The sequence below is a fragment of the Coptis chinensis genome, chromosome 4 (genome assembly GCF_015680905.1).
Source record: "Coptis chinensis isolate HL-2020 chromosome 4, ASM1568090v1, whole genome shotgun sequence".
Taxonomy (NCBI): Eukaryota; Viridiplantae; Streptophyta; class Magnoliopsida; order Ranunculales; family Ranunculaceae; genus Coptis; species Coptis chinensis.
In genome coordinates this window covers 25,184,098-25,256,186 of record NC_141459.1, presented here as the reverse complement: position 1 = coordinate 25,256,186, position 72,089 = coordinate 25,184,098, and the positions used below count along the sequence as shown (strand labels likewise).

General features: G+C 38.3%; 3 protein-coding genes, 1 long non-coding RNA gene and 3 pseudogenes across 6 annotated transcripts; 4 read left to right on the top strand and 3 right to left on the bottom strand.

The window, feature by feature from the left end:
• Positions 1-24,054: 24,054 nt before the first annotated feature.
• LOC147502892 (putative inorganic phosphate transporter 1-5) lies at positions 24,055-24,970 on the bottom strand (annotated as a pseudogene).
• An 8,315-nt stretch (positions 24,971-33,285) lies between these two features.
• Positions 33,286-34,590, top strand: LOC147502891 (uncharacterized). The gene has a single exon (XM_086604643.1). It carries the CDS (start codon positions 33,286-33,288, stop codon positions 34,588-34,590), a length of 1,305 nt encoding a protein of 434 aa, XP_086460769.1.
• Positions 34,591-38,401: 3,811 nt separating this feature from the next.
• LOC147502890 (uncharacterized) lies at positions 38,402-44,190 on the top strand. Of its 3 annotated transcripts, none has more exons than XR_015221837.1 (4): positions 38,402-38,481; positions 40,877-41,011; positions 43,329-43,536; positions 43,709-44,190. It is a non-coding gene; the product is annotated as an uncharacterized LOC147502890 (long non-coding RNA). The 3 variants fall into 3 exon arrangements; XR_015221839.1 differs by lacking the exon at positions 38,402-38,481 and adding an exon at positions 39,174-39,192; XR_015221838.1 differs by lacking the exon at positions 38,402-38,481 and adding an exon at positions 40,732-40,768.
• Positions 44,191-46,890: 2,700 nt separating this feature from the next.
• Positions 46,891-64,437, bottom strand: LOC147502889 (isovalerate--CoA ligase AAE2-like). The gene is given in 6 exon segments (XM_086604641.1): positions 46,891-47,859; positions 50,357-50,364; positions 58,787-59,746; positions 59,748-59,783; positions 61,707-61,739; positions 64,318-64,437. Coding segments are annotated over 6 exon segments (1,593 nt in total). The 3' UTR covers positions 46,891-47,423.
• A 742-nt stretch (positions 64,438-65,179) lies between these two features.
• LOC147502888 (prefoldin subunit 5 pseudogene) lies at positions 65,180-65,763 on the top strand (annotated as a pseudogene).
• Positions 65,764-66,110: 347 nt separating this feature from the next.
• On the bottom strand, positions 66,111-67,183 carry LOC147502887 (protein FAR1-RELATED SEQUENCE 5-like). Its single transcript, XM_086604640.1, has 2 exons — positions 66,271-67,183; positions 66,111-66,187 (listed from the first exon to the last, which is right to left on the bottom strand). Exons 1-2 carry the CDS (start codon positions 67,181-67,183, stop codon positions 66,111-66,113), a joined length of 990 nt encoding a protein of 329 aa, XP_086460766.1.
• A 187-nt stretch (positions 67,184-67,370) lies between these two features.
• LOC147502886 (serine/threonine-protein phosphatase PP1 pseudogene) lies at positions 67,371-70,187 on the top strand (annotated as a pseudogene).
• The last annotated feature ends 1,902 nt before the right edge of the window (positions 70,188-72,089 follow it).

The following is a 72,089-nucleotide window of genomic DNA, read 5'->3' as shown; positions in this document are numbered from 1 at the left end:
AGAAAATCTTATACTGATAGTCATATAACATAGTAATTTTTCCAAACCCCATGTCTTTATCATTGTATGCAATGATATTGATAAATATATGTTTAATATGAGTAGATTGGCATAAGTGCATAATGAATAAATTGTTATGTAATTTTGAGCAGAGCATGTAGCCCTTGGTGCATCTCAATGTGGTGAAATATTTAATCCTAGCACTAACGTAGTATGTTTTGTGCTGAGCATGCATGAGTAGTTTTAGTCTTCTAGACTTAAGTAGCACATTTTAGGGGGAAAAAAAAGTAATGCCCTACAGCCTAATTATATCACATCACACTATGTCTATCAAATTTCTAGAATATTAGACTTTAGTAAAGGGCATTGGTTGCTATTCTTAAAACAACTGGCATAGAAAGAAGAAAGCAAGTATTGTACCCTAAGACAAACCTTTCCATACTAGGCATATATGATATGGTAACACAACCACAATCTCCTAAAAGTGGAACTGCAATATATGAGTATGTTTATACTATGACATGTTTAGGTGGCTTTCATGAGGTTTGGTTTGATAGGATCTTATCAATCTAATTAATATCATATTGTATTAATCAAATGCTAGAATAAAGATCACTGTGGTGATCTTTAATTTCCTTTAGTGGATAATTGTGCTATTATATGGATATGCACCACATTATATCCCTCTGAATTTGTGACACTAATACATTCCTGCTGAACAAAATGCCTAAAAAGGGAAACAACAACTATCTACTGAAAATATGCCTAAAAGAAGAATAACTATAGTTTTACACTGTCAACTTAGCATAGAGGATACCAAGTAACCTTATAACAAGGTAGATGTAATTGATCGAAAAGGATTACAAAACCTGTAAAGATTACGCTCATTGTGCCAAGGTTAGCCTGGAGATTTCTCAACTGGTGTGACATGTATCGAGTTGCTAGCACCTATAATAATCAAAACAGTCATTTAAATACAGATGTTAAGTCATGCATAACATATACGTAAACTGAAAAAGGTGGCCTTAACTAAACATAAAATATGAAGCTTACCAATTGGTGGTCTTTGCTCATTTGAAAATTTCTCCAGAGCCTCCAAATCTCTTATTGTTGCCCAAGCAAATACTTTAAGTCAATACCATCATATATCATAAACCTGCAAAGTTTAATAGTGCCACAACAACAACAACTTGTGACATTAACATATCTGAGCTATATATATGTATATGTGTTAAATATATGCGACCTATATATAAATTATTTTGAAAAATATTTGCTACTATGAGATATGAATATTATATTGATTGCTCATTCAAATTTCTTGTAACATGAAAACTCCACTCCATAAAAAGAAAAAACTCATCCATGAAAAAACCATTTGACTTCTTTTTGTTGTTGGAAAATATAAATTTTATTGAAATCCTGTGCGAATGCCCAAATGAGGCAATGATCATATTGAAGCTACTTGAATAGGAAGCATTCCCAATCATATGAAAATAGATATGATAAACACCATTTTCAATGTAAAAACTATACTTGTCAAGACATTCTAATTACATAATTATGTTTTGTGGTTAGTTCAATGTATTTGCATCCAATTTCTGATTTTTCGTTAATTATTCTTTGAGATTAGTTCAATGCATTTTCCTCAAGTTTTCAATTTTTTGCTAATTATTTTTTGATGTCAGTTCAATACATTTGCATCGTGTTTCCGATTTGTTGTTAATTATTCTTTAAGATTAGTTCAATGCAGTTGCACCGAGTTTTCGATTTCCCGTTCATTATTCTTTGATGTTATTTCAATGTATTTGCATCCAGTTTTTTTTATTTTTCATTACTTATTCTATGAGGTTATTTCGATGCATTTGTATCCAATTTCTGATTTCCCATTAATTATTCTTTAAGGTTAGTTCGATGCATTTGAATCTAGTTTTCGATTGCTATTAATTATTCCTTGAGGTTAGTTCTTAGCATTTGAATCCAGTTTCTAATTTCTCATTGATTATTCTTTGATGTTAGTTCGATAGAGTTGCACCCAGTTTCCAATTTTCTATTAATTATTCACTTAGCTTAGTTCGATACATTTGCATCTAGTTTCTGATTTCTCGTTAATTCATTGAGGTTAGTTTGAATGTCTTTGTTTTTTTTTGAATATTCTTTGTATAGTTTGTGTGTTGGTGTTTATGTATAAGAAAAGTGGAATTTGTGTTTGGAATTGATCATTTAATCAGGGATATGAAAGTGACTAAAAAACAAATCAGTCCAAACGACTCAGCTATGTTGCCCAAGAGAGTCCCCAAACGACCTAGCCATGTTGTCCTGGAGACTACCCAAACGACCCCGCCATATCGTCTAGCTAAAAACCCGAGAGCTTTGTCTCAAAGCGACACGCGCAGATCGTTTGAGTGCACACAAAAACGACATGGCGAGACCATTTGAGTGTACACTCAAACAACATGGCGAGACCGTTTGAGTGTACACTCAAATGACATGGCGAGACCGTTTGAGTGGTTGTTGGGCTTGGGCCCAATACAAAACATTTTATTTTTAGAAAATGGGAAACTTGTAATATTTTTTTGGGGGGTGCCCAATGCAATTTCATGAGTGCCCAATTAAACTACCTTTGGGAAATGGGAACTCACAGTTCTTACAATGAAAAAAGCTGGTTTACCTTCACTAAAAATAAAATAAAAAATACAATAAACCAAAACATAAAAAATGCTTTGACTGAACAAAGTAAAATTTAGTGAAGGATATTTATCGAAAAGACAACTCCACAGGACATTCTCTAGTGCACATATCATAACCGTTTTGCAATCATTATAATTGAATTAGAGCATAAAGTCTAGAGATCAATATTCCTTGCTCGCAAGTATTGCAAATCCTCGGGTTTTCTATAAACTTAATTAAGGTCTCTTATGGGAATAGTCTTAGAATAGATGGTTAGACAGATCGAACATTGGATATTCAGTATTAGATGTTTTGTTTACTTCCAAGCATTTCTCTATATCCCTAACTTCCTCTCTGAATTTTTCTCTAACTTCTCTCAGTTGCAGGAAGATTTTATTCAACGTCACCCGCTTTGCTGCTGGAGAGCTTCAGGTCTTATATGAGATTATGTTACATTCCTGACATAATCTGTTACATCTCACTGAATCAAATACTTTCCTTTTTTTGCTTTATCATATATATATATATAGGCCTGCAAAAAATTAAAAATAAATAAATAAAATAAAATGTTGAAATTTGAACCATGAATATAGCGCTACTGATAACAACATACATCCATATTGATTGTCAAATGTTGTTTTTCCAACATAATATTCCATACTTTTACTATTTCCATTATATTTGAATTGAGTAATCACCAATTTGTTCAAGATCCAAGTATTAATTTGAGATTAAAGTAATAAGTTACATATGAAAGGATGTCATATATATAAGAATCATAGACATCATGAAATAATAGTTTACACGGATTTTCTTAAGAAGAGAGCGTTGTTAAGAGCATACAACTTAGAATTTCCGAAATAGATCTCCCTCGAGTAAGTGCATGACACCTATAGAACGGTGAACATAGTTCAAACATTAGTGTCTCTTGGTAATAATAGTTAAATGATAACCAAGTTCTCGTATAGCTTTTACTCCATTTCCTCAAACTATATATGAAGTAATTCATTTGAAAAAAAAACTAAAGCAACTAATAAATTGCATAAAGTCAATATCATTAAAGCATCCAATGGTTTTTCATATCCAACTAATGCTTGCATAACACAATTGCATAAGGTCAAACCACTATTGTTACACTTATTATTCTATATACTTTCAAGTTATATTATTTAGTTCGCTATAAATTTAATTGTGCAAATCAGTCGAGCCAAATCCCAACAAAAAGCTTAGCATCAATCAAAACAACATTTAATTGTGTATATCAGTCGAGCCAAATCCAAACAAAAGCTTAACATCAATCAAAACAACTACAAATAGCAATATCAATCTAAAAAAAAAAAAAAATTGCATGCCAGAAATCTAAATCCAACCATATGTATATAGATATAGTGGATCCAAGAACATTTTTAGATCATTGACTGTTGAAACCTTACACGAAAAATGGTGGTAAATACACTTAATGTGGAATTACTACTATTTCAAAAGGGCATGTACAGTAGCTTCCAATAAGATATAAAGAAAGTAGTTAATCACTTAATTGTACCCTCTCAATGTTGCGGCTTTGTACTGCACTCTATTGGATTTGAATTTGAACTGCTAATCATTTAACCTTCATTGAGTTGTGAGGACCCAAAGTTAAACATTCCTATATACCTAGCCACCTAGGCGCACTTGTATCGAAAACAAATCCCACCAGAGATGTCGTGGCAGCCCTAAAACCACTGTAATCCCATCACAAAAGCCATGTTATGTTTAGTGGAAAAAAGGAATGGTTAGTTAGACTTACCCCCCCCCCCCCCATTAATAGTTGCAATTAGTGTTACCCCTCAATTTTCAAAAATATTAGTGTTACCCCAATTGCAAGATCCAACGGCTACGAGATGAATTTTTTTTTTTCAGATGAAGAAATCTGACCGTTGGATCTTACAAATGGGGTAAGTCTATCTAACCCAAAAAGGAATATAGATACCCAATGTAAAAATAATAATAATAATTAAAAAAAAAATCAACATGTAACCGTGATTAAGGTAGAAACAAAGATATTCACCAAATGAAATGAAAGCAATTAGTAGATGTAATACGTGTAACAACCTTGCTAGAAAAGAATGAGATCTTCTTAGTATGTATAAGTGCTAGAATAATCAAGAGGAACCAACAATGTGCACCTGCAAAAAATTGGGAATTCTAACCAATAAGAAAAAGAAAAAGTTAGTACTAAATCTAACCAATAGAGGGGCAATGTTCAACGTCACATCATCCAAATGATAGAAAGGGAAGGAATGATAAACAACATGAAGTTATCAAATCAGGCAGGCGTGCTACTTAATATAACCAAATAACACATTATCACCCATTCTTTTGATTGTGATATACTTAAATAAATGGACTAAAGTCACTCTAACTTGTAGCAGAGGTCGGTATCAGTAACCCCAATTTCAATGACCTTGATATAAGACAAAGGACCAACAATCATTTTACATTTATTTATAATATGGTAAATGATGAAAAGTAAGCCATACTAGCCCTAAGCATAACCCACTTGATTAATTTAGTCCTCTTTCATATCAGTGGTCTTATTTTTTGAAAAATGAAAAACCATTTATATAAACAAAAGCATATTAGCTAACTTGAATCTATTTTATTCCAGCAATCTATAACTAAATCATGTGAGATTAGGAACCAATTTATAGGTAGGGACTGAAGATGTAGTATAACTTATGGTAGTAAGCCCACACTTGAAACTAATATACATACCAACATCTAAATTGGAATAAAATTTTAGGGCACTATTTGTAAAATATGTAGTATAACTTATATATAGTAGTACTCAGGCTAGATGCAACAACAGTCTAAACGAATAAACTACATTCTAAAGTTATTGAACATACCAGAGGACTAATGGTGGGAAGTGTCCCTGTTACTCGAGTAAACATAACCGACATTTATGAAACAAAGGATTTCTTGTTCCAGTATATATAACAACAACATCAAAAACATGCTTAAACGATGCATTTTCTCCCATCAATAAATATCGTTCAGCAACTCTATGTTTATTCATAGTAGCAACTATGAATTATTAGACTAAATATATAAAGGCCAGTATCCAACAACCAGTATCTATTCTAACAAAGTCACAGAAACCTACTTCAACACCAAGACATAGATTTAGAACTCAGAATCATAAACTACTATTACCTCCCAATAGTTAGTACACAACTTGAATTTTTAACTTACTCGAACTATCTAATCATTGTCACTATTTTCGACTAAATCAGGACACCCCAAATCAATACAAAGACTTCAAATTTGATATTGGTTCTAGCCATTCTCACATTAAATTTTACTTTACTACTAATACAAACTCTGACATTTAGAAGTCAAACTGGCCGGGAAAATAAAATTAGAGAGATTACCATAAGGCAATTTGAAAGAAGCTATTCGGAATAAGCAGATTCCAATGTATGTCCCGCTTCCTTCCTTGTCAAATGTATTTAGATATTAAGAGGGATCCCAAGATGAAGAAAGATAAAGAAATAAAAAGAGAACATAAAGAAAAGTGCTTACCAATCGAGTAATTTTCATCCCATTGTCTGTTGCAAGTTTACGCTTAATCTGCACCATTCGACCAAACTCCATTTGAAATTTTCTTTAAAGCATATCATTGACCCCCACCAAGCAGTGAAGAACAAAAACATTCATAAGCAAGACAACTCAAATTGAGATTTAAGAATTGAAAAAAATAATTACACTTATTCATTTGTTATGAAATATTAGGAAACTAAATGGGTTAATACGTATAAGGTGTCAATAGTTAACTACCATGACATTTCCATAGCACAAATGATGGAAACAAATATGAAGTAGCACTACTTAATTCATCCTGAAAAATGTAGTCAACATGTTGATCTTATTGTAGGTTAGCCAAAAGCTAAATAACGAAAATGCAAGTTGATCTTATGGGCCATTGATCAGGCCTGAGTTGCTTCAGGTCCATGCAAGTCCATCTTACAAAGCCTATAAACAACTTCGGTTCAATACTTAACAGGGGATTTGGGATTTAGTTGGACTCTACAATCGTATGTTCATAACACTTAGAGATATAAGTGTGTATAAATGAAGTGGCATGACATGCAGGGACAGCTTGAGTCAACTTGAGACCTAAGGCGGAGCCTAGAATGTGGCCTCCTCAAACACTTTTTGTTCACTTAAAAATACTGCACATAGTAAAATTTAAGTGAAATTATGAAAGATATGACTATTTTTAGGTATACTATGAAGACCTACTTTTAAGGACCACAAACGTCAAACAAATGCAACGTGATTTGTAAATGCAATGAGATTCCATTCCATGTTATCACAACAACGGATCAAATTTGAAAAACCAAGTTTTGAATCTCAGAAGAGAAAAAACTAACATGATGTTTAAAAATGGAGAGATCATTAGCAGGTATTCTGAAATTATACAGAAAATCTGTGTTTTATCCCCACAAACCTACACATAGAGAGCATACCAATATGCTCTTTATATAAGCATACACATTGTCATAGATCATCAAAACTAAAGTGTTTTACGTCAGATTTCTGTATCATTATTTGTTAAGTTAGTTGATTTATATTCCATTGAATACTGGAATCTAAAGTAACATATTCTCAGAATGCACAAATTTCCAGAATTAGCTATTTTCTTTGCAACAATTTCAACATTTAGATTAACAGATTTTCGAGTAGTGTTCTATGCCATTGTTAACATAAACATTATTCATAAAAACCATGATTTCTTCTTCAACCACATTTAGTGTAAGTAAAGTTATGGACCATGCCAACACTTACTATTGTAGCTATCAAATCTTCCTGTGATTCGTTTTTTATCTTGGAAGCAAAACTTGGTAATCTTGATGGCATGGTATAGTTTCAGACACCAAACTGAGAAAGAAAGAACTTAACATATTGACCTGTACAATGTAAAAATTCACCGAGTGTGATTATGTAGAAAAATAGGTGACTCAATAACATACTGCATATACTGTTCTTCTAGCTTATATCTATATAGATCATGATTGCATGAATGACTGCATAATGAACTTCAAATTAAAGATAAACTTCCATTCTTATAGATTTTAAGGAATATCAGCTAACAGAAGTAGAAGGTATACCAATATGTTGAATCATTTGCAAGCTTTTCCTTCTCATGTCTCTTTACCTATTGAAATTGTGGGATTCATGAGCTGGATTAGAATCACTAAGAAATGAAATATGTAATAAGCAAGTATCGCCATGACATCTCTTACCTCCTCAAACACCAGACGTGGAGAAAGACATCTCGATGCAAGCCAAGGAGAGAATTTTGTTGAATAATCAGGTCCTAACATTCCATTTCTTGTCTCTTTGTATACCCTAATCAAATCCTACATGAAGAGTTTAATAGAATCTGATAATCATGTAATCTTTTTCATAACATTTACCAAATTTTAAGACGATATAGATTATGGCACCAAGACACATACTGGATATAAAAACGCTGGTGCTGAAATTTCTATGAACAAAAAAAAAGATAGAAATGAATATTGGATGTATAAGGGCACTCACAGTTAGAGGAACTTAAGTTACTCAACTCTTTGGTGCATTAATACATGTAGTGCAAGTAAAGGGGTAGGATCTACTGTTCATGCATGTATACTTTCTGCAGGACATTGCCACCACATGTATACTTCTCCTGATAGCACTACACTCGTCACTAAAAACTATGTTTCATCACAGAAAGTATACAATAAATTGTTTCATTTTTCCTACCTGCCAAAAATTAACTGTAGAATTTCCATAATTTCTTAAAGGGAAAGGAAGACAACCTTTACAGACATTGAAGGGAAGACTGTTGAATTTCTCTTATTCTTTTTTTCTTTTATTCATACTTAGTTCCAATGGAGAGACATGGTCAGCAGATAAGTTGAAAGGTATATCTCATTTTCTTAAAAATGTAATGCAACTTTTACACTTTGTACATATATTTTTAGTTTTTCAACAATGCATCTTTAATTTCAGAAACAATATGCAATTCCATGCCAAGAAATTTATAAGGAGCAATTTGTTGCCTTACTCCAAAAGTACTCATTGACTCTGCTCAATGCTGGACTTTCACTTCCAAGACAACACATACATTTACCAGGCCAGTTTTGTACATATTACAGTCAGTTTATTTTGAATTTGAATATTGTCAAGAATCTCCAAGTAATGAAGCACGGAATAGTAGTTAGCTTGCCTCTCCATGGTGAAGCCCTAGCAGGCCAACTGAAGGGAAACATCCCCATCCCCCGATTTCGTTGGTTAAGCATATATCAAGCGCGCAATGAAATGCATTTTAGCTTCCAAAATAATTGTGTCTTAATTGAGACATGAACTGCTCCTTATCTCAAATTCTCTATTTAGTTAGGTTCTTGGATTATGTATATGTTGCACCTAAATCAACATATATCCAAGCAAGTTAAGCAATATATAATTATCATATAGAAGTACCAAATTATGGAAATGATATTAATTAGTTGCGGTAAGCTATAAGTACTCTTCAAAGTTGCAAATGTATTTAGCAAAAGGAAGGGTGAAAATTTTATTGAAACAGACACAAAATCCATCAGTAATTAAGGGAAAAATTTATCAAATCCTCCACCACCAAGTTCCTCCATATATTCAAACACTTTGCTATGAATAATATTCATTCTCAGATTTGTTTTAGAAGTTACTTTCATACAAACTTAATTTTGGATCTAACATCATGAAAATCTTAAGTGAAATTGCCATCATCAGATATGGTGTTAAGCGTATCAAACTAACATAAAAGTAAGCTTTCACCTTGTATTTGATTGTCTTGAGCATGTATTATTATCACCATTGTAGCTACACACATGTTAGAGATACCATCAAAGGTCGCATTAAACATAAACCCTCATGTATATCCATTAAGATACAATCCCAAGTTTCTAATTAATTTGACTAAAATTGACACATTGATCGGTACAGGCACTTAGCCAACAATCAAAGTGTTCGCCCCCAAAAGCGACCGATGATCGACATCAAATGCAATTAAAATACTACAATTACACCTACCATTACAACTATAGCCTATTTTCATATTCAAATAAAAAATTATTGAGCAAGAATATAAACTGACCTCTGTAGTGGCAGTATGTATCAACTGAATAGGAGTAGCGAGTTGGGCCGAAGCAGCGTAGCTTCGAGGTCCGCGATCCACCAGATCAGGCTGACAGCATGGGGTCGCGGTATGGAAACCCTACACATGGAGTTAATAGGACCGCGAGATGGAGGGACAGGTGGAGGGCCATGATGGATGGAAAGAAAGGTATAAAGGGGAATAGTGGGTGAGAGAGAAAAAAGGGAGGCGGATTCATTAACCTAAAGGGTGAGGGGGACCTGAGAGAAGAGGGAGGAAAAAAGTTGAGGGAGAGAATAGTGGGTAAGGGTTGGAGAACTGCCTCTTAAGTGAGTAGGTTGTAACATTTGGCGCCGTCTGTGGGGACTAGAAGAAATGGCACCAAAGAAGGCGGCGGGTAGGCCACGTAAGATAAAGGTCCCAGAACAGATGCCGGAAGCGGAGGTAGAAGAAGGAGAAGGACGAGAGGAGGGAAGAGCAAAAGAGGAGACGCGGCTTATGCGGGAAGAGATTGAAAGGTTGAGGGAGGAAAACGAGGAGCTGAGAAGAGAGAAGGAGAGGGTGGAGGAGGGGACCGAGGAAGAAAGGGGGAAGAAAGAGAATGAAAAGGTGGAGGACGAAAGGGAACAAGGACCAACCTTGGTGGATAATCCGGTGATCGGGTTAACGGCTGAACAAGTGCAACAAATGATCAACAAAGGACCGAAAGTGGCTTAATCTTCATCGACAAAAAGGGTCCAAACAGCAGCGCCGGCCGTAAGTGGTGGCGGGGCTGAACCGCAACCCACTGGCAGATGCAATATGGGCTTCGGATGTACCAAAACGCTTCAACCAGCCGAGATTCGAGAGATATGATGGAACGGGGGACCCGGCGGATCACATCCACCATTTCAGACAGCAGATGCCTCTTTGGCAAGAGGCGAGGTATGATGGTCTGCGGTGCATGATGTTCCCGGCCAGTCTTAAGGGTGGAGCTTCCGACTGGTACTACCGGTTGCCTTCGAAGAGCATAACCAATTTCCAAGTGTTAGAGCAGGCGTTCGTTGACCACTTTATACATCAGAAAAGGAGGGTTGTGGATATTGCGGCCCTATTCAACGTCAGACAGAGGTCCGCGGAATCGGTCAGAGAATACCGCGGTCGTTTTCAAGCGCGAGACCCTAAAGGTAGAGAATCGGATGAGAGGACGGGCGGTAATAGCATTGAAAGCGGGGGTCGCGACTGAACGGCAGTTCACCAGTCCGTGGCAAAGAACGAGATAGCGACACTGCACGAGTTATATCCGAGGGTAGAGAAGTATATAAGATATGAAGACACCATGCAGAAGGAGTCGAAGAAAGGAGCCAAGACAGTATCGGCGGTAGAGAAAGGGGGTGAACGCAGAAAGGCCGAGGGAAATAGCCAAGGCGGGGAGAGATACCGCGGACAGTCCTCGAGGCCAGAAAGAGGAAGGGAGATAGCGCGGAGAGAGCAAAGGGAGCGGACGCCGTACCGCTGAGGTGGAGCACGTCCCGTTGGTGAAACCGTTGAGTGAGATACTACCGTTGATTAAGAATGTGCAGGGGTATGAAGGGCCGCGAACCATTCCGGCGGAAATGCCAAACAAGCCCTACTGTGAATATCACCAAGTGCGCAATCACGAAACCAATGATTGTTATGCCCTGAAATGGTTAGTCCAGAGGTTAGTTGAGAAAGGGATGCTGAGGGAATTCGTGGGGGAAAACCCAAACCGGGAGCCCGGTCCTGCCGCGGGACGGATATTGGGGACCATAAATGTTATCTTCAGCGGGGAAGTGCTGAGTCACAATGCCCACTGAGATAAGGTTAGAAGGGCGGCGAGTATCCAGCAGGTCAACGAGACCCATAGCGGACAGAGATACAGAGCAGATTCAATGAGTGGGGAAGAGAAAATCACGTTCTCCAAGGCAGACCTCCGAGGCGTGGATACGCCACACGAGGATGCGTTGGTCATTACAGTGGCGATGGGCAATTATGTGGTCAAAAGGGTCCTGATAGACGGCGGTAGCGCCGTGGATTTGCTATTCAGAGGAGCTCTTGAGGAGATGGGGATCAACCCGGGGCAACTTAGGCCTCCGCGGACAAATTTGTATGGATTCAATGGGAGTGTGACAGAGCCTATGGGAGAACTTCTGCTGCCGGTAACAACGGGGCCCGTGACAGTATTCTCAAGGTTCATGGTGGTCGACTTCAATTCTCAATACAACGCAATCTTGGGAAGGAGATGGATACATGAGATGAAGGCTGTGCCGTCGACTTACTATCAAGTTATCCGATTCCCCACCCCAACGGGAATATATGAGGTCCGCGGAGATCAAGTGGCATCCAAGAATAGTCATCAGAATACAATCAAGAGGATGGCCCGCGGACCAGAAGAGGAGTCGACGGGCTCTAGAAAAAGGGGCAAGCATAGCAATTACAGTGCGGGGCCGCGGAGGAGGGAGGGGAGGTCGAGGAGGATCCCAAGACTTTAGATGAGATAGAGATAGTAAACTTGGGAGAGGGAGAGGAGGAAAGGTTCACATCGATAGGGTCGAGTCTTACAGGAGAATGGAAGGAACAGTTGGTTCAATGCTTGAGGAGGAACGGAGACGTCTTTGCGTGGGGAATAGAGGATGTCACTGGGTTAGATCCGGAGTTTGCGTGTCATCGCTTGCACATGAGGGAGGATGCGAAGCCAGTGAGACAGAAGATGAGAAGCATGAGGCCCAAATATGCAGAAGGAATCCGAGAAGAGGTGGCGAGGCTAAAGGGTGCGGGGATAATAAGGGAGGTGGAGTTCACGCGGTGGTTTGGTTGTGTGTGGTCGTGCGTGTCAAGAAAAAATGGAAAGGTACGGATGTGTGTGGACTTCACGGACGTAAATTTAGAATGTCCGAAGGATAGTTATCCAATGCCGCGAGTGGATGAGTTGGTAGACAGGACGGCGGGGTTTAGTTTCTTCTCGTTTATGGATGCATCCATGGGGTACAACCAGGTGGCAAGGTATGGGCCTGATCAGGAAAAAACGGCCTTCGTAGTGGAGGGGGGTACCTATTGCTATACCAGAATGCCATTCGGATTAAAAAATGCGGGGGCCACCTTCCAGCGCTTGGGGGAGAAGATGTTTGAGGGCAAGATCCGAAAGGGCATTGAGGTATACATTGATGATATGGTGGAGAAGAGTATGTCCGAACAGGAGCACTTGGAAGGGTTGGAGGAGACATTTCGGATACTACTTAACGCCTGACAATTTGAAACTCACCCGAGAAGTGCGTTTGGAGTCACCACGGGGAAATTTCTGGGGTATATTGTGACACTGAGGTATAGAGGCCAACCCGAGCAGATAAAGCGTTGTTGGAGATGCCATCACCCAAGAGGCGATGAAGGAGGGCGGGTTGGTTGGTTTTGGAAGGGTCGCTGCTCTCAACAAGGTTTATATCAAAATCATCCGACAAATGTAGGGGCTGCACAGATTGTTGAGAAACACCACAGATTTCGGATGATGGATGGGCGGAGTGTGAGCGGCATTTTCGGGATCTTAAAAGGTATTTAGAAGATATGCCTCTGTTGTCGCGGCCGAAGAGGGAGAAAAATTGTATTTATACCGGGGTCTCGATTATGCAATCATTTCGGTCCTCGCTCGAGTAGTGGATAAGATAGAAAGGCCGATATACTTCGAGTAAGACGTTGTTGGACGCATAAACCAGATACGGTTGGGTGGAGAACGCCGCCTTTGATATTTTCAGCTCTCTGAAGCCCTACTTTGAAGCCCACGCAGTGATCGTGGTCCGCGAACTTGCATTGGGGCGGGCTTTGAGAGCAGAGAAGTCGGGGAGAATGCTGAAATGGGCCGTGATGCTAAGTTCGTATGACATCCAATATCAGGTGAGAACAGCGGAGAAGGCTCAGGCGGTGGCGGAGTTCTTGGCAGAGTTTCCCGCAGAGGATCCGGCATGGGGGGAGGAGATAGTTTTGGAATCAGAGAGGGAAGAGGAGCCGGATAGCTTTAACCCATGGGACGAACGAAACGGTTGGAGAGTGTTTACGGATGGGTCCGCGACGGATGCGGGCAGTGGGATTGGGGTAGTATTGGTCACGCCGGACAACAACAGGCTAGAGCTGACAATGAAATTGGGTTTCGCGGCATCCAACAACGAAGCGGAGTATGAGGCGGTAATCGCTGGCATGAGAATGGCCGAGGGCCTGGGGGTGAAGGAACTCGTCGTATACTCCGACTCTAATTTGGTAGTATGCCAGGCGAATGGAGGGTTCACAGCGAGGTGCCCCAGGATGGCGAGATATTTGGGAGTCTTGCGAGGCTAGGCGTCGAGGTTCACAAGAATCCGCTTTGCACATTTAAATCGAGGGGAGAATCGCCACGCGGACGCTCTGGCGTACGTAGCGGCGGCCATGCCGGGATCCGAGGAAAGGACCCTCCAAGTGAAGAAGTTGGACAGGCCGAGTGTCGAGGAGGCATGGGGAGTGATGAGCACCGCGGAGTGTGACGAGGGATGGGTAAGGCCAATCAAACGGTTTTTGACAGGGGGTGAGGGGATTTGCCCCAGAGAAAGACAAAAGCTGGAACAGACATCACGTAGATACGTACTGGTGGGAGGGGAATTATATCGGAGGAACTTCAATGGACCTTTGTTAAGATGCTTGGGGCCGGAGTGGGCTCAAGAGGTGCTCAGTGAGTTGCACGAAGGGAACTGTGGGAGCCATTCGGCGGGCAGGACAACGGTACACAGGTTGCTAACACAAGGCTACTTCTGGCCTCACATGAAAAGAGACGCCGTGGAATTCGCCAAAAAATGTGAGAAATGCCAGAGGTTTTCTCAGTTAATATTGGCCCCAGCAGAGCCGCTGCACAGCGTGTCTAGCCCGTGGCCGTTCGCAATGTGGGCCCTTGACATAGTGGGACCGCTGCCCATGGCTCGTGGTAAAAGGAGATTCTTGTTGGCCGCGACGGATTATTTTACGAAGTGGATCAAAGCGGTGCCATTGCAGTAGGTAAAAGAGGTGCAAGTGATCAAGTTCTTGTGGGAAAACATCATATGCCGTTTCGGGGTGCCCTACACTATCATTGCGGATAATGGAACCCAGTTCACGGGATCAACGGTTAAGAATTTTCTGCAAACATATCATATCAAACAGGGGTTCTCGGCCCCCTACAACCCCGAGGGGAACGGGCAAGCGGAGTCCTCTAACAAAACCATACTCAACAATCTTAAGAGAAAATTGGAAGGCAAGAAGGGGGCCTGGGCCGACGAATTAAATCGGGTGCTTTGGGCTTACCGGACAACCCCGCGGACCTCGACCAAGGAGACCCCTTTTGCGTTGGCGTATGGAGTAGAGGCCGTGATCAATGGCTATTGCAAGGCTAGGAGGATGGACAAGGCAGATCAAGTTTTCAAGGAGATGCAACTTAAGGGATTCAAACCCAACACTATAACCTATAGTACCCTGATAGATGGATTTTGCAAGGGTGGAGAAGTTTTGGTTGCAAAAGAGCTCCTGAAAGACATGAAAGCTCGTGGGGAAAAACCTGACCAGTTCACATATAGTTCATTAATGCATGGCCTCTTCAGAAATGGTTGTTCTGCTGAAGCAATGGAACTGTTCCATGTGATGGAAAATAATGGAATGAAAGCTGATGTTCTGATTTACAACATCATCATTGATGGCATGTGCAAAGATGGTAGAATAAGTGAGGCCAAGGAAATCTTTCGTACCCTCTCAGCCAGGGATTTGCAGCTTATTAACACTAGGACATATAGCGTAATGATTAGTGGATGTTTTAGAGAAGGGAATTCGAAAGAAGTTCAAGATTTGTTTTATGAGATGCAAGAGAAGGGTTTTTCCGCAGATGATTTCACGTTCAATATCATGGTCCAAGGATTCCTAGACCAAAAAAATGATACCCACAAGGCAATGCAACTTCTCAATATCATGCTTGACAAGGGTTTCTCACCAGATGCAAAAACTAGTTCTCTTCTAGTGGACTTTGTACGTACCTCCACATTCGTACCCTGGCTAACGAACTCATTAGGGACTTAGTCTTTATATTAAGTCTAAGTGACCGACCCTCGGCTACCTGGACGGCTCACATGTCCACTTAGCCACCTGGACGGCTCACAGTTCTAGTTAGCCACTTGAACGGCTCACGTATGAAGTAGACATCGGGACGGCCCAGTCAGTCACCTGAGCCGGTCATGTTCAGTTAACCAATCCTATGTAGTAAGAGTCCTTGTGCTGTCAGGACTCTTATTTTCTAATTCTATAAATAGGACTCTTCACTTAACAAAGAACTACGTTTTTTAGAGACTTGATTCTGGATACATATTCTGGATACGTAGGCAGCCATTAAGGCACAGTCTCATTCTTTATACAACATCTCCCCTTGCAGATTCAATAGTGTGTTTGGGTGAATTCCTACCCAAACATAATTGGCGCCGTCTGCGGTTCTTGTTAATGTTCTCTCTTCCACGTATCTCTCTCAATCTTTGTTAATGGCTACTATAACAAGATCTCTAGTGAACAAGCAGGCAAGAGCACAACTATCAGAGGGAAACAATCAACAAAATGCTGAAGTTCGTGTCGATCAAGTTGCATCAAACCAACAAGCTCCACCTTTGTTGCTTCCAGTACCAAGACAGCGCAGAGTTCTAAATTTCCAAGGTCACAGGCTCCAGTATCTTCTCCTCCTAATGATACTAATTCGCCAGATGCAGATCCAGATGCAGATGCAAATATGGTTGTAGATCCAAATGATAACGACACAGGTGATGAAGAAATGACTCTGGAAGCTCTGCGTAACAAACTTAGAAGGGAAAAGGAGCATAATGCGGACTTGCAGAAGCAAATAAATGAAGGGAAGCAAGTACAGATAGACAACAATGGTACTGCTTCATCTATTTCATCAAGAATCCCAAGATCGGGAGAAAACCGCAGTGTATTCCACCGCTTGCAAAGCAATAGCGAAAGATTCCGAACCACTGATGATGTCCCTGAAAATCGTCCAAATCAATCCAGGCCACGACATATTTCAACCAATTTATTAAGGCGATTGAGGACTCCTGATGTCAAAGGTCGTAATAGCAGGCGTGATAGACAACATCACAGGTCACATACTAGTCGTCGTATCTCCCCAAGTGAGTCTGATTCACACCAAACAAGCCACCAGCCATACTACCGAGGTAATACAAACCTCGTAAGCCAGGATAGCAGCACATTACGGCGGTCAGATCGGATGATACCACCCAACATTAGAACTCATTTGGGGCAATCGAGCTGTGACCTCAGGCAAGATCTGAATCACGACCTAAGACTCGACTTGAACGAAAGGAATCGGTGTAGAAGACAACTGGAAGACCGACATAGAGATAACACTCATCATATAGATTACTCTCCAGTGCACCGAGACATTTCAAACTTCCGTCATAGGTCTCACAGTCCAGAGCACCCAAGGTTTCCAGATATGGGCAACAACTGGGGGCAGGCGCATATGACACAAGGTCAAGAAGTTCAACCACAAGTCGTCCGTCGCCAAACAAATGAAGGAATAACATATACTGAACAGCAGATTAAAGACATCGTTAAAAAGGCAATGAATAATACTGATCTAAAGGAAAAACATTGGAAAGACTTAGCCGTAAATGAAGACATCGTTGGACGTTTTTCCTGGCGTATACAAAATGCAGAACATCAGGAAGGTTTCAAACAGCCAGAGTTTCCTAAGTACGATGAAGCAGAAGGCGATCCAAACAACCATGTTATGGAGTTCAAAAGCAGGCTAGTTCTTTGGCGTAAGGATGACGCTCTCTTATGCAAACTTTTTCCGGCAACCCTAAAAGGGGAAGCTTTGCGATGGCTATCGGAAATTCCAGCTAGATCTATCGAATCTTTCCAGGAATTAGCAGATCATTTCACGGATCGATTTCAACATAATTGGACTCGGCCTAAAGATGTCAATATCTTGCTAAACACAAAACAACAGAAAGATGAAACCCTTGCAAAATTTGTTGTCCGATTTCGCCAAATCCAAGCAGGGTCATGATGGATGTGCGCCTATGATGATCATTCACGCATTCAAAGAAGCTCTCCGTTTTGATACTAACGGAATATATAACTCACTGGTACGAGATCCTCCCCAGATGAAATCTGACTTGTTCACACGAACGCTACAGTTCATCAATGTTGAAATAGATGCGGCAGCACGAACTTCAAGGGACAAAGATTTTAGAGGAAAAGAATCTACAGATACCAAAAGCAAGCAGAAACAAAGCACAATGGAAAATTCACAACCGAAGCAGGATCTTAAAAAGACCAACAATTTCCAAGAAGAGATGAAGCTCACTCCACTGAATGCCAAATATACCTCAATCTATGAGAAGATTAAAAGTCACAATCTGCTTTTCCCTCCAATGCCTTTACCCGAAGGTACAAAGTCTACGCGTGATAAAAATCTATGGTGTCTTTTCCACAATGATTTCGGTCACAAAACTGAACAATGCAGATCCTTACGAGGTAAGATACAAAAGCTAGTAGAGAAGGGACAGCTAGAGGAATTCTTAAGCTCTAAAAGTGCTCAATAGAATTTGTCAATCTCAAGTTACAACGTCATCAAAGCTGGTCACACCAGAATCAATGACGTGTCACGCACAAAACAAAAATGTGAGCACAGAGAAAAGTTGGGATTTTTACGTGAGTTATATCACATTAATAGCTTCGATTTTATTGAAGGAACTCGCATAGAAACCATCGAACCAAGCCCACTATGTTTTACTGACAGAGACCTAATTGGCATCCATCACCCTCATTACGATGTCGTCGTTATCACAGCTTACATTGGTCTATGGTGAGTACAGCGTGTCATGATAGACACTGGAAGTTCTGCTAGTGTAATTTTTGCAGGTTGTTATAATGACATGAAACTTTTAGAAAATTTGATTGTCACAAATAACAACCCAATAATCGGTTTTGATGGAACAGCAGCAACTCCGGTCGGAAGAGTTTCTTTACCAGTCAAACTCATGGATAAGGCGGTCAACATTGATTTTCTTTTAATGAACTGCAAATTTTCCTACAATGCAATTTTAGGTAGGGATTGGCTCCACTGTATGGGTGATGTTGTCTCTACCCTCCACCAAGCAATGAAATTTCCATCTCTAGACAAAATTTGCAAAATACGAGGAGATCAGATGGCTTCTAGCCGTTGTCACAAAAGAATATTAGATGATTACCGTCAATCTGATATGCATGGAAACACAATTTTAAGCAATTCACAAGAAGTCATTCAAGCACAATCCGCACCACAAATAAAATGTTCCACCATATCGTCAAGTGAAGGACCACCGACTATAGACCGCCTCTTAGAAGTTCAAATTGGAGAATCTAGCAAAGAAACAACCTTCATATCATCCGAGCTATCAGAAAATGAACAAGGGGAGATGGTTACTCTACTTAGAAAGAACAAGAGCATTTTTGCTTGGTCTTTGGAGCAAATGCCAGGTATACACCCAAATGTTGCCTGTCACAAGCTTGACATTGATACAAGTGTTAAGCCTGTACGACAAAAGCCCAGACGTATGGCTCCTGATAGAAAGCTAAAGGTTAAAGAAGAGATTGATCGTTTACTCTTTGTCAATTTTATTCGCCCAGTTTCATACCCTAGATGGTTGTCCAACGTGGTAGCAGTGCCAAAAAAGAATGGCAAGATGAGAGTATGCATCGACTTCACCAATCTTAACAAAGCATGCCCTATACATCCATTCCCTCTTCCGCGGATATCAGAACTTGTTGATGCCACATCTGGATTTCCACGCTTATCATTTATGGACGCTTCTTCAGGATACTATCAGATCCCGTTGTCTGGTGAAGATCAGGAATTAACATCATTCATAACTGATCAAGGTATTTTTTGCTATCAAGTGATGCCTTTCGGGTTGAAGAATGCTGGCGCCACTTACCAGCAAATGATCAATACTATATTTGGAGACATGCTAGGCAAGATTATGAAAGCATACATTGACGACATGGTTGTTAAATCCAAAATCAGTAGTAATCATCTGGTAGATTTACAAGAAGTATTCACAAGAGTGGAAAAGTTTAATATGCGGCTCAATCCTTCAAAATGCTCTTTTGGCTTGATCTCAGGGAAGTTCTTGGGTTACTTGATGACTCGCAGAGGCATTGAAGCAAACCCTGAACAAATCAGAGCAATCCTCGATATGTCATCACCAAACAAAAAGAAGGAGATACAACAACTCACGGGGCGCCTGGCAGCAATAAATCGTTTCATCTCCAAATATTCTGATAAATGTCGTCCTTTCTTTCAGACGTTAAAAGACTCAGCAGTATGGAATGATGAGTGTGAAAATGCCTTTCAGTCAATTAAAAAATATATGGTTTCACCTCCCATTCTGGCTAGTCCAAATTCTGTGGGAAACTCAGTAGGAATTTACTTTGGCTGCCACGCATTAACGGCGGTAAGTGCCGTTTTATTTGTTGATGGCGAAGATGGGCATCCAATTTTTTTCATTAGCAAAACTCTAACGGGGGCGGAAACTAGATATTCAAGAATTGAGAAAATTGCTCTCGCTTTGGTTCACTCTACAAGACGCCTTAAGCCGTACTTTCAAGGACGATTGGTCAAGGTATATACTGAGTACCCTATTAGCAAAGTGCTCCATAACACACAAGAGTCGAGTAGACTGGCTGAATGGGAAAGTTACTTGAATGCATATAGCATTACTTTCGAACCGCGCACTTCGGAAAAAGGTCATGTTCTTGCATCTTTGATGTCGGATTTTCCAATCGATGATATGGTCCCTGAAAATAATCAAAACGAAATCCCATCCGTTGATGAGGCAACAATTGGGGGCAAGCAGGTATCATCCACATCTATTACCCGTCTTCGGGGCGTCCGATGATAGTCTACACGCGGGCGGTTCACATAACAAGTTTGGATCCGGGCTCGGGTGTGTTTTTATTAATCCTGATGATTCAGTAATTGAGCGGTCAGTTCGTTTCGGTTTCAAAGCATCTAACAATGTAGCAGAATATGAAGTAGTCCTTTATGCCATGCGTAGCGCTTTAGAATTTAACGTTCAAAGCTTCGTGTTTTACTGGACACTCGATTAGTAGCAAGTCAATTTGAAGGCTCTTTTGAAGCACGAGATGATAAGATGGCAGCATATCTAGACTTAATCCATAGGCTTGCTCGTCAATTTGATGACATTTTAATCATTCAAAGACCTCAAACGACATAAGACATGCAGGCGCCTTTAGCATATCTCTGCAGCTAGCCGCTATTGATGGACCAAGAAACGTCGGCGATTGACTTCAAAGAAGACCCAGTATTGACTTGTCGGTTGAGCGACTCATCGACATATACATTAACGCAGCATCTTGTTTTTCATCGCTTCTTCGTGAGCCATCACCTTCAAGTATTCATGTTGTGAACACAGTAAAAAAAAGAAAGTATGACAATGATGACGTTTTGTTGCCTAACAATGTAAACATTGACTCCCTGCCAGATGGAGGAATATGTACTGAAGGAAATGATACAGAAATTGTTCAAGGTGACCAGAATGTTGACAAGTCAACAGAGGAGCCACACGTCTTTAATCAACCTATGTTAGAAGCACCAACCAAGACCGGGCGAACCCCATTAATTACCTTTTCGAAAGCGAGCGGCATCATCCCTTCAAACCCCAAACTTCATTTGAAAGCAGATCAAGACGCTTGGAAATTTGTAATAGTATCTTCGTCAAATGGTGTTCTACAATTGTATAGAAAAGGACATCCCTTGTCTCCAATGCTCAGATGCCTCACCAAAACCGAAGGTCTACTTGTGTTGCAAGAAATTCATGCGGGCATTTGTGGCAATCATCACCGGGTCGAAATTTAGCTCATAAAGCAATGACGCGAGGGGATATTGGTGGCCTCATATGCGACTAGATGCCAAACATATTTCTCATACATGCATTCCCTTTGGAAGCACTACAATATAGGCGCCCTACCGCCCGCGAAATTACATCCAATTTTTTCTCCATGGCCATTTGCAAAGTAGGGTTTAGACATCATCGGCCCTTTTCCTAGAGCTCCAGGAAATGTGCGTTTCTTGCTGGTTGCTACAGATTACTTTACTAAGTGGGCGGAAGTATAACCTTTAGTGCATATTCAAGCTTCCGATGTCAAGCGCTTTTTGTGGAAAGATATAGTTTGTCGTTTTGGCATCCCTGCTGAGTTAATATCTGATAATGGCAAGCAATTCAATGCAACCGAAATCCACAATTTCTGTGCCAATCTCCATATCCAGCATAATTTTTCTGCTCCATATCACCCTCAAGCTAACGGATAAGCTGAAGCAACAAACAAGTCTATCCTAGCTATCCTTAAACGTCGTCTAGAACAAGCTAAGGGGAAATGGACAAGAGAACTACCAGCCGTGCTTTGGGCATACAGAACCACTCCAAAACGCTCAACCGGTTTGTCCCCGTTTAACTTGGCTTATGGTGCGGACCTTGATCTTACCTCTTGAAATATTCTTTGAAACGACTTCGCAAATACCGCAATTAAAGCTGGTTGTAATGACGAAATGGTGGCTCACTCTAAAGCCAATTTAGATGAAATTCGCGAAGAAAGTATAGCTCGTCTACTCCACTACTAGGCTTCAATGAAAAGACAGTATGACAAGAAACTTTGCCTAAAAGTTTTCCAGGAAGGAGATTGGGTGTTATGCAGAAAACCTAAAATCATCGATATGGGGAAGCTATGTGAAAATTGGGAAGGACCGTTTGTGGTTGATCATCCTGCCTCGAAAGGATCATATTTCCTTTGCACCATTTTGGGAACACTTTTCCCAAAACCATGGAATGCACTCCATCTTAGGCGTTTTTATTGTTAGGTTACGTTTGGTACTTACCATATCAATAAATTAATTGTTTCGTTTTCTAGTTTTCATGGTTCATTGGAAAATGACATCGTACATCTTTTCATGTTTGCTCAACATATCAATGATTAATAAAAGTTCATTTGTTAGCATTTATTTCAATCACCCCTTACACTTCGGGGTATATATTATTACTATTTTTGTTATTATCAGAATTTGCGTTTGCAATACCAAACTCTGTGCATTCAAAGTCATGGAGTTTGCGTTTATAATACCAAACTCTGTGCATTCAAAGTCATGGAGTTTGCGTTCGCGATGGAGTTTGCGTTCGCGATACCAAACTCTGTGCATTCAAAGTCAGGGAGTTTGCGTTCGCGATACCAAACTCTGTGCATTCCAAGACATGGAGTTTGCATTTGCAATACCAAACTCTGTGCATTCAAAGACATGGAGTTTGCGTTTGCAATACCAAACTCTGTGCATTCAAAGTCATGGAGTTTGCGTTCGCAATACCAAACTCTGTGCATTCCAAGACATGGAATTTGCGTTCACGATACCAAACTCTGTGCATTCCAAGACATGGAATTTGCGTTTGCAATACCAAATTCTGTACATTCAAAGTCATGAAGTTTGAGATTACAATACCAAACTTTATACATTCATATCATGGAATAAGTAATGCAGTAATAGACTGTATACATTCAAGCCATGAAATTTGGTCTATGATACCAAAAGATATACAATTAACGCCATAAACAGGTTAACATTTCAATGTTTATGCTTGAGTCAATTATAAAAGTTATATGAGCATTACGTATTTTATTTACTGATTCAAACAAATCAGTGATAAGATTCCATTTTCGGCATATGTTCCATTTTCGGCATACGTTCAAGCAAATAATTGTCCCTTGATTTGATTTTTCTATCTTGAAAAACTGAAACCTATGAGAGCATGGAAAACCTTCTATCTCCATCTAATATTCTATGAAGAATGGCAGAATAAAATTGTCACTTCAGTTGAGAATAAGCTGGTGTGACTAGAACTACAAATTTTTTAAGACATAGTCAATGTCATTCTATACAAAACTTGCAACTATTATTCTGTTAAGCGAAAGATGATCAAACCTCTGTAATTAGAGAATGATATGTCAAGTAGCTTCTGAATCTGCTAGTACCAATGGAGCTTTCTAATATTATTGCTAGCATGGGTACACTATGCACATATGCACTATAGTAAGCTTCCATCACAAGTTCTTGGCAGCGTAACCTCCCAACTAGAATTCTATTCACTCTGTCAAATAGCTATTCTAAAATGTAAAATTGAAGGTCAAATCTTCCCGTCACAATACGGCTTGGAATCTTCTGACCACCAAACAAATTGAATAAAAAACCTCCCAAGATGATCAATGAAAGCCACTGTAAACCAGTATCCAGGCACAATACTGCATAGAGCAATAAGTGTTTGTGCTCTTGCAATTTTGAAGACCTCGTCATATGCATTCATAGCATTTGCCTTGGGAATCCACCCAATTGCACTAAAGATATCCTTTTGGAATAAATTCTAACTATTAAAAGCAATGTCAAACAAAAACCAGGTAGTCGTTGTCCCAAATAAGTGAACCCCATGGCGATGCTGCAATTTCAACTCGCAATACCTTCGACATGTCGGCAGCAGCTTTTGCGTCTTTTGCCACAAGGGCAGTGTAACGTGCAGTCTCAGGCATTTTCATACGCCAATAGTACGTCAGAGCAGCCGGAATAGCTCCAACCATTAGAATAATAAGCCAAACGTAATCAGCCTGTGGGACAGTTGAGCCTTTTGGATCGATCAAGTAAGAGGGAGCTCCAAATGCGTCGTTAAATGCGGATGATAATATAATTCCAACGATCCTACCGGCTAAAATTCCAAAACCTTGCATTGCAAAGACAGCAGCAAGGAATGCACCGCGAGTTTTCTTGTTGGCATACTTAGACATGATTGTAGCTGAAAGGGAATAGTCACCACCAATGCCAAATCCAAACCAAAGAAGCAAAGAGTAGCTATGACACCTTGGGGATCCTTGCCCAAGTAAAGTCCATAAGCAATTGAGCAAATATACCACTACACAGGATTAGCCACTGGAGTAAATCCCTCTAACACAAAGAATAGTATCCATGCACCACCATAAAAAAACCACTGAGATCGGTTAGTTAAAAATCAAATGAACCTGTTCTCTTGTCTTAGTTTCATTCCAAATGTACATTGACAAAAAGGAAAATAAATTGAATCCCACTGATATGGTCTCAGAAAGTTTCGGCAGTTGTCAATTAGCATTTCCCAACAAGTAATGACGACTAGTTTGCAAAATCATCATAGGGCAACACTCATAATCACAAATAGAACTTAAATACTTATTCAGCTCATTGCAAGGGTGTCAAAGTGTCGACTTACTTTAAAAGGGAATAAATCCAAAACGATACAAACATATACGATCAAATTGTGGCAAATAATTATATATTATTGAGAAGGAAATCAGCTAGTAACAAGTAGATGAGTAGATGACTATAACGTAACTACTAAGTCTACGACAAATAAATAACAATTTAAGACAATTTAAGTCGACTGTTCGTCTTCTTCTTTAGAAGGGGTAGAATCTCCTCCTAAATCATCTTCTAAGCCGAGATCTTCAATGGCGTCTTCTATAGCACTAGGAAGAAGTATACCATCATTTTCTTTTAATGAACGAGAATCATATAGCAAAGTATAATGTTCCAGAGCGTTTTTTAGCACATCACGCGTTCCATTCAGCAAGTCGACATTCTTCTTTGCTGAAGACTCCGGTGAGCATTTTTCAAACAACACCAAGGAGAGCTTTGGATTCAATGCAGCTAGCGTACCTTTTTCAACGCGCAATTCTCGCACAATTTTCTTATAATCTGTCTCTTTCACTTTTAACACTTTCTCCATAGCCATTTTTTGCTGCACCAAACAACCTTTTTCATGCTCTAAAAACAGCCACTCGTTCTTTTAAAACCGGCGACTCATTAATGACTTTGGCAACCTCAGTTTGTAGCCTCATCTTTATCGCTCAAGCTTCTCTATCATCGGTGGTGATAGACCCCTTTTTTTCTTTACCAAGCATTATCATTGCTTTAGCAAAACTCTCTTTAGCCTACAAAAATAAATTTATTACTACAATAAACTATGATAAATCCTATAATTTAAAGTGCAATGGAATACTAACCTCTTGCAACTTTTGCATCCCCATATTGAAAAAAATCTGAAGTATCATCTATACACATCAAATTACCAGATAGAGGGTTCTCTCCAGAAGTGGGCTGCATCAAATGTTTGTTAACATAATCATCGAGCAGATCAAAATCAAGAACTTCAGTAGTTCTTAACGCATCTATCATGTCTTCTTCCAGAAAACCAATTGAAGTGGGTGCAGTAGCTTCCATTATTGTGGCGTTTACAGCTTGTGAAGAGGCAACAACATCTTGCGTAGAGCTATCAACAATAGCATGAACCTCATTGGCCGGGGAAGGTCCACTCCTTGAAGGCTGCAGTTGGGTATCTTTAGTTTCTAAGCTAATTTCTATAACAGGTGAAATAGTAGTTGCTGCATCTTTGTTAGTTGCGACGAGGAATGCTTTAGCAGCACTTTGAGGAGCATTATCTTCACATGCTTTGGGCTCCACAACATCAATAGAACGGCTTTGTGAGATTGTGGACTCAACGCTACCGCTAATAAAGTTTTCGTCAACTTTTTGTTTGTTCCTTCTATCTTCCTCTTCGGATGCCTTAGTTGACACTTCAGGCGTTTTCCAATCTTCCCAACCATCATCTTGCACTTCATTGGTTAGTTTTCGCTTCTTTTGAATTGAGGGATAATTTCCTTGGCAAGCAATCACTTCTAAGATTCGTTCCATTACTTCAGCGCTTATCTGTCAATTGATCTTTGGATGCAACATATTGCTCTTGATGCGTTTTTGGCCCAAAAATTTTCTGACGATCATTTTGTCTCTCGCTACGCCAACCCCAATAAGCAACCTCATTAGGCCAAGTTAAATCAAGAATGTGTTCCTCACGGTCACTACTAAAATAAAATTGTAAGTTCTCTACATTTCGTTTTCCAATCTCAATATTTGGAATAATAGGGCTTTCATCTATAGAGCATCACAAAAATAACGCCATTTAAACATACAAATATACAACAATCAAATCAAGTAAAATTCAATGTGAGAATTTAATGCTTTTCGGTACCTCCTGTATTTTATTTGGAACACGTATTCCATGGGGATTCCATGGTCCTCGGAGGAGAAAACAATATTTATCCCAGATCTTTGTAACCTTCGGTAAGCCTTTAAACTTCTTCTCGGTCTTCCGGTCCACGGTAAAATATGACGACCCATCTGCCTCAACGCGCGGCGTTGCGGTCGCAGCAAAAGAAACAATTCTTCAAAACCAAATGGACGCTTGTAGCTTTTTGCCAAAGCTTTAGCTCGTGCAAATACCAACCATAGCGGCATCCCGATTTGTATTGGTGCAATCTGCCATAAAGACAATAATCGTGCAGCGTCATAATCTAGCGGGATTGTTAAACCTTGGTCCATTTGCGCACACGTTACGACCATTTCTCCCTCTTCCACGGGATGATTTGTGCTTAAATTTTCAAGTTGCTTGACATCAAAGTTCTTCAGCTGGCAAAGACCCTTAATTCCTTCCGTACCAGTTACGCGAATAATAGATCTTGGCACAGGCGAACGCTCTAACCATCGCCGTCGAATAGTTTCACCAGTACATGTTACCATCGTCATTCTCACATCTTCATGGCTACTTCGGACTTTCACATCATATTTATTTCCACTCATAATTACCATATATAACGATCGGGTATGTATGTTACACTTAGAATCGATATGTTCCTTAACACAAGTGAGATACGTATTCTTACTTAACCAATGTGTGCGTAACCTTTATAAAATAGGGTTATTTAGCTTTTGGCCCAACTTTATATATAGATATTAGCGTTTGGCTCTCCTAAGTTGGTTTATTCGTTTTTGGCCCCAGTTCTGTTAGTAGACTGGGTCAACTTCAACTGCTCAGTGTGTTTTGCTCATCATAATTTTAAAATGGCCTAAATACCCCTCACACGTGACTTTGTTTTTCATTAATTTATCTTTTATTTTTTTTATTGAATTGATTAAGTAAATTACTAAAGGCTAAAAGAAATAGGAGTGGTGTAATCTTGTTCGTTCACTTAAATTCCTGCCAACAGCTACTGCTACTCTTGAACCAAATCTTGTTTATCTCTCAAATCTCACCAAATCTTTTCAAAATCTTGCCAAAGAGACCCCCATTAAGTGATCTCAAGCACTCCAAGAATAGATGAAGTTCTTGTTGACTTCATTGGTGCAACTTTAAGCCATAATCTAGCTACGGGGTTAAATTAAACACTAATACCCATCTGTGTGTTTTAAAAGAGGTCTTGTCAACCCTCCCAAAGTTCATCAGTAGTCCCCTTCACCTTCAAAGGCGGCTTCCCGAAACACGGAACAAATCCTATTCGCGAATCGGCATGCTGCTAGTTAACCAAGGTTCACTTCAGCTATAGTGCAAAATCCATTGTATTGCCATCTTAACTGCTTTCAAGCTAGAACAACCTCCAACAACATAAACATCTTTCCTAATGGTAGCAATAGAGAACTGAACCCCCCCCCCCCTCCCTTAAAATATCACAGTTGATCTTATGCCATTGATCAAGAGATGTGTCAAATGCATGAATTTGTCCAGAACAGTAACCATCTTTTATAGCAACAAAGAAGAACAGCCATGCATGCTCGATATTCTCGCCTCAAACGCATTTAACCTACCTGTGGATGTCAAGCATCTCCATTTCTTGCAGTCATGAGAGTAATCATAAGAAGCCTTACTAAGCACAATTCTAGAATTTCATCTGAAAGATGGGTAATTTGATGTAGCAAAAGATAACGAAAGTATAGTTGGGGGATTCTGTAAACTAGGGAGTAGTGGACGACCGACATTAGATTGGGTATAGCTCTTGGAAGAGCAGCAGCCGTTAGATTGGGTGTAAGAATGTAACTAGGGTTTCAGATTTGGGAAAATGTAGAAGAGAGAAGACTTTAGACCGAGGGAAAATGAGAGAATGAGAAATGCATCATTGCAAGCGCGCGATCTCACCAATCCAATTCCAAAGAATTTGCTCTGGGAAACTTTGAGGGGGTTGGCGTTGGATGTTCCGATTAAAATCATGCCGCCCCACTTGACTAACTTTATGTTTCGAAATTTGTATTGAATTTCAAAATCGAAATTTTACGAAACTAGTATTTACAAGATTCGCGTGCAACTCACGTGAAGGGTAAAATTGCCATTTTGAAAATATACTACGGAGCAGTTAAAGCTGACCTAGTCAACTAACAGAACTGGGGCAAAAAATGAATAAACACTACACCATTTGGGCTATTTTGCAACCATTGAGATTTTTCATTACCAACACATATACATCCGTTACTTAATGGACCAACATTTATTAACCGTTAGTAATACAAATATCCGTTGGTAAATACTATGTAACGTTTCTTATATATTTTCTAACGCTTCTGTATACGTTACTAAAGATAAACAAAATGGGAAAATAATTAAATTGTCAAAAACAAAAATTACTTTGCCCTAAAAATATAACGAAAACTTAAGCGGGAAATAATGAAAACTTAAGCGGGATTTTTTTTGCTCTAGCCGCTCATCTAAATCCCGATAACATGTAAATGAAAAGGAAAACAACAAGAAAAAAAGAGAAAACATTGGAGTGGTGTTGCCGCGCCGGCCAAGGTTTCGATTCAGGTAAGTCGTCCTCTCTTCCTCTCTCTTCTATCCTCCCCTTTCAATAATTGATATGGGGTTCTAATTAAAAATTTATCTATGTTCAAGGTAAATTTACTCAGAGATTAAACAAGTTGTCGTTGCTTTTGTCATTCGATCTGCTCAAGGTAAATTTACTCATCAATTATTTTTAAAAAAGTGGTGTTCTTGCTTATGTGTTGTGACTTGATTTACTTAGGCTATGTTTGGTTCGCAGAATTCTCTTTCAACAAGAAATTGCATTTCTGGAATCTGCTTGACCTAAATTTGATTTCCAAAAATTTGTTTTCCAACTGTTTTTTCAAGTTTTCAACGATGAAAGCTATTGTTTTTTATTATAAAACTCATATGAGATGACAAGAGACTGAAGAAAAGAAAACAACTTCTATTCTATATTTTAGGAAGTTGTTTTCACCCATTCTGAGGTACTTTGAGAATCCATTTTCCACTTTTCTGTTTTCCATGGTTCACCAAAAGAATTAGTCCAATGCCTTAGTTTCGACGCAGCAAGGAGAACAGGAGGAAGCAAGTCACGCGCATCCAACCTCGCTTGGCTTACTCTTCTTTGCCTTCGGCGAGGATACCCTAGTTCCAATCGTTTTAGGAAAGTCGGCATTCTTAGTTGAAAGGACTTATACCATGAACGGACTCTTTGCCTTGAGGCAATCAGTTCCTTGGCTTACTAATGATAATGACCACTTCGAGAAGAACCTATTTGAAAACAGTCTAATGCCACATCTGACTCAACAGCTCCTTCTTCCTTTTCTTCTTCATGTGCACAAGCCCTTCTTATATATGCAACCACTTATCTTCACGGAGAAAGTAGCCCAAGTAAGGCAGCAAAGAGGAAGAAGAGGCTCGGACATTAAGTAAGTTGCTTTCACTAGCAGCCCTTTTATCCTTGCCCCTATGTACTTGTAGGCTAAAATGGGGTAATCGGCTTGATAAAAATAGTATATGCCGTTCTTTGATGCTAATGGAGGCAAATAGGATTCTCCTCCTTTTGATGGCATTCGGTTTCATGTCGACGAATCGGCTTTAGTATAGGGATTTCGCTTTCATGGCGTGGCGCCGCCTCTTCCCGCCCTTTACCTTTATTCCATCATCATTTATTCCCACGGAATTCCATCGATAGACAAGCAACCCGGCACCGTGTTGAACATCTAGAGCCGGATTGGAATGGCAAAGCAAGATGTCCGGCTCAAGTCCGGATCTCAACATCTCCCTCTTTTTGTCTTTGTCGGCGAAAGCACTATGGTTCTTTCCATAGTCGATATGCGGACGACTTCGACCTTGGGCTTAATCTCAAGGTCAATGGGCGATGAATTGCTCGGGAACTTTAGGAATGGATCCAGGGGGTTACTTCGATCACTCATCCATTAGTGTATACTCTACAAAGCGTAAGAATCGAGGAAAAGGGGCGAAAAATGTAAAAGTCTTCCCCGCCCGAAAAATGCGATATCCGGGCTGCTCTATCAACAAGAGCCTTTGTCTTGGTTCAATCCTTTGAGCTCTCCCTCATGCTTGCTTTGTGGTGCCTAGTCGATCGTCAAAACTCATCAAGCTTCCACCGATCGAAGTCAACCACTTTTTGTAAGTAAGAAAGCCTTTTCGCTCATTGGTCGCCTTCGCTTCAAGTACTCTCATTTCGTGCACCATCGAGCGAAAGCACCTCTTGCCCAACGGCTAGAGCTATGCATAAGAATTTTTCAAATGAAATCACATGAAAGAGCATTTCGAGAGGTCTCAACAATAGATACCGACAACTAAAAACTTTTCCAATTTCGTTCTCATTCTACCAAAAAACCGGTATTTTGGACCTACCATAGAAAGGAAAGGGGATAATATAGTGCACTCTTCGTTTTCCTAGTCAAAGGATATCCCGCTCTGCAAACAACCCAAAAACTCTTTTTTCTACCGAACATATCTCAAGTAACATTTCCATCGACACTAGACGGACTATGGGTACCACAAAGCTCTAACCAGCCCCACCCTACCTCGTTGAAAGAAGATTTTCTTTATCCGATGTTGATCTCGACCTTGAGCAAAGGCGATGAAGTAAAGGTGTCGACGGATAGACATCTTACTTAACCTTTTTGAGTCGATGGGACTTACCAACCTCTCAAAGGGTGGACTTCCTCGAGAAAGGCTTTCTGCAAGAACTAGAAAATGAGAATATGACCTTCCACCGAACGGGGTTGGTAATGGAAAAGCGATTTCACGCTTAAAGATCGGTCTGTCGAGAAAGTGTTCAATGCTAGGATAAGATAACCAAAGCGGGCATAGTTCCATGTAGTGAATTCTAGTAGTTTTTCTTGCAACTTCTATTGAAACCACTCCCTTTTGTGCTCTTTCGCCCTACTAGATATCGATTATCTCAAAGCTGCATTTCCTTTCACAGGCATAGGCTTAATGCTCAAAGAAAAGCATATGCGTAAGCGAAAGAACAGATTGACCCTCTACCGAATAAGATCTCTAGGTTTACCAAATCCTTCTCAACAAAATGTCTTGTGTGAAAGATGGCATTAAGTCGGGTCGAGGAATCTTGAGCGAGAAAGAAAGAGGTGGGTGATCCCTCATTTGGAAAGGAGACCTAAAAGTGATATCGTAGGCCATATGCACAATGAAAGGTCAATTTTGATTCTCTACGACACAAGCCGATACTTGATCATCGAATTTAACTTTCCATTCTCAGATCGATGACTTGTGAACAAGAATTTGTATAAAAAGTGTTTGAAGTGTATCCTGTTCCCAACTACTTAAGGTCACCGACTTTTTAGTCGATGTTACGTTCTATATATGAGACTTATAGCCTAATTTTTTGCTGCCTAGTTTTGTTTTTTTTTTTTTTCTTCTTCTTTTGATATATGGATTATTGGTGGCAAGAATAATCTGATTTGGTAGAACCGTGGGTAGACACATAATGTGGCGTTAGCATCACAGATTGTCTTTGTCTCACGTTAGAGGTTTTTCGTGTATAAGCATGTAGGCTATCTGGTTGTACCTTTTTCCCTTCTCTTTTTAACATGCCATTATGTTATCTTTAGAATGAGAAGGCAGTCAACACCAACACATATATCTTAGCTTTCCCAATTTGTTATAACCAACTAATACACAATGGTGACATGTTTTAATTTCTGATAGATCTTTACGTAAGATATATTATTGATTGTGTTCTTTTAATTTTATATTTATATATTTTGGATTGATATATAATTGTTGTTATTATTGTTAGTATGGGATGTGCTTGCTTGAAGCAAAAAGAGTGCTACTTAGCCAAAATAATTTTTTTACTCGAATCTTTACTTTTTATATGGCCTTTCACTTTTGGGTTATATATGTTGTATCAATGTGCTTTCTTTGTATAGGACAGGGAATGTTAAGAACATATTGCTTTATCTTTTTTTTTTTTTTTGCCGATTATTCTTCAATGATATGACATAAATTATAGGTATCGTATAATCAGGTCATTGACTAGTATGACTAAATGTGCCATTTCGTGGACTAATCTAGATAATTGGAACTTGAGTTGTTGAGTTCGGGATTGTTTGAGAACATCAAGGTTATCTTAGGAGTGTTCTTCATATGAAAACACTTGTGTCTGTTTGATAGTCGGATGATTGGAACTTATTTGCTTATTTTGTCTTAAATTTCTTAACTATAAACATGTTAGAAAGTGTTTTGTTTTATTGTAGAATGAGTGAGCAAATTCAGAAAGCTTGGATGGACGAAAAAGACAGGAGGTCCACACTTTATGAAGATGGGGCTAGGGATTTTGTTTCATTTGCCAAAACAAAGTTGGGTGGGTCTGCTTGTCCTTGCCCATGTAAAAACTGTAGGAATAGGTTTCGACTAGAATATGATGTGGTCGAAGATCATTTGAACCTAAACGGTATAGATCTCTCATACCGTGTATGGGTTTTACATGGTGAAAGACGCTCACAGACTTCGATGGAGCATCCGGTGGTGGGAAACATGGAAGAAAAAAACATCGAGGAAGATGGGCTTGGAATAGAGAACTTTGTTGATGCTTATATGGGCCATGGTATTGAAACAGGAGATATTGAACCACCATTTGTTCCTGAACCAGACTTGGGTAAAAGGTATCTTGACTACAAAAGAAAAGCGATAGAAAAATTGTACCCTTCTTGTGAGGGACCCGAGACGACACTTTCAGCAGTTGTTGAACTTCATAATTTGAAAAAACAGTTTGGGTGGTCTGGAAATAGTGTGACAGCATTGTTGTCCGTGTTGAGGAGATGGTTACCCAAAGAAAACACATTGCCAGTGAAGTATCCTGTAATGAAGCAAATGTTGAAAGACTTAGGGATGAAAGCCAAGTGCATTCATGTGTGCGAAAATAATTGTATGTTATACTGGAAACTTGATGAAGAATTGGAGCAGTGTCGTCATTGTAAAAAACCTAGATATAAAGTCCTAGCGGGCAAAGGAGGGAAGGTTTCAAAAGAGCCTAACAAAGTGTTGAGACACTTTCCTCTCATTCCGAGACTCCAGAGGTTGTATACAATACCATGGATAGCACGTGACATGACTTGGCATGCTAGATCAGAATCTTCGTGGGATTATATGAGGCATCCAGCTGATTCTGGGCAATGGAAAGTATGTAAAGAGAATTATAAAGAGTTTGCAGATGAGGAGCGCAATGTTTGGCTTGCTATTGCAACGGATGGATTTAATCCACGTGGAGTTCAATCTACCGGTTATAGTTGTTGGCCTGTTATCACGGTGCCTTATAATCTCCCACCATCATTATGTATGAAAGCAGAATTCCAAATGTTGTCTATGTTAATTCCTGGGTCGAAGGCACCAAGTCAAGACATTGATGTTTTTCTGGAGCCACTGTATGATGAGTTGAAGCAGTTGTGGGATCATGGAGTGCCCGCTTATGACATGTATAAAAAGGAACATTTCATTAAGAGCTATATGTTGATGTGGGGATTCACGACTTCCCTGCTTTTGGGAACTTATCCGGTTGTGTAACCCATGGATACAAAGCTTGTCCACGATGTGGTGACAACACTCCATCTCTTCATCTACTTGTCAGCAAGAAAATTGTTTATACTAACTATCGGCAGTTTCTTAGAAGTGATCACCCGTTTAGAGATGGGAAGTACTTGGGGCTCAAGACAGTAGAAGATAATCTTCCTCCAGAACCGCTAAAAGGGAAAAACTTCTACAACATTTAGATCATTATCAACTTTGTAACTTGAAAAAGAAAGTGATGGCAAAGAAAAAGAGCTGATGTGAATGTCGATGATCTTTGGTGATGGTGGTGAAGTTACTGCGGCATGGTATAAGAAGTCTATCTTTTTTGGTATGGGGTACTGGATAGACCACGAAGTCCGCCATGTTATTGATGTGATGCATACCGAGAAGAATGTTGCTGAACATTTACTAAACACGATCCTTTGCTTGAGTAAAACAAAAGATACTGTAAATGCACGGGAGGATATGAAGCTTCTTGGCATACACAGTGGGCAGTGGATGCAAACTGATTTGAACACCGGGAGAACAGTTAAGCCACATGCTTCTTTTGTTTTGGATAAGAGTGAGAAAATGAATTTCTTAAAAACTTTGAAGTACTTAAAGCTCCCTTTCGGTTTTCTTCTAACTTGAGCAACATTGTTAGTCTCAGTCCACCTGGTTTGCTAACAATGAAGTCACATGACTATCATGTCATTATAGAGTACTTGTTACCTGTATTGCTTCAACATGCCTTCCCAAAACACCGCGATTTAAAAAAAGCTATATACCAGATAAGCTTATTCTTTAATTTACTCTGTTCGAAGGTCTTGATCAGAAAAGATATTCAAGAAGCTAAGTACATGGTTGCCGAGGCATTATGTGTGTTAGAGAAACACTTTTCCGCCATCCTTTTTTGATATAAGCGTCCACCTTATGGTGCATCTAGCAGATGAGACGTTGTTTTGTGGACCTACCCAAGATCGGTGGATGTATCCATTCGAACGGTAAATCACTTTTATTTCAATTGTCTTTGACTTTATTTGACGTATATTTGAACTTAAAATTTACATATGCAAGTTTGGAATATTTCATTCCATTAGGTCGATGAAAGAGTGTAAAGACATTCCTAGCAACAAACGATATGTTGAAGGCTCTATTGCAGAATCCTATCTTGTTGCTGAATCCGTTAGGTATGCCATGGAGTACATGTCCAATCCACGAGCCGGTAATCACAAATACAGTCAAGAAGTCTTTTTAGATGAAAATGGCGAGTATAGTTATGAAGGGCCTATGCTAGATGGTAAGGATGTGTCATTATCCCCTCATCAATTTGTACAAATACGTCGATGGGTGCTTTTTCGACTTGAAGTCGAAGAACGCGATACATTTTACAGGTCTGAATTCTTGACTATGTAGGCATGGAACATGTTGTGTTATTATGTAGATATACTTATATTAAAGCTTGAATGAATAAAATGCAGTGAGTATTGTGACTCGTTGTAACTGGGTTCACGTGCTAAAGGAAAAGGGATTGCAAAACAGTAGAGATACAAACAAATTTCATTGATTGGTTATATAAAAAGGTATTAATTCTTACAAAAACAATATAATTTAGAAATACTATGATAGTTCACTTACTAGTGATGTTTTTAAATTGTTTTCTTGTGTATTGTTATGTTGTTGGAGGACGATGCCACGAATTCTATGTTATGGCATTTAGTCAAAGGGCCAACTAAAGCTAAGACATACAAGAAGTACCGCGTCAATGGCTTTGTTTTCTCTCCCAAGTCTCATGATGATACTGTTACCACCCAAGACAGTGGTGTTTTTATGAGGGCAGTTACTTCTTTTACTGCAAGTAGGAAAGATAAGAATCCTATTGATGCGACAACGATGTGGTACGGGGTCATTAAACAGATAATTGAGGTAGACTATATCGACTTTCAAGAGGTGGTCTTTTATTGCGATTGGGTGAGGGTGGAGGACAAGACTAATGGCTGTAAAATTTGTCCAGACTCGGGCTTGGTGATGGTCAACCTCAACAAACTGAAAAGTTCAAGTAACTTTTTGGATGAGCCAGCTATTCTTGCTCGAGAGGCATATCAAGTGTTTTATTCACAAGATTAGTGACGGATGCATATCCGTTACAAATCAGTCCATATGGTGTAGTGAAACCAACTTAGGCGAGCCAAACGCTAATATCCATATATAAAGTGGGGCCAAAAGCTAAATAACCCTATAAAATACTATATAAATCCTTATTAAATAGATAAGGATTAATCCTTTTATAAAGCGGCCTCCTGGTAAAATGGGATAAGTGCTCTTAATTCAAGCCTTGAAGTAATCTAGTTTTTCACAGTCCCTATTAATCAAAACACCAATTTCACTTTGATCTAAATTAATCCTTATCTATTTAATTATCAAAATATAAGATTTGATATTGATTTTAAGGGGCAAGCTAGATTTTAAATTTATTCGGTTTGGAACAAGACGCCGAATGTACATGGACATAATAATTGCGGAACGCATGCTCCCCCTTGCGATAGGTACATTAATTCATGTTGTGAATGGAGTCTTATAAATGGTATGAAATCACTTAACCAAGATTCCAACACACATTGCTTTATACATTCGTTTCCTACCATGAGCAACACTGCGCACATACGCTTGCATAAATTGCTCTCCTAGGCCCTGGCAGCGCTTCATGTAATGATTCTTTTTACCCTACATATATATGAGATCTAAGATATCATTCAAATTTCATCTTCTTGCTGTGCATACTCCTATGATAAGAAGAAGATTAGTTTTATGAAGAACTAGGACCCTCTCCGATCTTATCTTACTTTGCAATGTTTGACTTGGATGTGCCTGGTTGCGTCTCATACTCTCATCACGCATATTTATGCACAGTGCACTTTGTAGTCCACGACTCCACGCGAGAATGCGGATAAGGTGAAAGAATGAACTTTACACTGGTTAAAGCAGATTAATTATAACTGTTTTTATAGAAGGGTATAGAGTAGGGCATGTTCAAGAGTCACCATAGGACTGCATGATCCCAAGTTAAAACTGAATTTCTCAAAAAAAAAAAAAAATTTCAACGCAAGTATCCCAATGCATGCAACAGAAACTGGTGCTAATTAGTATTTTTCCTAAATGGATATATGAAACTGCGTGCAAGTTCTGGATTTAAAGTTCTGTTGCTGGAGATTAAGCTATAATCCTTAGACTTAGGCTTAGGCCTCTAATTCTATATCAAATATTCCTAATTTTGCTTAAAAGTAATTGATTTCATCCTTTTTATCTTAATCATGCCATATATTGTACATGGTCTAAACACTATACCAGTTATTATGGTTCCGTTTCTTTTCCCCATTTTTTCTTTGCCACATCCAATCAATTCCATATGGCAAAGAGGGGGCAATGTACGTACCTCCACATTTGTACCCTGGCTAACGAACTCATTAGGGACTTAGTCTTTATATTAAGTCTAAGTGACCGACCCTCGGCTACCTGGACGGCTCACAGTTCTAGTTAGCCACTTGGACGGCTCACGTATGAAGTAGACATCGGGACGGCCCAGTCAGTCACCTGAGCCGGTCATGTTCAATTAACCAGTCCTATCTAGTAAGAGTCCTTGTCAGGACTCTTATTTTCTATTTCTATAAATAGGACTCTTCACTTAACAAAGAACTACGTTTTTAGAGACTTGATTCTGGATACATATTCTAGATACGGAGGCAGCCATTAAGGCATAGTCTCATTCTTTATACAACATCTCCCCTTGCAGATTCAATAGTGTGTCTGGGTGAATTCCTACCCAAACAGACTTGCTTGTGGAAGGTGGACCAAATTCTAAAGAAATGGAGATGCTTCTCAAGCGCCTGCCAAAAGGCTGTGCTAAAGGTGATGTGCTCGATTTTACTATGTGGCTAACTAGTTGTTTCTTGAAATAGTGCGGTTATGGTTAACTAGTATTATCTCTTCTTCACTATCAATTTTCATCTTATCATCTTTTGTTTCTGGTTAACTATGTGGGTTGCTTGTTTCCTGTTTCTGTTTGACTACCTCTCTAAATTGAGTACATTCTTCTTGTTTCTCCTGGTTGGATTTGGTGGACTTCAGAAATTATTTTACATCCCACTTATTTCGTACTGTGCTTTGGTTGGAACAGGTTGAATGTGATGTTTTGTAATACTGGCGGATCTTGTTTATGATATTATATTAATTGTCCTAAAGAAATAATTTTGAGTTGTTCATGGTTACTTATATGTATAGAAGGTCATTTTGCATTGCATATCATGAGAAACAATACTTGGTTCCTTATCCCTTTTATAGTACTTCTTAAAATGTGCGCGCATTTGAGATTTACTCTATTCTTGTTGAAAGAGTGAACTAGTTTACCAATCTAAACAACTTTTTATTTGTAAGCTGCTATCTTTTTTACATTCTTCTCTTCATCTGTACCTGCAATAGCAATAGCAATAATTATTATTTATTTTTATTTTTTGAATTATGCATTTATGTATTTTTTGAATGGCAATAAATCGAAGACGCGTATTCACCTTAAGTAGGTACTTGAAATTATTGGTGTCTCCAAACTCCTTGTCAATCATGGTAATTGCTAACCTTTATTGGTGTCCCCAAAGAATAAAATCAAAACCAATATGACTAGGGAGCATGTATTTATGGGACTGTGTCATTGTATATGTTGAGTTGTTTGGAAGTCTCACATTAGATGTTTATTAGTTATATCATATCTGCTTATTTCCCGTTCGACTACCATTCTAAAAGGTGTACATGCCTCTCAGATCTCTGGTGTGATTTATTGGACTTTCGAAAACTTTTCTATAGCTTACGTACTTTGTCGTGTGTTTTGGTATGGAACAACTTTTTTGTAATGTTCTGTTGTTTTGTAATACTAGCTTGTCTTGTTTATGGTATAATAATAAAAAATTTAGTTAACATAGCATTTGGCTACTAATATGTTTGAAAGTTCATTTGGTTGAGCGCTTCATGTGAAACGATTATTTATTTATTTGTTTATGTATTTTATTTATTTATTTTCTTTTATCGGTAAAATGGAATTTTTTATTAGCACTGTTTTGGTGCGGGCTGCGAGAGCGGTACCAAATCGAGGCAAAGGGAGTTTAGGATGAGATCACTTATTACAATGCAAGAAAAAAAAACAAAAAAAAAAAAAAAAAAAAAAACAACAACAACAAAGAGAACACAAGAAAACTGAAGTAATTACAACATGCAAAGCAAAGCCTCCCAACGGAACACAAACATCCCAAAAGATGTATCCCACTATCCTTCCATTTCTCCCAAACCTTTTATCAGAGAAATATTAAACCTCATTGTCACCAAATACGGCATTTTTTTGAAAAAAACGCGTTTAAAACCCGAGATATTACCAAGGCGTCTGGTTCTAGTTTAAAACCCGGGTTTTTCAAAAAAAACGCGTTTTAAACCCGTTTTAAACTTAAAAAACGTTTAAAACCCGAGATTTTGAAAATCTCCCGTTTAAAACTTTTTTTTTTTTTTAAACGCTAGAAAAGAAAAGGGTTTTGGAGTTTACCTTTTTGAAGAGTGGGCGTTAGATTGACTTATTGAGACCGTTCTATTTTGCTTTGGACTATTAATAATTAATTGAAAATTTTAAAGTTATTAACTTATTTGTAGTACTTAATTATGCCATTATGGTTGGTAATTAGTAGTATCTTATTTTGAGTAGTGTTTTGGCACTGAATCTAAAACTTATAGTATTTGGATGAGTAATGATAATTTGATATTTTCATGTATTTGAATTTTCTTTCATTTGTATTATTATTATTTTTATTTTATGTGTCTATTTTTTTTCCACTTTTATAGAAAATCAAACTCTTTATCTATTATATTATTTATCATCGGTTTTTACCGTTTTTTTTACGTGATATATCGTTATATAATGCTTTTAAACCCGCTTTTACCGCTTTTAAACCCGTTTTTTATGCCCCACGTTTTTTTACTCTTTTTGTTTTTTTTTCCGTTTTTTTCCCAAGACGTTCCGTTTAAAACACGAACTAAGTTTTTTTCAAGTACACCGTTTTAAACCCGTACCGTACTTGGTGACAATGTTAAACCTTTTATTGAGATATTCCTTTTTGCTATTGCAGTCCTTCTCAAGACAGGGAGGTGCTACCATGTCTAAGTATTTTGTTCAGTGCGAAATCACATAATGATTTCAAATATTCTTCCCTATTGACATGCGACTAAGTGAGCTTTGATACTTATACCAGACGTCTATGTCCAATTTCAGGTTCACAAGAGGAAGTTGTTGAATCTCATGACGTTTAGTGCAGCTAAGTTTCATGATCAAAAGTCTTCAGCAACTTTAACATAAGAGGATATGATAAGCAACATTTCTGGATCAGTTTTTCTAACTCCTGATCAGGTGAGTTCCTTAAACAGAGCAGATAGCATTGTTGACAATCATTGACATACAGTTTGGAATATCAGGAACTGATATCCAAAGAAACCTTGTTTGTTGTTAGATCTAAACATCAGTTTGATCTTAGTTTGTACTGAAATTTTGCAATTTAACATATTGATAAAGAAGCGGTACATGGTAGTCATTGATAGAGTATTAGAGTTTTAAGTGGACATCTCTGGAGGGTGTGTAAGGATTGGGCCGCTGGTCTCCTCCACATCCCTTATTCTGATCTCTTCTCCATCTTTATATTATAAAGTTTGTACCTAGAGCCCTGGAGACTGCAACAATGATTCAGTAAATTTTTCATCGAAGTCCCTCATCAAAAAGATAACTAATGAAAAAGTACCTTCAATTACAAAAGAAATCCTTAAAAACAGATTAGTTACTGAAAAAGACAATATCTACTAAAGTAGGACTCTGTAGAACATGTCAATCCAGGGAATTAATACCAATCGAATGAGGCTTTTGGAAAAATGAGTCAAGGAAACAAATAAAAAAAAATTAAGAAACAAAAAGAATATATTACCAAGAAAAATGTAGATTGGCAAGTAATAAAGATTAACAAATACTTGTATGCAAAGTAATATTCGTATAAGTTAACACATGCAATCAGCACACCATTACCTTTTTAAAGGGAAAAACGGGGGAAAATATACATTTTATGCAAAGAGTCGAGTAATAAATTTTTTGAAACAATAATATGTTTTATATCATGCATTTTATTCAATGTATACTCTGTTACTTTTAGCTAGAAATTTTAAAAGACACCCAACCTTGTCAGGAAGCAATCAATTTGAACTCTTATACACATTTTTAAATGATTCATACTATTATTGTGCTAGCTAAAGGATCGTTTAAGCACTTGCAACACTCTTGAATTCTCACATTTTGTATCTGTCAGTCTGGTTTTTAGTACCGTTGGCGTTAGGTATTTTCGTGGAATGTTTAGTACGAAAATAATAATTGACAAACTATCACACTTTTTGTTTGTGGGTGATTAGTGCCTTAAACAAAGAAAGGGACTAAACATGTTTTAAGTGTTTCTAATACTTTAATATGGCTGGTACATATTTTACTTTCCCCCAACCTACACTTCCACAGTCTAGACTTCAACTGATAGAAAGAGAAATATGGGAGGATCAAGAAGGAGGTTAAAGGAATCGAAACCAAAAGTACAAGTAGGACTCCCCAAAAAGAGCCCAAAACTAAAAAAGAACCTCTACTGAGCAAATCAAATGTGGCAGGTTACGTTTCAGCTACTTTAATCTCAAGAGTTGTGTGGCTTTGGTCGAATCCATTGTTGGAAAAATGCTACAAATCCCCTTCAGGCTTGACGAAATTCCGTCACTTGCTCCCGATCATGGAGCAGAGGTTATCTCACAACTCTTTGCATCCAAATGACCTAAACCATCCGAAAACTCAATGCATCCAGTTCTAACAACACTCCTTCGGTGTTTCTGGAAAAACTTTGTTTCTACTACTTTCTTAGCAGTTATTCGGCTTTGTTTCATGTACATGGGTCCTGTCCTGCTCCAACAATTCGTTGCTTTCTCGTCCAACAAAGGTAATTCACCTTACGGAGGCTTCTATTCTTGTTGGTGCTCTCTTGGTAGCCAAAATCATTGAATTCCTATATTTCTTATTTAAAAAAATAAGAAGCTTCTTAAGTCGATCTATGAATTCCTGTTTTTGTTGGACGTGAAAAGACTGATTGGAGTCAACTTGCCCAAGCAAAACTGTCCTTTCATCTACGCAGCATTTCTTTTAGAAGTTCTGGTAACATACAAAGGCCATTTGAAAGCTAGAACAACTAGAACTTAAACCTCATGAGTGTTAGTTTTCTCTGTTACTACCCTTTATTAGTTTTACTTCTTGTTTTGCTACTTCAAGGAAATTTTCCCCCAGGGTGAATAATGAAATATTTCCGTTGGTGGTTCTGAAGAGTAAGAGATTGTTTTGTGATTGGATTGCAAGCACAGTAGACTTTGGGGTGGTCATCTAATTCATACTTTGTACCCAGTAGGAATCAATTGGAAGAGGCCATGATATGGGCCAGCGTACACCGGGTCTAATCTGGACTGTAGTAGTATAGGTAATGGTGATGGCAGTAGTAATACTGGTGGAATGGTGGTACTAGCAGTTAGGAAACTAAGATATTTATCGAAAGGGAGCACCACTTAAACTTGGTAACCAGGACTACTTTACTTCTTTTAAAGGTATTGTATCTCCATAGAAGCTTTCCACATGAATCTAACTGTAATACATGTTTGCTTTGTAGGAATGCGTGGTCTGGCTGCTTGTGTTGGTTTTTAATATTTTGTGAGTTCTGGTCATGTATTAGCCAGCTTGTTGGTCAGCTTGCTAAATAGAGCTTATGCATACATTTCTCCCCAAATGAAAAGACTAAGACTCCAAGAAAGCAAAACTGAGAAAATTTCAATATTGTTTGTCAAAGCTGAACGATGCTAGCAAAGCGCCACAGAAAGGTAGGCAGGTTTCCTCTATATCATATCAGTTTTGTTATATTTGCAATTAGCATTAGGTTCTGCTGCACAGCTGTTAATATTGATATTATATCTAAACAATGTTATATAGAGCATATGCATGCCTTTCTTCCCAAATGTTAATGGAGGATTAAGACTCATATTGTTTGTTCAGGTTTGTTGCTGTCCGGATTCCAGCAAAGCAAAACTGAGCGGATTTCAATATGTCAGGATGATGCTGGCCATAGAAGATGAATCGAGTGAGAAAACTGAGAGCTATAAAGAAGAGACGGATAATGACTCAAGTGGGGGAGAAGCAGTATAGAGCAATACTAGGACTGCAAAGAGTGCCCCTGCAACTAGGCAGTATGATGGAAAGATAAAAAAGCACCCACAAGTAAAACTCTCGTCGAAAGCGAGTCCTAACATCTTTGAATGGTCCTTTTTCCAAATTGGATGGTGTCCGACTTTGAGCATATCTAAAACTTTAATTAACTGAAGTTATAATCTGGATGCAAGTAAAATTGTTGGGTTCCCTGGGATGCATCAGTCTTGCGTAGCTTCAAAACAAATCCTTTTTCTTTCTTAGTGTGACAGATCTTCTTTCTTTCCGTCTGTTCTCTACAGTACCCTCTGTTATTTGATCCAGCATGCTCATGATGATCGCTTTTTCGCTAGATGTGTTCATAATAGTCAATTAATAGTAGTCCCACAGCCCATAGGCAAAGTTTTGGGTAGGCAGGTTCTCGACATAACTGCCCAGTTATTTGATCCAGCATGCTCGTGATGATCTCTTTTTCGCTAAATGTGTTCATGATAGTCAAAAATCTCTTTGTCATCAATTAGATATGTTAAACTCTAATTTCTGGTGGGGGCGTTAATGAGGCTGGGAGCTGGGAATCACAAGATACACCTGTTAAATTGGAATGCTTGTTGTGCAAAAAAAAATGTGGAGGGATTAGGTTTTAAACACACCATAAGGCCCTGTTAGCTAAGCTGTGTTGGAAGCTTATTACTGAGACTAACTCTTTATGGGTAAAAATTATAAAAGCAAAATATTTTCCAAATGTAATCTTCCTTAAATCTAAAGCTAAAGTTTGGTTGAGGAATCGACATTTGGGAACTGGATACCATCCATTCCTTGCAAAAGGCCGGTTGGTCCTCGACCACTGTTGCATCATAACATCAGGTATGTCTTTGATCTCATTGATAATGTGACCCACTCTTAGAATATTGATCGGCTCCAATCCCTTTTTACTAAGGATATTCAAGCTGAGATTCTAAAAACAAAGATTCACTCCTCTAATATGGATCAAAAGATGGTATGGTCTTTGGAAAAAAATGGTAAGTTTACAGTCAAATCCGCGTATAATTGGTTTTATAACTAACTACCTACTTCTGGTGCCCCCCTCTCTTTGATTCATGTACAAAATGTCTGGAACCTAATCTGGAAGCTGAATGTACCACATCGTATCAAATTGTTTGCTTGGAAAATCATGCGGGGTATTCTGCCAACAAAAAAAATTATGTTTGATAGGCACAGTTGTGACTCAGATGTTTGCCCAAGGTGTTTATCTCATTCTGAAACTCTTGAGCATGCTCTCTTTAGCTGCTCATGCCGTGAAAGAATCTGGTTTGCTTTTTCTATGGCTCTTAACTTCTAATTGGGATAGGCACTTCACTATATATGATGTGTTCAACTGCATTATAACTCATAGTTGATCTAAGGCTTGTACTATAGAGAATCTTATGATTCTTGTGACCATAGCATATACTATATGGATAGATAGAAATAACATAGTCTTTGTCTCGAATTATAAGAATCTTAATCCTAACCACATTCTTAATCAGGTCTGTAGGTCTATTTTACCTGTTAAGCCTTCTATCACTCTCAAATATCTTATTCCTAAGTCTCACATTCCCCTTCTCTTCATGCTTGCTACTGATGGTGGTTTTGACCCTATTTCAAAAAAAAACAGGTGTCGGCTAGACTATTAATAGTGGGAATGGTGAAATTCTCATTGCAGAAAGCAGGCCCATCGCAGCAGATTCAGCAGAGGATGTCGAGTTGCAGGCTCTAAGGCTTAGTTTGCTTCAGGCCTCTCAGCTTAATCTATGCAAGGTGGTGGTTTGCTCTGACAACCAGGTTGTTGTCAATGCGGTCAATGGAGTGTCTTCTGATATCTCTTGGAGTCTACCGAGTCTTTTGCTAGAAACTGTGGCTCTAAAACCAACTTTCAGTTTTTGTAAATGTGTTTTTTGTCCTAGAAGGCTGCTTCACCATGCCCACCTTTTGGCTGATGCAGCCAAGTCTAGTATGCAGTTAACTTGTGATGGGCAGGTGCCTATGTATGTTAAGTCCAGCTTTAACCAGTCCAGTCTGAATTGTATCAACTTTTCGCTATATGCTAATGAAAGTGATGTGATTCAAAAAAAAAATAGTAGTCCCACAGTCCCATTGGTTCGGCAGGTGTTTGAAGAGGCTGCATAAATCAGTCAATTACTACTACCATTTCTGAACATTTGTGATTATGTTAAAAGCTCTTAGAATATTTCGGAATGGTTGGATAATTGATAATTCACACCTTTTTTGTATATCAGCCTCCTGACGCTGAGACTCATGTTTGTATTTCTCCGTAGGCAAAGTTTTGGGTAGGCAGGTTTTCGACATAACAGCCCAGTTATAAGATAAATTTGGCTTTACTGAAACTAAACATTATTGATCAATGGAGAGAATGCACATCTATCTACATGTATTATGTATTATGTTCCTAGTGGGACTTTCGAACTATAACTGTTGCTGGATGTGTGGGATTTTTCTAATTCACCAATTCCATTACATGACATCCCAAGCAGACTATATATCTACGCTGAGATTCAGCATACTCTAGCCATACGAAGTAACGAAACACTACTGCACTCCCACGGAGACTCTCCTTCTTACTTGAACTTAATTAGCTATCCCAAAGCCCAAATTGTGTAAATGAATATGGGCTTCGTAAACGGGTAAAATAACCCAATTAACACACATTTATTTCAATCAATCACCCTACAAAAACCAGTGAAAACAATTTTTTTTTTGGCAAAGGGTAATTGTATTGAGCAAAAAGAAAAAATTACAGTTCACACATGGGAGAGTCTAGTGTAGACACTCCAACAGTTAGTGAAAAGGATACAATGTAAGATAAAGTTACACTGTAAACCTGTAATAGGTAGAATTACCCTATGCACGAACTGAGGTTTGTTTGGCCACCATTGCTTCACTCTCTTTTCACTACTCTTTGTTAGCTTCAGCAAAACATTATGTTTTCAACTCCTCAATGTTTACATCACTATACAACATACGAGAACAAAGACTTGATCAAATATGTTTGATTTTATGACGTTAGATACAAGTGCTCGGACCACGATTAACTGTCCAGCGTCCTTAAATATATAGTAAATACCCAAAAACAGGATAGTACGTATTTGGGTGTTCATACTCCAATGGTTGGCAGAAATCCGTATTACAGAAATTAGCTGTTGTGTTTCTTTAATCTGCCTCTCAATTCTCAATACCTCAAAAGCATTTGCCTGCAATCAAGTATCCATCTATCCTCCCGAAAGAATGTAAAATCAGTGGCGATGACAGAGAAGCGAAGTAGAACTCCACAGTTATAGTTGATTCCAGTGTTGATTGCAGGAGGCTTTACAAAGTCCAACACTATTCTCGTTGCGAAACCCTCATTGTTGAACACTTGAACATGACCAGAATGGTTGTAGTTCGTATGTACCGCTTCTACATTGCTCTTTCCAAGTTAAGGCCAACTGATCCAAAGCTTAGAAAAGCAGTATGATTATCACAATGGCACCTTTTGAACTAGTGCCGTCATAACTCATAATTTGCCTTGTTAAGGAAGGTTGTCCATGTTTTCTGCCTTCTTCCTTAGAAGAAACTTTTGAACCTTTCCAGTTGAAGTTCTTGGCAGATCATCAAAAACAACAGTACGGGGAGCCATATAGTGAGGCAAGTGATCCCGGCAAAATTTGATAATCTCTTTGGCTTCCACACTGCACCCTTCTTTCAATTTTACGAAGGCAAAAGGTGTCTCGCCCCAATGATGGTCAGGCTGTCCAACGACTACAGCCTCCAGTACTGCTGGGTGACTATACAACACTGTTTCCACCTCAATAGTGCTTATATTCTCTCTGCCAGAAATGATAATGTCCTTTGAACGATCCTTCACTTTTATGTAACCGTCAGGATGCTTCACAGCTAGATCCCTACTTCGAAACCAACCACCATCAAATGCTTCCTGTGTTGCTTTCAAATCTTTGAGGTACCCACTTGTTGGAATCTCTTGATGATTAGCATTTCAAATTACAATTCCCAGTAGGAGTCATTCTCTGATTTGGAAACCGAGTGCCTATTCCAAATAGGAGTCTTTATTTGTTTTGGAAACAAACGAACTTACCTCTATATAAACAAAGACTTTGCGTCCATAATAGGTATTCAAGAGAGAAACATGTTGGAGTTATCCCTCACATGAGGAGAAACCCAAGTTCCTGGCGTGAAGAAAGAAGGCCAAGAGCGACAAGATTTGTTCTTGTTCTTTCGAAGCGACCAGCTCTTGCCTTGACGAACCTCCAGGCAATTGAGCGCGCCCCGCGCTCGACTTGGCCTTGCCCAAGGCACGGGCCCCGTGCCCATACCTATTTTTGGCAGCATTCTATTTTTTGGTGAACCGCGAGTTTGCAATATAGGTTGGGGTTTTTTGGCAAAACCTAACACTCAGAAGAGACACGAAAATATACAAGAACAAAGAGAGAAACCCAATCTTGAAAGCAATCAAGATTGAGAGATAACTTTTGCAGAGAGACAAGCCTGTAAAGAGAGAGAAGTGATCTAGTAAGGTGAGAGACTGCAAGGAGTGATTGTAATCTTCCTTCCCACTTTATAAAAGGATTAGCTCTTATGGAAGTAGGCATCATTGGCCGAACCACGGTATATCTTTGTGTTGTGGTATGTTTTTATTGCTTTACATTATTATATGTTGTTAATAGTTGTTTAGCAAGTTGGGCATGTTAGTTTGGTTATAGGGATTATTTAGATTGTTGATTGGAGTTGTTATTGTTCAAATATAAATTATCTGTGTAGTTGGGAATCGATTGGTATTGGTATAAACCCCAACAAGTGGTATCGTAGCCAAGTTAGATTAGCCTAGGGTGTTATCCAAATCTTGGTCGGAAGATGTTTGACAAAACTCCTGAAAGAAGATTTGTGTTTAAATAACTTGTAGAGATGGACAATTCGTGAACACTCGCATGACGAGTCTGAATAGGAAGAACTACATCATTTGGAAAGCCAAGATGGAAGACTTGCTTTATTGCAAGGACTTGGCACAACCCATTGAGAATGAAGGAGAAAGACTAGAATCGGTTGCTGCGGCTGAGTGGAGCAAGCTTGACAGAAAAGCAATTTGGCACATTCGACAGTGGATTGATGACAGTGTCTTTCACCATGTATCCCAAGAGACTACAGCTTTTGGCTTGTGGAAGAAACTCGAAGACCTCTATAAGAGGAAATCGGGCAGAAACAAAGTGCTGGTCGTTAAGAAGTTTGTCAACACGAAATACTAAGAAGGTTCTTCAATGTCTAAGCATCTTAACAAAGTACAGAATACCATCAATCAGATGCATTTGATGAAAATTAATTTGGGAGACAAAGTTGAGGCTTTGTTTCTTTTAGGCTATCTACCCGAAAGTTGGGAGACGTTAGTAGTCTCTCTACACGGAGCAGCCAAGGATGGAATCGTTACCATGGAGATGGCTACCGCGTCTTTGTTGAATGAGGAGACTAAAAGGAGTTCAAAAGGTAGCTCCTCTCACTCAGAGATCCTTCTCACAGAGAAATGGGAGAGAGGTAGCTAGAAACAGAAAACCATCTCGTTCTAAAGATGATGACAGAAGTAAATCTAGGGGTGAAGCTATAACTCCTAAGGCAGAGAGGAAATGTTACTATTGTGCCACCAAGGGACACTTCAGGTATGAGTGCAAAACACTGAAGAGGGATGAGAAGAATAACTATGTACATGAAGACATGGTGTAGAGGAATGGAAACACAGGCAGAGATACTACCGCACTAGTCGACTATCTAGTAGGAATTGTGTCAGGTTGTAGTGTGTGCTGTCTTAGTACCTCAGGCCAAGATACAGAGTGGGTGATAGATACAGGAGCATCATATCATGTCACACCGCACAGGAGATTCTTCACTACCTACAGCTATGGTGAATATGGTGAAGTGAAGATGGATAATAGTGGAGTCTCGAAAATTATAGGCATTGGTGATGTTCATGTAGAAACCAATGTTGGCTACACCTTGACACTCAAGGATGTAAGACATGTCCCTGACATTCGGCTAAGCCTAATTTCGGCTGGGAAGTTAGATGACGATGGCTTTGTAAATTCGTTTGGTAATGGGGTATGGAAACTGAGCAGAGGTTCCATTGTAGCAGCCAGAGGGAAGAAAACTTGCTCTCTTTACAAAACACAGGCTAATTTGTGTAAAGTAGAAGTGAATCGCGTAAAGAAGAAGCTTCCGAAGCTGTGGCATAAGAGACTGTGTCATATGGGCATAAAAGGGATGGAAGTTCTTGCTAAGCAAAAGGCCTTGCCAGACATTAAAGGTACACATTTAAATACATGTACTCACTGTTTGGTAGGAAAGCAACACAAGGTGTCTTTCCAAAGATTCTCGTCTCACAGAAAGGATAATGTCCTTGAACTGGTGCACACAGACTTATGTGGTCCTATAAAAGTGAAGTCCCACAGGGGAGCTTTATACTTCATGACCTTCATTGATGATGCGTCAAGAAAGGTATGGGCATATAGTATGAAGACCAAGGATAAAGACCATAGCATGGTTGAAAGAGAGACAGTGAAGTTGTTGAAGTGTATTCGCTCAGATAATGGGGATGAGTACATTGGGCCGTTTGAAGAGTATTGCCAGAGTCATAGGATTCGTCATAAGTAGACCGTTCCCAAGACACCGCAACATAATGGAATAGCAGAGAGAATGAATCGTACCATTGTATAGAGGATGAGATGCATGCTATCTCACTCAAAGCTACCTAAAACCTACTGGGTAGAAGCAATGCGTACAGCCGTGCATGTGATCAACCTATCGCCGTCAAAGCCTCTGAATAGTGATTATCCAGAGAAAGTATGATCAGGCAGAGATGTTGATTATGGATACTTGAGGGTATTTGGGTGTAGGGCATTTGTGCATATTCCGAAGGATGAGAAATCCAAGCTTGATGACAAAGCCTAGCAGTGCATTTTTGTGGGTTATGGAGATGAAAAATTTGGTTACAAACTCTATGATCCGATTAACAAGAAGGTAACCTGAAGTCGAGATGTTGTGTTTCTGGAAGACCAAACCATAGCAGACTTTGAGGAAGGTGATAAGCTACAGGCTTTCACCAATGATCTTGTTGATTTAGAAACAGAAGTTCCTACTATGGAACGTGCAGAAGGCATTGAGAATGCAGAGAACCATGAGTTTGAAGCTCATGATGAGAATCCTATTGCTTATGATGGGATAGAACCTATTGGTATAGAAAATGCAGATGAAGTGCATGAACCACCACCAGAGCAAGCAGAAGTGCATCCTCCTAAGGCACCAACAGATGGGGCAAGGAGGTCAGACAGAAAAAGACTAGCTTCAACCAGGTATCCACCACGTACGTACGTTCTACTATGGGATGGTGGAGAACTGATGTACTATCAAGAGGCTCTTGAAGGTACAGACAAAGAGAAGTGGTTGAAGGTCATGCATGACGAGATGGATTCTTTGTATAAAAAGCACACTTATGAGTTAGTTGAGAAACCAGAAAAACGAAAAATTTTCAAAAATAAGTGGATCTACAAGGTCAAGCATGAGGAGAACAATCCACATATAAGGTACAAAGCTCGCCTTATTGTGAAGGGGTTCAGTTAAAGAAAAGGGATTGACTTTGATGAGATTTTCTCTCCTGTAGTGAAGATGACTTCTATCCAGGTGGTATTGGGTATGACTGCAAGTATGAACCTAGAGGTTGAGCAGCTAGATGTTAAGACAGCTTTTCTTCATGGAGACCTTGAAGAAGATGTCTACATAGACCAGGTAGAGGGGTTTGAGGTCAAGGGCAAGGAGCACCTAGTATGCAAGCTGATAAAGAGCTTGTATAGGTTGAAGCAAGCACCGAGACAATGGTACATAAAGTTTGATTCCTTTATGGTGAAGTAAGGATACAAGAAGTCTGCTTCCGATCATTGTGTGTTTGTTCAAAAATTTCCAGACGGGGATTTCATTGTGCTCTTGTTGTATGTAGATGATATGTTGATAGTTGACCCGAACATCAACAAAATATCCAAGCTGAAGAAAGACTTGAGTAAGTCCTTTGAGATGAAGGATTTGGGTCAAGCAAAGTAGATACTTGGGATGCGGATCACTCGTGATAGAAAGAGTGGAAAGTTGTGGCTTTCTCAAGAAAGCTACATTAAAAAGGTGTTGAAGAGATTCAACATGGATCAAGTGAAGCCAGTCAGTTGTCCACTTGGTGGCCAGTTCTGCATGACCAAAGAGATGTATCCAAAAGGTGAGCATGAGCAGAGTCAGATGGAAAATATTATTTATGCATCCGCAGTGGGCAGCTTAATGTATGTAATGGTGTGTACAAGACCGGATATTGCTTTCGTTGTTGGTGTTGTAAGCCGATTTCTGTCAAATCCAGGGAAGGAGCATTGGGAAGGTGTTAAGTGGATATTGAGATATCTCAAGGGCACTTCCAAATCGTGTTTGTGTTTTGGTGGAAATAAGCCCTTACTTGAAGGCTACACTGATGCAGACATGGCAAGTGATGTTGACTTGATGAAGTCCACCTCCGGTTATCTGGTTACTTTTGCAGAGGGAGCAGTTTCTTGGCAATCTAAGTTGCAAAAGTGTGTTGCCCTCTCCACTACAAAAGCCGAGTATATTGCAGCCACTGAGTGTTACAAAGAGATATTATGGATGAAGAGGTTCTTTAACGAACTAGGGCTAAAGCATAAACAGTTTGTAGTTCCATGTAACAGTCAGAGCGCCATCCATTTGAGCAAGAATCTGAGTTTTCATTCTAGATCCAAGCATATACATGTGTGTTATCACTGGATTAGAGAAGTACTCGAAGACAAGCATTTTTGTATCGAGAAGATCCATACCGGCAAGAACGGGTTGGATATGATGACCAAAGTCTTACCGAAAGATAAGTTTGATATTTGATGTGCTACCACCGGAATGGTAGCAGACTCCTCTTGTTGATTTGGAAATTGCATGGAGGTATCTCCCCTCACTGTTCGGGAGAGTGAGATTGTTGGAGTTATCCCTCACATGAGGAGAAATTGAAGTTCAGTCTACGTGAAGAAGGCTGAGCGCACATGCTCAATTTGTTCTTGCTCGAAGTGCAACCCGCGCTCTTCCCTTGACAAACCTCCAGGCGATTGAGCACGCCCCGCGCTCGACTTGGCCTTTCCCAAGGTGCGCCCCGCGCCCATACCTATTTTTGGTAGCATTCTATTTTTTGTGAACCGCAAGTTTACAATATAAGTTGTTTTGGCAAAACCTAACACTCAGAAGAGACACGAAAATATACAAGAACAAAGAGAGAAACCTAATCTTGAAAGCAATCAAGATTGAGAGATAACCTTTATAGAGAGACAAGTCTGTAAAGAGAGAGGAGTGATCTAGTAAGATGAGAGACTGCAAGGAGTGATTGTAATCTTCCTTCCCACTTTATAAAAGGATTAGCTCTTGTGGAAGTAGGCACCATTGGCCGAACCATGGTATATCTTTATGTTGTGGTATGCTTTTATTGCTTTACATTATTATCTGTTGTTAATAGTTGTTTAGCGAGTTGGGCATGTTAGTTTGGTTGTAGGGATTATTTAGATTGTTGATTGGAGTTGTTATTGCTCAAATACAAGTTATCTGTGTAGTGGGAAATCGATTGGTATTGGTATAAACCCCAACAAAACACATCTAGCACTTCTAAACCCAAGCTACTGTTGTTGTCCTTCTTCTTCTCTTCTTACTGTTAGCCGTCAGAGAGAGTTATACTGCCGTTCTAGAGAGTAGTTTGTTCTAGTGCAAGCCAAACTACTGTAAACCATTGAATCCTGTGAGGAAGACGCCATCTTTGCCGCACCCTTTGGAATCGGAAGAAATCTTAAATCTTTCCTTAAGGACAGCCTAATCCGCGCCTTGGTTGTTCCCTATTACTGCTGTCCTTGTCTACTGTTCCTTCTGTTCTACTCTAGTTGTTGTTTACATACAACTATTCTAACAATCTTATGGAATGAATTTCGTAGCATAACAAAGAAGAGTGTTTTAATACGGCAATAAAATGATAAGTATTTTACTTTGAGTTATTGTTTGTGTTATTGGGTTATGACTTTAGAAATTTTCTAATAATTTCATTTTTCTTAGGGAAACCAATTAAATATTGAATATTTATTGATCTTTTGTGGTTTATCAAACCCTATATGGTTGTAGACCTTTCTCCTACGTTTGTGGGAGTCAAATATGAGATTTAAACAAGAAAAACGTCAAAGTTCGTCTTTTTTATAGTTGTGTCACTCGTTACAAAAACTGCTATAACTTTCAGCTCAGAGCTTGGTTTTGCAATCCACTTCTTGTGTTAGATAGATGATTCAAATAGCTTTCCAGTGGTATAAGGCTTGATACCCAATTCGTCCTGAGCTGGTTCAGAATTACAGTTCTTTTTAACTATTTTTCTAGGAGGAAAATATGGTAATCCGGTTTTTCAATCGGTTAGGTATTGTATTCTTTCACTCTTTGCAATTCTTTTGGTTTAATTATATGGTGATATTCTTGCCTTGAGTTGCATGCTAGTTTTTCTTAGGAGGGAAATTCTTAAGCTTAAACTTCTTTAATAACCTAATCAACAAATTATACGTGTTTATCACTAAGATGTTAATTTGTTTGACTAGAAGTAGTTTGATATTAATTTTCTCTGTATATATGTAGATATATGTAGATGGTCTAAGAGAGATGTAGATGGTCTAAGAGAGACCTTAAGATATTTAATATCAACCACACTCAAATTTTGGATAGTAATTATAATGTATTCAATGCATAATTGCTTACCTCTATTGAGTGTACGTGTTGTTAGACGATGGTTATAATTGTACTGTTATGAAAATACATGTTAGATGAAGTAACTTGTAGCTTATATCAAATATAGCATATGTTAAAGTTGTGTAGCATGCTAGTTTTGGATATTAATCATCGTGAATTTACTTTGAACTTGATGATAGTTTATTGGTAAAATTTTATAGTTGAAGACATTAATGGGTTGAGCCATTAGATGTTGTGGTAGTACTTGAGGTTTTGTTGATAGGGTATTCTATCTTACTTGAGCTCATGTAAAAAGAGGAGGTAGAGTCCTCAGTTGTTTTGCATATTCAGTGGCTTGATTTGTTTAAATATCGTATACTTTTTGTTGTGAGGGGTACAGTTAAAGTTTACTTTTCCTAAACCTATGATATGATATTAACCATGTTTGGCATATATGCATTATTTAACATTGGCATGAAACTTAACCATGTCATATATTATTAAGTAATGAGCATCGTTGTCTACGAGAGGAAACAATATGGGAAACAATCAATATCCTCCTAAACCTAATTTAATCAAGGAGATGTAAGATTATGGATTGTCTTCTTAGACAATATCCTCCAGTGACTATTTTAGACAAGGAGATATAACGCTTGTAGATTGTCATCTTATTAGACATTATCCTCCTATGACTATGAATAAATAGCCAAGGTGATGTACAAGTACGTGGATTGTCTCACTATGTAAGTTGGAATGTTGAATGATTAAAAGAAGAATGATAATGATATTATTTTGGGTAAAACCCTTTTCATCTAATTCTTCTATTCTTTAAAATTCATTTAAATCACTTGTGGATTTCCTTTCATATAGATAGCATGAACATAATATAACTATGTTTAATATGATCCATAATCATAGATTTAAGTAAAGTATATTCTTGTCATAAGAGTGCATATTATTGTCATGTTGATTCTTTTAGTATTTGTAGTGGTATAATGTGTTTTACATGTAAGTTTGATTAGGTTGAGTAACCATTAAACTGTGGGGGGTGGTGACCTATATGCATGACACTGTTTTATCATAGTTTACCTCACAAGATAATTGGAAAGACAATGAACTACAAAGTATGGAAAGGTCTTGGGTCTATCCAAAAATGCTTCAAAATGTGGGGGGTGTCTTGCCAAGGCTATTGTGAATGAATCTAAAAAAAGTTTTTTTTTTTTTTTTGAGACCTAGAACTATCTAGTAGATGTTCATTGGTGAAACTCATAATAGTAATGTTTGTTTTTAGTTGTCATGCGTAATAACAATCTTGTAGATACCGCACTATTATTAAATGTCTTATATGCTAATATTATTTGAGGATGTGTTTTCTATGAAATTGGCATAGAGTGGTTGGATGTTCATAATGAACTACATAAAAGACTATCAGTAAGTATATCTACCATTCACGGTGATGATGTTTATATGTTTCTTTAGGAAGATTCATTAACCTATAAGAAAGTTGTCTGTCTATGAGAAGTGTCCTTTTTAAAGGATATAACTCCTCTAAATTGGACTCTTGATTTATTGGGGGATGTATAGGTTGAATTGGATCTTCAAGAGAAAACTAAAACGTGATAGTTGTATTGCAAAATACAAAGCTAATAATAATAGCCAAGGGGTTTTACTCAGAGACAAGATTTATACTACTTTGGAACCTTGCTCATGTAACTAGAATTTCTTCTTCAGAATTCTAAAGACTCTAGTTGAGTAGTTGTGCGGAACTACAATACCAAGTAGTACCAGGTGATGAGCTTAAGGTATACAATTTAGTTAAATCTTTGTATGAATTGATTCAAGCGCCTATAAATGGCATGAGCAATTCAACAAAATATATGGTGTCGTATGGATGTCAAAGTATCGTTGTTGATAAAGATGTGTCATTTCTTTAGAGTAAAGCAAGACATATGTGTTAATCTCTCTTTGTTTAGATGATTTCATATCATGAGTGCTAACATTGAGAATGTGTATGAGACAGAGAAATTCCTAATTGAAACACATAATAGACCGTCATGGGAGATGATATATAGTTCATTATGTTGTTAAACTCATTTCTGTAACTGCTATATTCAGTTGTCAAGATGTTGACGTTTGAATATGGTTGAAGCCCACAGCGTACCTTAAACTAGACCGGCCGGATGGTATAGGGAAATTTCGAGCACTACATAATTGAATGACTTGTGAATATAGGAATTAAAAGTCATGTTGGTCTCATTATGTTGTTATAGCACTTAGTATAAATATTTTTCATTGAAAAGTATGGGTATTATGATAGTAAGCATGTGTTAACACCTATTATGGCAAATATCCATCTTATGAAAAAATAATCTACTTGTGTTTTCTCATACTAAATATGTCAATATCATTGGTAGCCTATTGTATTTGATGGATTATATATGTGAGACATGACATTGCCTACATTAATTGAATACTGGGTTGATAACCCATTGTTCTTATAAGGAACATTGAATGTATATTGTCAAATTATCCAAGTACTATAGCAAAGTCATTGATTATGGACTTATATTTAGTAGATTTCCATCATTGTTGAAAGGGTAATGTGTTATAAATTGGATCCAGTAACGTTTATGTGTTTACCCTTGATGGAAATTGAGTGTCTTGGATATCATCCAAGCTAATCGCCTTAGAAAAGGCGTGTGATGATGTTGAGTGGGTTAGCGACCTCTTGGCAAATCTTCCTATTGGCTCTAAACAGTCTCCTAATGTGTATATGCTTTGCAACTGTCTCATTGCAATATCTAAGACATAAAGAAATATGTGCAATGGGAAAAGAATACATATAAGTTTGAGATATAACTTAATCAAGCAGCTGCTAAAGATTATGTTAGGTTGGACTTCGTTTGGCCACATGTCTAACCACACCACTTTTTGGAGGCAAGTGGTTATACGTCAAGGGGGATGGGACTTATGCCTATATATATAGGGCGACACTGACGACAACCCTACCTATGTGATTGGAGATCCCATGAAGTAGGTTCAAAGGGAAAAACAAGTCACTTCGTCATTCTGCAGTACTATCATCTTATATATTTATGAGACGTCCCACCCTATGGCGAGATGGTATTATAGTATACTTTGTATAACTATAATTGCAGTGAGTAAGGATGAGTTCTTTAACTCTTATTGGATTCCATAGCCCATATTTTAATGAGGTGGAGTATTTAAACTACAATGTACACCTGATGGAAATCCACCTACGTGAATGTAGAACTGGGTCGGTTCTTATGAGTATTCGGGCAAGTACTCTAGAGCATTCATAGAACACAGGAAGCGCAAAGGCCAAAAAGCGCAACACTGCAAAACTGGCATATAATGAAAAAGCAGTGTGGGTGGATGTGATCTATTTTACTACAAGGAAATGTTGGTTCAAAGATTTTTTAATCCACCACTTTCACGTATTATAAGACATGTTACTCTATGACTAGTTCAAGCCCGTAAAGCATCAGTATCTTAGGCATTGCTTTTTCGATTCTCTCTGGCATTTCATTAACCCATTTCTTTTGTAATACCTATTCCAAAATAGTGGGGGACTATAAGTATTTTGAAATAGTGGGGGGTTGTTGGGATCTCTTGATGATTAGTATTTCAAATTACTATTCCCAATAGGAGTCATTCTCTTATTTGGAAATCGGGTGTCTATTTCAAATAGGAGTCTTTATTTGTTTTGGAAACAGATGAACTTACCTCTATATAAACAAGGACTTTGCATCCATAAGAGGTATTCAAGAGAGAAACACATCTAGCACTTCTAAACCCAAGCTACTGTTGCTGGCCTTCTTCTTCTCTTCTTACTGTTAGCCGCCAGAGAGAGTTATACTGTCGTTCTAAAGAGTAGTTTGTTTTAATGCAAATCAAACTGCTGTAAACCATTGAATCCTATGAGGAAGATGCCACTGCTGCCTTTCTGCACCACTGGAAGGGGCGAAATCTTTTCTTAAGGACAGCCTAATCCGCGCCTTGGCTGTTCCCTGTTATTGCTGTCCTTATCTACTATTCCTTCTGTTCTACTCTAGTTGCTGTTTACATACAACTATTCTAGCTAACACCACTCATCACAGTGTTCCCTCTGAACATCACCTCCCCCATGGTTTTTCCCTCAGGTGGTACACTTTTCAAGGTAATTGGATTCTTTATGTCCACCTCTACTCCAAGATGTTGTAGTCCCTGGCGGGACTTGAGCTCTGCACGTTCTTCAGGCGGCAAGAACTCCCACTTTGGCTTCCACATACAAATCATCCCTGGACCATAAGTTTCAGTCAGCCCATACTGGTGACTAACATTGAAACCCAACTCTTCCATTTTGAACAAGATTTGTGGAGGAGGAGGTGCACCACCAATCATTATCTCCACCTTCCAAGGAAGGGTTTTCCTGTCACTAGGTGTAACGTTCACAATCATATTCAAGACAGTCAGTGCCCCACCCAAGTGGTTCACCTTGTGAAGCATGATGTTCCCATATATGTTCTTTGGAGTAACTTTACGTAGACACACATTTGTTCCACCTTGAGCAGCCACTCCCCAAGTGAGGCACCAACCGTTGCAATGGAACATAGGCACGGTCCACAGGTAAATAGGCATTGCGCCCATCCCATGAAGAAGAACGGTAGAAAGGGAATTGGTATATGCACCTCTGTGGTTGTAAACAACTCCTTTGGGACTTGATGTTGAACTGGAAGTATAATTCAGGGAAATCGGGTCCAATTCATCCTTTGGTTGTCCAATCTCAAAATCAGGATTTCTAGTTTTCAGAAGACTTTCGTACTCCAAGGTGGTAGAAGTGAAGGTACTGTCATGAATTGGATTATTGGATTTAGTGATCAAGACCAATTCGAGTGGCTTAGTTTCCTTCATAGAGAGAAGTTTGAATGCACCATGAGCAATATCAAGCAACTGATAATCTACAAAGATAATCTTCGCCTCTGAGTGTCTAAGTAGTCTCGACACCATCTCTGAGTTGTAACGTATATTAAGAGTACAAAGAACTGCTCCTGCCATTGGGACACCGAAATGAAGCTCCATACATTGCCGGGACATTAGGGGCCAGCGTAGCTACCTGCTCAATAAAATATAGAGCATGTAATGGAGTGTAAAAGGGATGCTAGTACTAGATGGAAAGACTAATTATTTTAGAGACAGCAAAAATTAAAAGATGGGAAGCAATGGAATGAGGAGAAAAAGAAAATAAAATAAAAAATAGTCCATTCATCATGCATGCACTGGGCAGGGAAGCTAAGAGATGGGGTTACAATAAAAACTAAAACAAGTAGGGGACGGTTATATGCATGAACTCAAACTTGATAATACAAGATGTTACCTTGTGAGAAACTTAACCATTGTAGCTCACGTAAGGACTGTTTGGTTGAAATAAATTGGTTGCATATACCATTGAACCTTTTGTTGCTAAGAAGAGATAGTGTTCTTCCCAATTCACTCAACACACTTTTCCACACCCCCAAGAGGAGTTTTTTCAGCTCAACAAGTAGTGCTCTTGTATCTTCAACTTATTTTATGCACAACACATTTAAAATAATTAGGTTAATTTATTTGCGTTCAGTATGCATGTTGGCATGCCAGCGGTGCCATAAATGTGTAGGCTGCAAGAGTAAAATTAAACAAAACAATTGACATTTTTAGTGCAAGTCAAAAGACTCTGATATAATTGAAATTAAAGAGCAAGGTGTCGCTCTACCAAACTTATGGCATGAATGCGTATTTTGGAGATTAAAATTGAAACACTACTCATTCTTATCAATATATTCATACGCAAGTATGCCAAAAACAAAAATTGCTCACTAAAGCAACAATTACCATAATACCTACTTATATGGGCATATTGAGCAAAAGACAAAATCGTTTCGCTAATCTCTATTCGGCAAAACATCTCAATGTGAAAATACTTAAAATCGGAATTATCCAACGTCAACCACAACTTAATTTAAACATAAGAAAGCATTTTATCAAGAAAAAGAGAATAATGAGGAACAACTGCAAGGGATGGGATGGATTGCATAGCAAACCCTAAGTACTCAATCTTGAACACTTTTTGACAACTTGACTATAAAATCAAACCCCAAAAAAGAAAATTTAACCATTCAAACAAAAGAAACAGGAAAAAGAAGGCATGTATGACTATATATATACACACTCAACCACAAAATTGACATCTGTCATGTTTGTAACAGTGCTACCAAGTCCAGATTCAAACATTAACTTGCATAATAGAATTGCGTCAGTGTCCACATTGCATATCAATGTAACACAATTGCATTAATGTAATTGTTGCACTACTATTATCAAGGGAAGTTGCAGGGATACGATTACTAGGATTACCTTCAATTCTATCCAATGAATAGCTGACAAATGTATAAATTTAACAAAGAGTAATCATACTGACATGCCTTGAGAAAGAGACTTTAATGAACTGACATACCTCAAAATAGTGGCTATGCCTCTACCGATTTTACCCACCGCCACTGGTATGAGAGTCAGAGAATCATTTACATACCAATAGCGAATCATCAATTCATCACCTCAGTGACAGTTTGTTCACATCAAATGCAAATCAAATCAATTCAAGTTTCTTCAAGTGGTAATACTCTACAGATAAAGGGATACCAATATTGTTGGCACCTTCACAACCCTCGGCCAATCCACACATGTAAATATTAAATCCCTCACAGGACCAAATCACGTGAGCTAGGTATTATTAGTAATTCTAGAAATATGAAACTAAAGCATATGCAAATGAGAGTGATGTATCAAATCAAAGAATTGGTTTAAACCAATTTTTTGGATAAAATGAATAGACATTACGAAAATACAACATAAGTTAAGGAAGGTTTTAAAAATGAAATTGTATGACAAATTGAGTAAGCCAGGAAAAAAAATAATCATAAAATGAAGATAGAAACAGTGTTTAAAAACAAATTCAAAAGTTGTACCTTCTGGGGGATGGCTGCAACAAGAAGATTTATGCAAAGTGTTGGAGAGAAAGATTGCCGAGACGAGACTGCTAGAGTTTAGAGAACCAATTTCTAAAAGTGGAGAGTTGAGGTTTTAATTGTAGGTATTAAACTCTTAATAAGTGTCGGAGAGGATATCAGAGTAATGGAAGGAAACAATCACTGGTGCTCTAACTCTCTTAATAAGTACAGAAGAGGGAGTAACGACTGTATTAATGGGTGTCTTCAATAATCCAATTAATTTTTTGGTGAAGGAAAAGAAACTACAGAGGTAGTAAGAGCATTCCCAATGCAAGTCAGTGTTTTTTACCTCCACTTAGGCTCAATTTCCCCTCTTTGCTACCGTTTTGGTGAAAAGCAAGGTGAGGGTGCCAAATGCAAAGGTGACTTTAAATCTTGGACGGGATGTTTGATTCCGTCTGAATGTAAAAATCGAAAAAATGCACCGAACGGAATGAAACATCCAGTCTAAAGTTTTAAAAAAAAATCGAAAAAACACGTGAGACGGAATTAAATCGAAAAAACACGTGAGACGGAATTAAACCGAAAAAATCTGCAAACATGCATGCGAAAAAAAAAAAAAAAAAAAAAAAAAAAACACGAGACGGAATAAAACATTCCATCCGAAGCTCACAACTCAGTGAAAATCTCAGTAGCAAGTGCTACCCTCGTTATGACTTAGTTACAAGTCACCAACTTTGTCACCCTTGTATTGGGCAAGGGTTTTTTGGTATTCAAAGGTGAAAACTCTCAATTTCCGTTTATAGTGACTTGCATTGGGAATGCTCTAATGGGGAGAGAAAGTGGCTTGGGTTATTCAGGAAAGAGACGGAAAAAAATGATAGAGTCTCATTAATTTCTTCACAAAACTGATTCCCACATAATAAGCTGGGTTATTGATGGAGATTAGCTGTTCAGGCCCTAAGCCCACGTCAAACTTGAGGAGAAGATCAGGACTGCACATGAATGACCGATGTAAGGGAATGTCAGGAAATTCATTATTCAATTAAAATTGCTTGCCACAGCGCCCACGTCTCAATCCCAACTTATAATCTTAATTATTTACCCAAAAAGAAATTAACCTTAATTGATGTTTTATACAAAATGTTGAAAGTTAATCTAAAGTAAATGGATTTGAAACACAACACTTGGAGGATAGCACTCATTTAACAACACATAAAAAATAAATTTCATGCATCACACTCAAAAGAGAATCCAATGTTTTTTTAATGATATTTAATGGAGGATTAATAGTACAAATTAATTGATGGAGTAATTAATGGAATAGAAGTGATCCCAACACGCAGATCCCTATAAAATCTCCACCACCCTTTGTCTATCTATTTTGTTTTATTATAATAGATGCATCTACAACTTACAATGCAATGTTAGACATTTTGTTTTATTTTCACCGAATGATTTTGAGCATTAATAATCATTGTTGATTTTCCACTATTAATGTTACGGTTTGTTGATTTTCGCCGTTTTGAGCATCAATGACATTGGCATATTACCCCTTGTATATTCCATCTTTTCGCCTAAGTTAAGATTAATTTTCCTTTATCACGCATGGTTTCTGTTAAATAAAAATATTGCGTACATTTTACATGATCACAACTTCATTCTCCAATACTTGATATTTAATATTCGAAAAAACTAGTGTACACCACCAATACTCCTCAATAATTTCTAGTTACGGTTTCTAATACAATGACTAGACAAATGAAACGTTAATTTTACATACATATGGGATAAACTGATTAGACAACTAGAAAAGAAAAGTTTGGCTAACCCTGAACTAGAATCCTGGCTCCGCCAGTGTAGCGAACATAAGTATGAACTCATGAAATGCATGTCAATTTTTCCAATTTCTTACGATTCCTATATATATATGTTCTAGTCAGGACCTGTATTGAACAAAATCCGGACTAATAATATTCACGTGACTAATGACCAATCCTATATATATATATATATATATAAAGAAATGCTCTAGTCAGGACTTCCCGTATTGAACAAAATCCGGACTAATAATATTCACGTGACTAATGACCAATCCTTTCTTTATTCTCTCTCATCTCTTTCTCAATTTATTTTCTCACTTGGACTCCACACTCTCTCTCTCCATTTTTACTCTTACGTCTTCTCTCCTCTCACTCTCTCTCCACATTACTGATTTTATTCTCCCCACCGACCCCACACACTCTCTCTCCATATTTAGTTCTCACTTTACCTCTCTCTCCCTATTTGATTTTTATTATTAATGAATACTTAATCCATGCCCTCTCTCTAATCTCTCTCTTCACTTTTAACTTTTTGCTGCCACTTCCGAAAGTGCACACGATCTCTCACCACATGCTATCAAAATTCGTCGTCGATTTAGAAATTGATCGTAAAACATTCTTAACACAAAATCATGTTTAGACTTCTGGCTGTCAACTTCCACTTTATCAAACTTCTTTTTTTGCAAAACAATTTCAACGTGAAAGCAAATTTCTTTAACTTTTTTTACATCTTCTCCCACTCCATCAAATGTTTTCAGTAGAATTACATCTTTAGGATCCTCTAGACAATGGTATTTAAGCTCCTGGATTAATTCCTAGATTTATGTTAAAACTTCAACACCTTTCTCGGGCATTCATAATCCCGGACATTCACTTGGTGGTTGCCGACTGTCTCAAGGAAATGAGATGCTTGGAGCACTTGACGATTCTTACACTCAGCATTGTTGACTTTGAAGACCATCTTGATACCATAATGTCTTTGCAGGAGCGAAACTTAAAAGATTTACAATTAACTTATACAGTTCTACCGGTGATTTCATTTGAGAAAGTCCAATATTTTTTCTAGACCAACTAATGTGTAAGTAAATCTGTACACTATTGGTTTTGCATTCCTCATTTACATATAGTCCTGCTATTAGAACATTGTGACAGAGTCTATTGAGCATTCATCAATTCTTATACTGCTTTAAAGTCTATAAATTGGCTCAACAAGCACTAAACGGTTTTCTTTGTAACACTTCCCACACTTTTCAGGGTGTTTCTCCTGATTCAGCTCATAAGTATAATAAGTTTAATAATGTGGTTGGATGATTGTTGTCGCTCAGACAAGTACTCGGAGAGATGGTAAACACCATTTAGTTCAATTAAAGGAAAAAACCTGACTGATCAATATAGCCACATGGAATAATACTAATCACATGGAATAAAACCTGACTGGTCACTCGGAGATTGTGGTTTCTTAGGAAGGCCAGTCATCAGACTCTGTCACCAACAATGAAAGTCCTCCTAGAAAGGTAAAATCATACTAGTCCCAATTTGAATATTCTACTCTGTTTTGTTCTGTACAAGTGCATTTTTATTTTATTTTTTTTCCAAGAAAAATGGTAGTGATCACCTCATTTCCAAGAGAGAGAGAGAGAGAGAGAGAGAGAGAGAGAGAGAGAGAGAGAGAGAGAGAGAGAGAGAGAGAGAGAGAGAGAGAGATGGAGAAAATGAGTGTGGAGCAATTGAAAGCCGTGAAAGAACAAATAGATCAAGAAGTTGTTTTTCTTTAAGACAGCTTAAACAACGTACGGTCTGCTAGTACTCGTCTCAAAATCGCATCTAATGCTCTTCACGATCTCTCTCTTCGTCCTCAAGGAAAGCAAATGTTAGTTCCACTCACAGCATCTCTTTATGTACCTGGAACTCTTGATAGTGCTGATAAAGTTGTCGTTGATATCGGCACTGGTTACTTCGTCGAGAAAACCATGGCTGAAGGCAAAGAGTATTGTGAATGCAAAATGAACTTAATGAAGTCTAATTATGACCAACTTATTGAGGTTGCATCCAAGAAAAAGAACATAGCTGATGAAGCAGGAGCCTTCTTGCAGGCAAAGTTGAGGCAAGCAGCTCCAACAACATAGTGAGAAGTGGGTTTGAGAAAGGATTTTCTAACTTTCAAGTAAATGTTTGCTAGTTGGGTGAGTAGGATCAAGCTAGAATGCTAAAAAGCAACTGTTTAGAGTGACTTAGATACCATGTGGTGCCGAGTTTCAAGTACCAACCAAACGTATTTGTGCTAAGAACTCTGATTTTAGCTTTACACATGGTGTGGAACTTTTTGTGACACCAATTTGTGGTGTCAGAAACTTATGTCAGAAACAGTGGAACCAGAGAAACAGTAAACTTCACTTGGTTGGAAACTTAGAATCAAATTCTTTAGCAAACTTGTACCGAGAACTAGCTAAAAGTCATTAAAAGTTATAAGTTTAAGAATTCATTAGCTTAAAAAAATAAAATAGAAACACCTCAATTCATATACTAAAGAACAGTGCTAATTCTAGCTACGACCCCATTTAATTTATCGAAGAAAAAAAACTACTAACTCCATTTCACAAATGGATAGCACCACCAGTTCACTATATGGTCCACTCAAGGCAAGTGTTTAACTTCTGTAGAGGCTGACAAGTTACCACCACCATCAGCCGAACTTTGAGTGCCAGTTGAACCTATAAAATCCAATATTAAGCTCAATACAAATAAAAATAAAAGAGTACATATTAAATAAAAATAGTAAGCAATCGAAAATTACCAATCAATTTCGGACAATTTCTTTTGTCATGCGATTGCCCAGTAAGTCCACATCCATTACAACGCCTTAGTTGACTTGCTTGAACATGTGCCTTCTTTTTTCCCCCTTGTAATCTATGTTTTCCACTGCCTTTTGCTTTAACAGGATTAGGCTCATTCAAAGTCACATGTCGGTGCGTTTTTTCTATTGGAGAAATTCCAACTCCTTTAATAGCCAGCATTTCCTTAATCTTTTCATGTACAACTTTCAAATGTTCTTCATATACTTCACTTGCCTCTTCACAAGCTACGGCGTCATCATCAAGTACCCTTGAAGTAAGATGAGATAATTTTGTGTGCCTCAACAACATAAAGTTGTTACTATTTTCTTTCACCTCTTTCCCACCATCTGATATTATTTCTTCCAATTTTGTGTCTTTCCTCCATCTACTCAGTATATAAGCATCCGGCAAGTAAACAATTTGACTAACTTTCAAGTAAGTCAAAATGTGTCTACAAGGAATTCCTTCAAATTCAAATTTCTTGCAGCTACATGTAGCAAAATTTAGAACCATATCATATACAATTTTTCGCGGTCTAGAATCTCTTGCACTTGGCCTTTTCACCATGTAGACAACCTGATTTTCATATTCTACTAAACTTTCAATAAAGTACTCCAAACTCTCCCACAACTCATTCTGAAATCTAAGAAAAATAGACAATGTATAAATATCTGCCATCTGCTTCTCCATAGAAATTGGGGTTTTCATCACGGGACGCTCATTGTTATCAACATGATCAGCTTGCAATTCTTTATGACGCTGGTATTCAAGTGCCCTATTAAATCGCGTAACAAATTCATTTAAAGAATTTTCTTTAGAGACATACCTCTTGAAAAATGCATGTGAACTTTCCGCCCTTTGACTACTTGACATGCCGGCAAAAAAAAATGTGTTTCACAAATGATGGAACCCACGGACCGAGATACCATACAATGCGACTAACCAAGTGTTATCTTTTAGTTCGCTTTTTCCCTATTGTTTCTTGACACATTGCCTCAAACTCTTCCCCGGACTCGTATTCCAAATGCAATTTTGAAACGCAGTATAGTGATCTCTATAGATGACTGCATCCAATTTTTCAGAAAACTTGTTCAGAATATGCCAAATGCGAAGATCGGTGATATGTATTTGGAAGAGCTTGAGCAATAGCTTTGACATAGCGGGGTCTTGATCGGTGATAATCATTTTGGGAGGGTCAACTGACATTACTTCCATCCATTTTTGGAGTAGCCAAATGAATGATTCTGTCGTCTCGTCACACAGGAATGCACAACCAAATATTACAGTCTGTCGATGTTTATTCACCCCTACAAATGGTGCAAATATCATACCATATTTATTAGTTTTGTAGGTTGTATCAAACACTACTACATCACCGTAAAGCTTGTACGCCCTTATTGTCTTTGCATCAACCCAAAAACAATCTCAGTTTTGAAAGAAAATGAAGAATTTTTTTTCTTGCTCTGACAAAAAATATTCCATCAATATCTCTGCATCATGCCCATCTACTAAGCTCTTTGAATCTCTAACAAAATTTCTAAGGTCTTTTTCTGTACAACCAATATTTTATATTCCACCCGCTTCCATTGAAAGAATACTAATTTGCTGGTTTATAGGTATATTAGCAGATGATAAAAGATTAGACAATGACTTTTTTGTATTAGATACGCCACGGTGAGATCTCAACAGATGTACTTTATGAGGGGTAGAAAGTGAATGGTTGTGGACCTCAATAAATTGGCTGACGCTGTAACCCGACTTCAATTTATTCTTCAAAACTGACAATTTTGCCTTGTAACCCTCACGAACAATCCCCCGTCGCCTTTTCTTTTCTCTCTTATTTTTCTGTTTAGGTTTCCCTTCTTTGAAACAACAGTACTCCTTCCTAGTTATTTCATTGCCTTCTTTATCCTTCTTAGTATAATTACTTCGTATACTAAATCCAGCCACTTTTGCATAAGTGTTGTAAAATTCATAAGCTTCATCCAAAGAGTGAAATTCTTGTCCTATTTTCAGTTTGCAATCTTCTTTTACTTCAGGCATATAAACCATATCAGACTGTTCTTCTTCATTTGAGTCAAAATGTTCAAACTCCATATCCATTCAATAGATGCTACACATAACAATTTCAAAATATGAGCAAAATTATAATTAGTTGGCATTTAATAATAATTCTTGAGAAATTAAATGTATATAAATTAAATATACCACCCCCAATATGTTGAAAACGGAATATAATTAGTTAGCATTTAATAATAAAAAATTGAGAAAAAATTGAGCTTACTAGTGTGATGATGCTGAAAAACAAGAGTAGTATAGCGTTGACTATTTTGTTCCACGTTGGAACACTCTTAAAAAGTGAAAAATAAAAAAGTGTGGTGGTGATATTGATGTGAGAGTGTGAAGGTGTGGTCGGAAGTTGGGAAGTGTGAAAAAAGAAATTAAAGATAGAGTGGAGAGAGGCATGAGAGAAAAAATTGAGGAGAATGAAAAAGTCACGTGAAATTGTTTGATAAAGTGGAGAGAGAGGAGAGAGGAGAGAGAAAGAGAGTGTGTGGGGTCAAAGAAAATCAATAAAGTAGAGAGAGAGAGAGAGAGAGAGAGAGAGAGAGGAGAGAGAAAAAGTGGGGTTGGAGAAAAAAGGAGAGAGAAAAAAAATCACGTGAAATTGTTTGAAAAAGAGGAGAGAGGGGAGAGAGAAAGAGTGTGTGGGGTCAAAGAAAATTAATAAAGGAGTGAGAGAGGAGAGAGAAAAAGTGGGGTTGGAGAAAAAAGTTGAAAGAAAGGAGAAAGAAAAAAAATCACCTGACTTTGTTTAGTCTGGAAGTTTTTTTATCCGGGAAGTCCTGACTAGAGCAAAACTATATATATATATATATACCGCTCTTAGACGGACGTCCGTTTACGGACTTTACTTAAAAACAGAAATTTCAAAATACAAAATATCTCTCACGAAGGGTTTTCTCATGACTCTTCTTCTCTCTCCGAAGTCCAAACTTACCGTGACTGTTTCCCTCCCTCCTGACTCTCTTTCTCTCTCTCATGGGTTCCTCTTCTCTCTATTTCTAATCCTAAAATTCTGATTAAAAAAAAGTTGCATATTCGCGTGTAAAATATTTTGATTCATACTCAAAATGTTCAAACAAAAAAGGAAATTATTTATCGTGATATACACAGCCAGTATTCTTATCTGCTCCGATTGTTTGAATATGGTGGGTTGCCTCCTGAGACAAACTATTTGTTCTTGGGAGACTATGTAGATCGTGGTAAGCAGAGCTTATAGACCATTTGCCTTCTCCTAGCGAACAAGATCAAGTATCCAGAGAATTTTTTTCTTCTGAGAGGCAACCATGAATGTGCTTCCATTAACCGTATATATGGGTTTTATGATGAGTGCAAGAGGAGGTTTAATGTATGGCTTTGGAAGGTATTTATTGATTGCTTAATTTGCCTACCTATGGGGCTCTTATTGATGAAAAGATTCTTTGCATGCATGGGGGTTTGTCTCCGGATCCGAGGAGTTTGGATCGATTCGGAATATTGCTCGTCGATAGATGTCTTTGGATCGAGTTTGCTTCCATGATTTGCTTTGGGCTGATCGACAAAGGCGTCGAAGGTTGGGGAGAAAATGGCAGAGGTGTATCATATACGTTTGGACGACAAGGTTGCAGAGTTTCTTCGAAACATGACCTTGATCTCATTTCGGTCTCACGGGTAGTAGAAGATGGATCGAATTCTTTGCCCAATCGGTGGTGACTATATTCTCTCGCCAAATTATTGGGCGAGTTTGACAATCTTTGATGCAATGATGAGTGTAGATGATTTGTTAATATGTTCCTTTCAGATCCGAAGCCCTACGATAAGAAAGGAAAAATAGGATTCAAAGAACATCTCAAAACCGGGGATGCCACCTCATAAGGGTGGAAAGGGATGATTCATGAGCCTCAATACATACCATCGGGTTAGTGCACACATCTTTGGTTGATATCTCATTTTGCAAATAGGTTGTTGCTTGAATATTTGAGATACGTTGCATAATTCTTCAATCAGAGAATTCTGTCTTTACCTCTTTTCTTTTACTACCAGAGGAGCAGATATACAAAAAAAAAAGAGTCTTTTTGAGTTATCCCCCCAAAGATATGTCGAGTTTTGTGTTTAACCCCCAAAATTTCAATCATCACAATTAGACCCCCAATCTGTCTCAGAACTCTAAAAACACTGTTCATTTTTCCCATAATACCCAAACTACCCTTTCAAGAAAATTGCAAATATCAGTATTGCAGTATCAGTATTTCCAGTGTTTGTTTTCCAAATATCTTTTGCTTATTGCGCCATCCCTTGAATGGTCAATTAACGAGTAGTATTTCTCTTACAGTGAGACCTTTTTCATTTCATGAGACAATTTCAAGCCGCCGCCCGAACGTCTAGAGGGTGTACGACGTTGGTGTAGGCTCATGACATTGGAGTTGGAATTGGGTTTGAGGTTGCCGCTTGTGTTTCGGTAGAAGGAGAGATGGAGGTTACGTGTAATGAGGATCTTGGAAATTTAGTTGTTTAGCTAACGTTGAATGTAGTCCTTAAGTTGTTACCATTGGATGGGTGAATTTTATGGAAATGTGTATAAATGGGAATAAGTAATGAAACGAAGGTTTTGATTTCGCGGCGTTATGGCTGAAATGCAGGGTGTGATTACTAGCATAGGAGAATATTAGCGATTACGTCTCACTTTTGTGTATTTGAGATATTTCATTTGGTAGGAAGTATTTTGCATGTATATTCTCCACCCTCTACAAATTTTGCAGAAAATTTAATGGAGGGAGGGGCATGGATCCGAGAAATTTCACGTGGAAAGTGAAGTGAAGAGGGAACTTACTACCTTATGAAAATTTTATAACTCCAAAGTGGGACTTACTCACAAAAAATTTCCCTAGCAATATAACACCCAAGATCTTATAACTGAGTTTTGTTTGTTTCTTTAAAATTCTTTTCATACTCCTCTAGTTACTATATGTTCTTCTTATTGTATATTTTTCCATTCTTCTAGTTACTTAGTTAGCAACATACCGTACAAAATGGACTTGAAGCAATTTTCATTTCACAGTGTTTGTCCTATCACATTCTGATGTCATCCGCTTTTATGGAGTTTATATTTGTACTATGGTACTACGAAGGCAAGGAGCACAATCGGAACATGAAGTTGCTGCATGCTCTTTTGGTTTGCATATGTAAGTTAGTTTGAGCAGCTATTAAAGCAAGGAAGGCTTTTCAGAGATAGGGAAAACTGAAGCTGAGGAGTTTGGTTTGATGTTACTGGTGACTAGATTTCAAGAAGAGATAGAGGAGCAATTGGTTTGATGTAAAGATGGAGAGGAAGCTTAGGTCTAGCGGAATTGGAGTCAGCTGTCTTGGTCGTAACATGCTTCAAATGGTGGAATGATGGTATGTACATGCAATTTAGTCTTAAATTTTAGATTTCACATTCTGTTTTCTACACTTAATTATTTCTAGTGACTGAATCTGGTTCTACAAATAATCAAGTGAGAAATGCTTAGGAGATACTTCTTTAAGGAGCTTACTCGGCCTGACCCCTTAAAAGACAAGATTTTTGTGATAGGTGCCTTGGAAATTTCGTAGGTGTCTTTCTTGAATTGCACAAAAATCTTATATTAGTAGCTGTCTTTCTTAAAACAAATTCATTAACCTAAAAAATTAGGGTGATAACCCAAACTGCTATCATTCAACACTTTACACGCCCCACACACGCAGAACAAGTGATTTC

Coding starts and splice junctions, on each gene's coding strand:
- LOC147502891 (XM_086604643.1), top strand. CDS start 33,286: ATGAGTGAGCAAATTCAGAAAGCTTGGATGGACGAAAAAGACAGGAGG.
- LOC147502887 (XM_086604640.1), bottom strand. CDS start 67,183: ATGTCAAGTAGTCAAAGGGCGGAAAGTTCACATGCATTTTTCAAGAGG. Junction 66,188..66,270: donor AAATTGTCCGAAATTGATTG/GTAATTTTCGAT, acceptor TGGATTTTATAG/GTTCAACTGGCACTCAAAGT.